This window comes from Lissotriton helveticus, chromosome 5_1 (genome assembly GCF_964261635.1).
Source record: "Lissotriton helveticus chromosome 5_1, aLisHel1.1, whole genome shotgun sequence".
Taxonomy (NCBI): domain Eukaryota; kingdom Metazoa; phylum Chordata; class Amphibia; order Caudata; family Salamandridae; genus Lissotriton; species Lissotriton helveticus.
In genome coordinates, this window is record NC_136065.1 from 34,001,697 (window position 1) to 34,073,785 (window position 72,089).

At 48.5% G+C, this 72,089-nt stretch overlaps 1 protein-coding gene across 1 annotated transcript; it reads left to right on the top strand.

Moving 5' to 3' along the window:
* The first annotated feature begins 10,002 nt into the window (after positions 1–10,002).
* LOC144754106 (uncharacterized) lies at positions 10,003–47,360 on the top strand. Its single transcript, XM_078641671.1, has 3 exons — positions 10,003–10,064; positions 25,850–25,941; positions 46,692–47,360. The coding sequence occupies exons 2-3, from the start codon at positions 25,851–25,853 to the stop codon at positions 47,102–47,104; spliced, it is 504 nt and encodes a 167-aa protein (XP_078497797.1). The 5' UTR covers positions 10,003–10,064; position 25,850; the 3' UTR covers positions 47,105–47,360.
* Positions 47,361–72,089: the final 24,729 nt, after the last annotated feature.

Genomic DNA, 72,089 nt, shown 5'->3' on the forward strand with positions numbered 1-72,089 from the left:
CCGGTCTTGACTTGGCCTCGAAGTCCCCTGAACAATTCGTAAACAATACCCGGGAAGGTGTCGATCCCCTAGTCTGCGAAACCTGTCTGTGCCCCCCCGCACCTAATTTACATATGAGATTAAGGTCCCCAGTGCTGCAGAGACCACGCAATATAATAATAGGATTGGCCCCGGAACATTACCCACCAGTGGGCTCATTTAAATGAACAGGTGAGACCCGCTTAATTTTTTTTCTCCATTTTTACCATCCGGATCTGATTTATTGAAGCAATATGAGGTTTTCCTCCTCGCTTCAATGAGCCAAACAAGAATTTTCTATCACAGGGTGGAAGCAATGCTCCCGCCCTGTAATAGTCAACATAAATGTCCCGCGGATGCAGACCCCGGGACACTGTATGACCTGCGCCTGGGAGGTGGCGCTCCACAGGGTCATGATGCATTGGTTAATGCATAACTACAGAATTAGTCTAAACGAATACTACCACTACTTGCACACGTGTAGAACAGCAACCAGAGTGTAGTGAAGAGGCAGAGGAAGCCCAAAATCAAAAAATATAAATCCTACCAGAGGTAGGATCACATAGTTCTATCAGCCGACGACCCTGGGATGAGTCGAAACATCTTCACTAAGAAAACGGGTCTTCAGCAGAACGCAAGCAAGCTCAAAATCTTAGTTAGTGCTGCCTTCTTTTTACCTTCTCGCCTCTCGTCGCCAAACTTATGTAGTGAAGAGGAGGACAGCAGTGGATCCGATAAGTAGATTTATTGCAGGAAAAGAAGACAGCTTAAACAGTTACCAACAGGACCAGACAGCAAGGCAACCGTCTTCTCCAGCATCATGTACAAACTCCCCGAGATTCCCCTCATGACAGCCCTACATTCTAACATTACATACTTACATTATAGTAGCATTACATACTAACATTCTACTATGACTTACATTGGAATACTACATAGAGCACATGACTTTACAGCAATGAGTTCACGGTTTAATCCCCCAGACCAGTAGGGGTCAGTAGTTCGCTTCCCCCTCCCTGTATACTATAATCACATACTAACACTACTTACACAGTTATAAACGCATACTAACACTACTTACACAGTTATACTACAGCACCCAGTATGCTACAGTGCCCACAGCCCGTCACTTTACAACAATCAGCTCGGTTTGATCCCCGAGTCTTCACACCAGTAGGCGTGAGTACTTCGCTTCCCACTTCCGGTACAGTATAAACGCACGGTAGAGGTCAGTAGTTTGCTTCCCACTCCCTGTATGGTATAAACGCTTACTAACACTACTTCCAGAGGTATGCTACAAACACTAGAGCACATAACTTTACAGCAATGACCTCACGATTTAGGCTCTCGGTTTTATACCCGAGTATAGAAGCATCTCATCTCAGCACCATGTCACTCTGAGCAACACTGCACTTTCAGTCCGGTATGAGTGACTACTTCACTTCATACTCCCCCACAGAGGTTACAGTGCTCCTATCCTCCTGTTTCCTATTCTTTCCGCCCTTTTTTCCCCTTACTCGTTTCAACGTGATCACAAAATGGCTGCCAACACTTCCTAGTTGCAACAGCTCGCACCGCTCGCAGCCAATAAGCAGCAAGCTCGTGCTCGTAACACCTCAGCCAATCAGATGGCAGAATTCCCAAATATCGATATCTGTAAATTTAGATATTTCTCCAAAACTACTGAACGTATTTACACCAAGTAAACAAAAGCGTGCTTTCTAGACCAAGACCCTTCTCCCTGCCAAATTTGGGGTATTTCTGTTCACCCGTTCGACCTATAGCCTTGTCTAAAGTTTCCTATGGAAATGAACATGGAGAAAACATGTTTTGGGACCTCCTTTTTTTTTGCCCCCCCTTGATGAATCACCCCCAAAAATTCAACATAGGGGCTGATATGAACAAAGAATTAGTTTGGGAAATTTCATGCAGATTCATCAATTGAGGCCAAAGTTGTAAGCAAAACAAAAAATGCTCTTCCTAACTATAACTACCTACAGGCAACCGCCAGTAGGTAATATATGTATGTGTGTGCATATACACTCAAATATATATACAAAGGTAGAAGGAGCTTCAATGAAAACTTGGTTAACAACTAAATAGGGCTTCTTCAAATGCATTACATGTCGTGCTTGTAAATTTGGTGTAAACACAACAAAATACAGCACTCCATTTAAAGAAAAGGAACTTGACATTAAGGGCAAATATAACTGACGTACGGATTTTGCAGTTTATGTTCTCACGTGCACCTGTGGGCTGAGGTATGTGGGAAGTTCGAAGCTCCAGGTGCACGTGAGAATATTACAACATATTAGAGCCATCATGAACTGCGATCCAACCTATCCAGTCGCAAAACATTTTAAATCTGTACATAATAGGGATATTAATTGTTTAACCTACTATGTAATTGACGCTGATCCTATGCCATGTAGAGGGGGCAATAGGGAAAATTGTTGAGACAATTGGAAACAAGATATATTTTAAATTTGGATAGTAAATATCCTAACGGTCTCAACAATACATAGGATTTACACACATTTCTTTAAACAATCGATTTGACTTTATCATTTAAATATGCTTAGGAGACCATTTAAGAAACTTGTAACATCTAGTTCACTCTTACAGGCTTGTAAATGAGTGAGGCCTCTCAATAACATGGATACAGGATATGGGGTATTTACATGCATTTAGCCCCATCAGTCAGCCTCCAATTCTATATGTGATTCATTGGTTTTAAATGAAAAAAAAATCATTATTCTTTTTGCACATATGATCCGCACTAAGCACTTTTTAAATTGCTAATGGAATCGTTTGCATGACGATTAGATATATTGAGGTTTACACTTGGGATCAGGTATAGACAAGAATGATATTTTAATCTGGACAACAGAAATTATTTAATGATTTTATTGGGGGACAATTCGTGGCAGCTATTCTTATATAGGCTTATTTTTGCACAGATGTGACTGCATTGAGGCAGGAGATTTGCATGATGCTGAGTTAAAATATTAGCAGCATACTAAAAATCTTGCACATTTTGCACAGATAAATGGACTTATTCTGATAAGAGAGAAGCCCATTGTACGCATGGTTGATTTGCACAATGCGGCAGCATTTAAGCTGTGATTTGCACATTCAGTCATCAATGTAAACTAAAGGAAAAGAAATAATTACGTTTTTTGCACAAACCATAATATAGTGTTATGTGATTATAAAAATAAGCTTGATGTTAAATGATATGTTACAAGAATATATATTATTTATTGTATGGATTTTTTAAATAGTATTTATTGCGTATTTTGCACGTACTATTAAGCATTTATGCTGCTATATTTCAATAACATTGCTGCTACACTCCAAAAATGTTTTACTGTCTAGAATTGTAATCATGCATAACAACGAAGATTCTAAAAATAACGGAAGATTCCACGAAATTGATTGTTTTTCACTGAAGTGTGTCGTCACTGTTTATGATCACGTGGTTTTGAAAGGTGAAAAAAACATGTATAAATAAACTGACAAGTACTGCATGCCCGTTATGTGAACAAGGGTATTCGTTACCAGAAACGTGTCATGCTGAGTGAGAGAAGGGATAATAAACCTACCTGAGAAGCTCTACATTGCCTGGTGGTCCGTTATTTCTGTGTTGCCGTCCTGGAGAAACAGAAAGTATCTGTATATATATATATGTGATCAAGATCACATCTTAGCGATCGAAACGCGTCATGGCAGACACTTATCTGTTTCAATTTTGAGGTGAAGGAACAAATAAAAGCACTTTTGTGAACAAGCAACATCAGTGCGTTGGCGTTTTGTGGTCCGTACCTGGATGGTCCCATGGAGTGAATAAGCTGGGCCGGGACTGTGCAAATTTATATATATATATATATATATATATATATATATATATATATTACCTACTGGCGGTCGCCAGTAGGTAGTTATAGTTAAGACCTAGTTTCCATAGGAAATCCGCAACATTCTATTGCGAATAACTTTGGGGCCGGTTGATGAATCTTTGCGAATTTCTCAAAGAAGATGGCCCGCTCCGCTCCTTCACTGAAAGTTTTGGGGGGATTCGTCAAGTGGGGGCTGAGAAAAAACAGCTGAACGGAATTACAAGAAATTTGGCAAAATGGTAGAGTCTGATTCGCAGTTCACGCTTTTGGTCAAATGGTGTAAATCCCTCCAGTAGTTCCTGAGAAAATCAAAAAAATCAACAAAAAAAAGATATATATTAAGGCAAAAAAATCGCGGGGTACGTGTACCTTCCCGAGCACGAGCTGCATGCTGATTGGCTGTCAACTGTCTGCCAACACTCCTAACCAGAATTTGTTGGCAGCCATCTTGTGCCTCGGTAGACTGAGGCACTAGAAAGAAGAAAAACAAATGTTTAGAACTCAAAAAGGGGGCAGGGTAGAAGCACCCTGACCTCCTAAGCCTGCTCAGGTTGGTCCCACAAGGACCCCCAAGGCCCCCCCCCCAATTTTTTTTGGGCAAAAAATCGGGCGGTACGTGTACCTTTCCGAGCACGAGCTGCATGCTCAATGGATTTCAACACTCCAAACCAGGAAGTGTTGGCAGCCATCTTGTGCTCGGTAGACCAAGGCACAAGAAAGCAGTAAAACAAACGTGTAGAACGCAAAAAGTGGGCAGGGTAGAAACACCCTGACACCTTAGGCCTGCTCAGGTGGTCCCATGAGTGATGTCACTGACCATGTCAGGAGTGATGTAATATGTGACATCATCAGCAGTGCATCGCGGGCGCACGAGTTATAGTTAGCTGAACTAACTATAACGGGGGAATTTCAAAGGTTTTGTATGAGTGAAATGTCCAGCTAACTATAACATGTGCGAAACCTATGTTTTTTTCAATGAATTTGCAAGGTTTTTTAAACGCTAATTCCTAACTATAACCTGTGTGGAACCTATGGTTTTTTCAGTGAATATATATATATATATATATATATTTTATGTGTGTGTATGTGTGTGTATATGTGTGTGTGTGTGTTTGTGTGTAGCCAAGTTCTAGTGAATCCATTCACCGGGTAAATGCCTGGTGCTGCCTAGGACCACAAAGTTCCAGCTGCAGTACCCACTGGCTGGTCATGAGGTTGATTTGCCCGCACTGCGATCTGTGTGTGTCCTATGGGTCTTGGTTTGTGCTCACAGGGAGATAGCTCAGTGGGTGTGGCTAAAGGTTCAAGTAACTATAGATTGCGGTCATTGGGGTGCGCCAGTGTTCTGATCATTTTAACATTGTAAAGTGTCCTATTGAAATCTTATTATTAGTTGGCACTAAAGACTTTGGGTTCATTCATTCAAGTCCCATCTTAACAGACTCGTAGCAGGGGGTATTAAGAGGTCAGTTTACAGCCACATTTGTTTTTTAAAATGCATTTGAGCTGCAAATGTAAACACCCCCCTTTAAAATCAAAGTTTTGTTATTATTACTTATTCCGATATTGGAAGGTTGATGTAATTAAATATTGCAGGTCATCAGTGCTCCTGCCAGACACCCTTCTTCAGTGCTTTCCTAGAATCGTTGGCACTTACATCGAAGCGCTCTGCTCAATTGTTCCCAGCTGTTATTCATAACTCGTAATAATACTCCTTTATTAGCAACAACTTAATTAAGAAGTTGATGAATCTAGAAATTGAAACCTATTTCTGACAGTTTGTTTCCTCCTCTTGAGAGACAAAGCATTACTGTAAGCTACAACAAACTCCAAACAAACAACTACTGTCTGCTTTTAATAAGAATGACGCATAGGAAATCATGTTCCAGCTGGCTGATACCTTGAAAGCACGTGGGCGTGCTCCTTTTCTCTTCTCCATGTTTGTTTTCTCTTGTGCCCACCGCTGGGCATCGCCAGCTCCCATGCAGGGGTACTTTGCTACGCACAGTTGGTCATCTTCAGATTTAGTCCAGCTGCTAAGTATTTCCTCCCCCTCAAGCAGCTGTTGACTATCATGGATATGGCCTTGTTGGTGTGGCACATTATACCAAGATGAGAGAGGATGCTATTGAAGAATGGGCCATACATGATGTCAATATCCTTCATGAGTGCTATAAGGATGTTCTATTGGTAAAATTAAGATGTATCAAGATTGCCATTGTTGGTTTTTATAGTTTTATTTGCTGCTTGCAGGTCTCATAAGACCGAATGAAGCTTTCCTGGCTTGAAGTACAGACCCTCATGACTGGTATTGGGGGCTTGAAAGGCATGCAGGCAGATCCCGGTTTCTGAGGCCCTAGTGCCCCAGCAGCCCAATGGGCCCTTGTCCAGCAGCACCTGAGCCAGAGCCCAGCAGCAGACTAGCCACCAGAGACCAGCAGCACCTGAGCCAGAGCCCAGCAGCAGACTAGCCCCAGAGCCCAGCAGCACCTAAGCCAGAGCCCAGCAGGACCTGAGCCAGAGCCCAGCAGCACCTGAGCCAGAGCCCAGCAGCACCTGAGCCAGAGGCCAGCAGCACCTGAGCCAGAGCCCAGCAGCAGACTAGCCCCGGAGCCCAGCAGCACCTGAGCCAGAGCCCAGCAGAACCTGAGCCAGAGTCCAGCAGGACCTGAGCCAGAGCCCAGCAGCACCTGAGCCAGAGCCCAGCAGCACCTGAGCCAGAGCCCAGAAGCAGACTAGCCACCAGAGCCCAGCAGCACCTGAGCCAGAGCCCAGCAGAAGACTAGCCCCAGAGCCCAGCAGCACCTGAGCCAGAGCCCAGCAGCAGACTAGCCACCAGAGCCCAGCAGCACCTGAGCCAGAGCCCAGCAGCAGACTAGCCACCAGAGCCCAGCAGCACCTGAGCCAGAGCCCAACAGCACCTGAGCCAGAGCCCAGCAGCACCTGAGCCAGAGCCAAGCAGCAGACTAGCCACCATAGCCCAGCAGCACATGAGCCAGAGCCCAGCAGCAGACTAGCCACCAGAGCCCAGCAGCACCTGAGCCAGAGCCCAGCAGCACCTGAGCCAGAGCCCAGCAGCACCTGAGCCAGAGCCCAGCAGCACCTGAGCCAGAGCCCAGCAGCAGACTAGCCCCAGAGCCCAGCAGCACCTGAGCCAGAGCCCAGCAGCAGACTAGCCCCAAAACCCAGCAGCACCTGAGCCAGAGCCCAGCAGCACCTGAGCCAGAGCACAGCAGCAGACTAGCCCCAAAGCCCAGCAGCACCTGAGCCAGAACCCAGCAGCACCTGAGCCAGAGCCCAGCAGCACCTAAGCCAGAGCCCAGCAGCACCTGAGCCAGAGCCCAGCAGCAGACTAGCCCCAGAGCCCAGCAGCACCTGAGCCAGAGCCCAGCAGCACCTGAGCCAGAGCCCAGCAGCAGACTAGCCTCAGAGCCCAGCAGCACCTGAGCCAGAGCCCAGCAGCCCAATGTGCCCCAGCAGCACCTGAGCCAGAGCCCAGCAGCAGACTAGCCCCAGAGCCCACACCAAAGAGAAATGGATGGACTTTTGATGGAAAATGTCCCTATGTTTATACACGCCCATTGGGGATTGGTTAAGGAAAACATGTTGTTAGTATACACCAGCTAAATGCCCCTCACAGCTTTGTATGGATTGTGTGGAAGAAGTTACTGGTCATGTAGGCCCCATAAAATAGTACTGCAGCTGAATGTCACACCAGGTGTGCATTTGCATTTTTTTTTTTTGCATTTCTTTTTAGATTGTGCAAATTCAACCCAAAGGTAATGACGCACTTTACATGGGAATCAGTTACATTACACAAGGACACTTTCATGTGTTTTTGGCACCACGAGGTTAAGTGATATTTCCAGAATCACAGGATGTTGTTGAGCCGATGCCGAGACTCCTTCCTTGTTTTTCCACTGTTGGCAGCTCTTGGTGTTACGACACATCCTCTTCCCTTTGCTCCGACAGGGAAGGCATGACCATGTAAGGACAGCGATGAAGACTATGGGGAACTCTGGGCCATATTATCAAGAAAGGGCGATACACTATCGCTGCTTTTATTGGCAGGAAACTGCCGCTAAAGCGGCGTTAATGTGCTTGATAATATGCCCTTTCTTGATAATATGGCCCTCTGTCCTTGTGCAGGTCATAATGTGGCCCAAGCGAGGGCGTGTTTAAACCTCCCAGTAAGGCATTTAAAATGATTCCTATTGTTTTCTAAAACACCAGCCTACCTTTGCTGAAACATTTGCGCACTCACTCTTTCGGTCAAGGGTGCCTAGAGGTGATCCATTTCCGCATGTTGTGCTATCCTAGTATCATATTCCATTCATCAGTTCCTCCCAGTCATTCAGTCTGGGTTGGTCATTGGGGAGTGGGAGCTTTCTTCCCGTGCCCCCAGTCCTCCTCCTCACCCAGGTGTGAAGTCCTGGACTCGCTTCATTCTGCACCGGCAGGGGTAGAGCCTGTCTAAGCCCATTGGGCCACACGCACTTGGAATGCATCCCTGTACCTGAGGCGACCAGGATGCCAGCTACACCAAGGTGAAACTCCACCCCTAGCAGAGGAAGACGGATTGAGACAGTCCATATGAATAAACACTCGACTTCAACACTGCCAACACGTATGAACAGAGAATTGGTAAGTAAAGCCTGTGTTCATAGAAGCAATCACAGGCAGACCCCAAAGAAGTGGCCGAGCCCAGGAAGGGTGAGAGGGCGGGGCTAGCGGTATGGATGGTGAACTGAGCAGAGCAGTCAAGATCGTGTACAGAAGGCAATGTGGAAATAATGAAAACAACAAGATGAAGGCATGCAAGCAGCATGTGCGCCGCTGCTTTCTCCCGGGCCATACTACATGGGAGTGAACTATATTTAACTAAGGTGGGACATTCACTAATCTTTTGCCATATGGAGGCGACAATTTTTACATGACAAAGACAAAAGCCAATCCAAAGCGTGGGAGGAGTCAGGCTCCACAAGGTACAGACAACAGGTCATCGTCCAGTGCAAGCACTGTAGGCTCGACCTAAAAAGCACATCATTTCATTGTAGCACTGCTTCTGAACCTATATAGGCAGTGTTCTCTAACGGTACCGGTTAGCCTTTAAGGTACTTGACATCTACATAATGGATACATCCCTAATGAAGATTGCAACTGGAACTTGGTGTGAATGAAACCTTTACAGTGATTCAAGTTGTGAACTCCTCTGGAAGAGTGTTGGCGCGCTTCGGCCGGATACATTTAGGCCTTCTCAGGACATTTGCAAGGGCGTGAAAGAACATGCCTGAATTTGTGCCTAAAGAAACGTATGGGAGTTGCCTCTATTGCTGTGTCTCTGGCTATATGAATTTACATGAGCACTACAAGATTATGCAAAATACATATTGTCCCTTAGGATGTCACCTCTATCAAGGGCAGCATTGTGAAAGTCATCTGTAGTTCAGCGTGAGGGAGCAGCCATAGCACACCTATTCTTTCGAAGAGTACAGATGTGTCCATTGTAATGTAATGGTGGTTGGTGATATCTCCGAATAGGACACTTTACCCCACACACTTTTACTCCGCGTGCCATTACCCTGCAGTTTTTACGCCGCAAAATATTTTACAACACAGGGCTTTGCAACGCAATCCATTACAATGCATTCCCCATTACATTAGAGCAGGTGATCGCATTGTGGAGGGATTTCACTTGTTTGAAGGGGGAAATTAATCTCAGGAGGGGAAACCCTGCAAAAGAGTGTGAGTTCAGAGGTTTAGGATGGTGGGCAAATAATTTTCGTGGCAGGGATCGAGAGTTTAGAGAAATAGGTGATGGTGGATTGGCCCTTGGGTACATGAAGCTGTGATGAGGCAACAGCCTGGCACAAAACAGATTGCTGTGAGCCAAAGGAGTCTCCTGACCTGAGCCCTGGAGGCCCAGCAGTAAATGTCACCTGGATCTCTGGTACCAGCATTGTCCTGGGAATCCACTTCACCTCAGGTTAACTGGGCGAGAGGAGGAAGAGGAGGAGAATGGGTTGGGCATAGTAAGTAATTGCAGGAGGTAAGAGGATAAAAGGAAGGGCTGCTAGAAGGGAAGGCAGAAGAAGCTGTGGACAGGAGCTGCAATTGTGAAGAGAAACTGAAGTTTGTGAAGCTGAGGTGAGAAGAGGGCGAGGTGGAGTATTTATTTTGTGAGGGCGTGGCACCCAGAAACCACAACGATTCAGGTCTAGAGTGTGGGTTGAAACATTGCATCCTTTGGCTAGTCCTGACTTTAGACACAAAATACTTTGCATTCTAGGACATTTAGAGCCTTACTGAGCCCTTGCCCATTTGGTCTGGTATTAAAAACTTTAAGGCAATCTGCCTTCTGGTTTAAGGATTGCCTTACTGTAAGTGATCCCATTCCACCTTATTAGCATCATGAAAGATAAGCATGTTTATTAACTGGCCCTGTTCATGAAACCTTCTGTGCTGCAGCTTCTTCTCCCAGGTAAATACATTCAGGACACTCAAAGTAGTTCTACAGAGCTCAGGTGGACAGTGAGCTGCAAGGGGCAAACTGTGAGGGACAAGCTGCAAGGGACAAACAGTGATGGACAAGGGACAAACTTTGAGGGACAAGCTGCGAGAGACAAACTGTGAGGGACAACCTGCAAGGGACATACTGTAAGGGACAAGCTGCAAGAGACAAACTGTGAGGGACAAGCTGCAAGGGACAAACTGTGAGGGCCAAGCTGCAAGGGACAAACTGCAAGGACAAGGGACACACTGTGCATCACAAGCTGCAAGGGACAAGCTGTGAGGGATAAGCTGCAAGGGACAAGCTGCAAGGGACAAACTGTGAGGGACAAGCTGCAAGGGGCATATTATAAGGGACAATATGCAAGCAACAAACTGTAAGGGACAAGTTGAAAGGGGCAAACTGTAAGGAACAAGGTGCAATGGGCATACTGTGAGTGACAAACTGCAAGGGACAAACTGTAGGGGACACGCTGAAAGGGACAAACTGTAAGGGACAAGCTGCAAGCGACAAACTATGAGGGACATGCTGCAAGGGACATATTGCAAGGGACAAACTGTGAGCATCAAGCTGCAAGAGACAAACTGTAAGCGACAAGGGACAAACTGTGTGAAACAAGCTGCAAGGGACAAACTGTGGGGCAAGCAGCAAGGGACAAACTGTGGGACAAGCCGCAAGAGACAAACTGTGGGACAAACTGCAAGGGACAAACTGTAGGGGACACGCTGAAAGGGACAAACTGTAAGGGACAAGCTGCAAGCGACAAACTGTGAGGGACATGCTGCAAGGGACAAACTGTGAGGGCCAAGCTGCAAGGAACAAACTGTGAGGGACAAGCTGCAAGAGACAAACTGTAAGCGACAAGGGACAAACTGTGTGGGACAAGCAGCAAGAGACAAACTGTGGGACAAGCTGCAAGGGACAAACTGTGAGCAGCAAGCTGCAAAGGACAAACAGTGAGAGGCAAGCAGCAAAGGGCATACTGCTAGGGGCAAGTTGCATGGGACATATTGCAAGGGCCAAACTGTGTGGGACAAGCTACTAGGGACATAGTACAAGGAACATACTGTAAGTGACAAGCTTCAAGGAACAAACTGTGAAGGACCAACTGCAAGGGACGCACTGTAAGGGACAAGCTGCAAGAGACAAAGTGTAAGGGACCAACTGCAAGGATCAAACTGAGAGGGATAAGCTGCAAGGGACACACTGTGAGGGACACGCTGCAAGGGACACACTGTGAGGGACAAGCTGCAAGGGACACACTGTGAGGGACAAGCTGCAAGGGACACACTGTGAGGGACAAGCTGCAAGGGACACACTGTGAGGGACACGCTGCAAGGGACACACTGTGAGGACAAGCTGCAAGGGACACACTGTGAGGGACAAGCTGCAAGGGACACACTGTGAGGGACAAGCTGCAAGGAACATACTGTTTGGGACAAGCTGCAAGGGACATACTGTAACGGACAAGGTGCTAGGGACAAACTGTGATGGACAAGCTGCAAGGGACAAACTGTCCTTGAGGCACAAAAACCCGCTGCTGCCTTTTGCCATTATGAGGCGATTCAGGTGGGCCACTATGTGGCATGGTAAATCTACCCCTCACCACCCCTGGTGTTACTGATATTGGGGGCAGGGGAAGAAAGGAAAAAACTGCCCCATTACAAATTGGATACTAAGGGTTCACTTATAAAAGGGAGGGCACTGAAGAATCGGGAACACTGCACCCAGGGGCATATTACCAACGTTAAGCGATATTTATCGCTAACGATGCTTAGCAACGAATTTTTTAACACTAAGCATCGTCAGAAATTATCGCAGATAAACCTTGCTATTATCAAGGTTTATCGCAAATGCGATAAAAAACGGCCACAATCCATGAATTTCGCTGAAAAGTCAGCGATATTCATGCATTACCGAGCTAATGCTCTTAGCCATGTTATCCACCTCCCATTGGATAACATGGCTAAGAACTGCTCAGGGCAGGTGTTAGTTTTTGGAGATATTCGCGCTTAGCGCGAATATCTCCAAAAGTTGGTAATAGGAGATAGCGATGTTAGCGACTGTTTCCAGTCGCTAACATCTTGGCACGCCCACTTTGCATGTCATTAGTGATAAATATCACTGACATGCAAAGTGGGGCCCAAGATGGTCGCTATCTCCTACTAGCTGTCGCTAACTGGTGTTAGCGACAGCTAGGTAATAGGGAGATAATTTTATCTCCGCTTTCTTGGCTTTTAAAGCCAAAAAAGCAGAGATAAACCCCCTTGATAATATGCCCCCAAGTTCCTTGTGTAATTCTTAATTTCTCCCAGAAGTTCACATCCAGCGCATAGATACACTCACTGGTGATTGGTCACGCTATATCCAATTGATTGACTGATTAAGGAGTTTCACAAAGAACACTGCCTGGTATTAAATAGGGAAACTCAAGCTGAATTAACAAAGATCCCCAGATTCAGTGTATTTCTCCCAATTCCGATGGAGCCCATAACTCCCAAATTGTAATCGGCATCTAGGCGATCAAGAAGTTACAACCTGTAACAAGCCATCGGTGAACAACCAGAGACCAGCTGGGGATGTGGCATGTCAAGGATCCAGGGGCGTAGGTTCCGGGTGGGGTGTTCAGGGTGTTACACCTCCCTAATAAATGTATTCTGTAGCAGTGGTGGCTGGAAGGGAACGAGATGGCGGGGTTGAAACCCCTCCCCCCAAAAAACACTTACCTCTTCGGCTGGGAGCGTCTTTCCTCCGCTTCCCTGCCGACGTCGCCGAACAAAAGCAGGAACTGGAAGCAGACACAGATTCCCTCCCGAAGCGAATTACAACACTGAATGCAGTGTTGTGATTGGTCTGAGCGCCCTGGTTTGGTCCTCAAATGGGGAATGGCAGACTGGGCATGTTCCTCACCAGGCTGTGTAATGTAGCCTGGTGGGGAACATCCTTAGTGTGCATGACTGTTTGGCCGGCCAAAATGGCTGGCCAAAAAGTCACCAACACTTAGAGTGTGCCCACCACTCTTCCCTCTGTGACCTTAGCCCGCCCGCCCTAACCCAGCCCGCAGTTACCCCCCCAAATTATAATAATGAAGTTATTATCATTTTTTTATTCTTTTTTCTATGCTTTGAAAGAAGTAGGGCGACCCTCCTCCGCCTTAGCGGAGGAGCCGCCCCAGTTTTTGCAGTAAATTGTAGCAAATCGTTGGCTACAGGTGCTTTAAGTTGGATTTGGAGAGGTGTTTGTCGGATTTCCCATGGGATTCTACATATACATGTAAAAAACACCCAGCCACACCCTCTAGTCTCTGTTTTAAAGGTCTTAACATATGGTTATTTTACAAAATATTGAGTTGTAACTACCCCCAATATTGTCAGTCCTCTCCCTTCCTGCTGCTCTTTAAGCAGCCCTTGTACTATGCTCCTCATATAATGTATTTCAACCAGCGTGATTGTTGGGAAATCTGAAGCCCAACCCCCACTACCACCCAATCCTACTGACAAAGCTCCTTCTCTGCATGGGTCCTCTTGCAAACACGTTTTAACTTCTCACTCCCTAACCTGCCTACTACGGCTTCCTCCCACTGATGCAATTCAAACGCATAAGGCCTACCTACTCCTCATCCTGCCCACTCCTCGCTCTCCTCTTTACCCTTCCCTTTCTTTCCTCCTTTGCCCTCCTCTCATTCCCAGTCTTTCTCGCTCAACCTTAACCTTGCCTGATTCCTTGTCTCTCCGTTCAGTCCTCCTCCTCCACCTTTAGCTGTTTTATCCCATTAAACTCTCTTCCTCTGACTCTCTCCCTCTGACTCTCTCCTCCTGCTGACTTTACTATACTTCCTCTGTAGCAACCCCAGCACAGGATTATTCTTGAGGGGATTCAAAAGGATATATTACAACATGAAAATATAGTTTATTAGTATAAAGTATTATTTCACAATCTTTTACAAATATCCTGAGTGAGACAAAATATTTCAGCAAAAGAAAACAAACAATTGACTCTCAAGTAATGAGATCATGAGTAGAGGCGGGTTGTTTTTATTAGGATGACCACCGGCCGACACGTGTTTCTCTGAGTTAAATGGCTGTGACTTCCTCAGGGTAATGTTTTACCCCACGACTCAAAACGTTCATCAATTTCGTCATCTATCTAGAACTCACATTTAAAGTTAGCCTTAGTGGCGCTCATTGTCCTCATCTAAGCAACTATCAACCGCACAGTACTTAAGTGCACAGTTATATTCATCTAATGAAAAAGGATTTAATCTAATTCTACGGCTCGTCACCAATCTTCATGAGGAACAGGTAAATACTACCAGGGGCGGCTACTCAGCTAAGGCGGAGGAGCGTCGCCCCACTGCTCTCAGAGCAGGAAAAAGGGAAAATAAAAGGATAATAACATTGTTACAATCGTTTTGTTTTTCGTAGCTACGGGGCTGGGTTAGGGCGGGGCAGGGCTGGTGTCACACGGGGAGGAATGGTTCATGCACTTAAGTGCGCATAATGGTTTTGCCAGGAGTCTTGGGCCGGCCAAACAGTCATGTGCACTTAGCATGTTCTCCACCGGGCTGTAATACACAGTCTGGGTAAAAAACATGCACATGCTCCCAGTCCCTCTCTGAGCGCCGAACCACAGTGCTCAGACCAATAACCATGCTGCATTGCAGAGTTGTGATTGGCTTAGGGGAGCCTGTGTGATTTCTGCTTCCAGGACTCATCAGGAAGCAAAGCAACGACGGAGGAGAGACTGCGGCTGTGAGTAGATAAGTCTTTTAAAAAATATATTTTGTCCCCCCTGCCCGTCCACCCCAATTCCCTGCTAGCCACCACTGAATGCTACCAAAGAAATCCAAACCTGCAATTTGAAAACCACTATGCATCCGTGCTGGTACTCAGTGAGGGCCGGATGTATCATTCTATTTCAATGCCCGTGCATCTCTCATGGTGTCACAAGGGCAACACAATACTTTGGTCAGATTTACCAAACAACGCACGCAAGGCCACATTGCCTGGCCCTGCATTGCTTGGTAAATCTGGAGTAACACTCGGCAGCGCGAGTCCCTGCCTTGCATTGCCTGGCCCTGCATCGCTTGGTGAATCTGGAGTCACACACAGCGGTGCGAGTCCCTGCCTTGCATTGCCTGGCCCTGCATCGCTTGGTAAATCTGGAGTAACACAAGGCAGTGCGAGTCCCTGCCTCGCATTGCCTGGCCCTGCATCGCTTGGTAAATCTGGAGTAACGCAAGGCAGTGCGAGTCCCTGCCTTGCATTGCCTGGCCCTGCGTCGCTTGGTGAATCTGGAGTAACCCAAGGCGGTGCGAGTCCCTGCCTTGCATTGCCTGGCCCTGCGTCGCTTGGCAAATCTGGAGTAACGCAAGGCAGTGCGAGTCCCTGCCTTGCATCGCTTGGTAAATCTGGAGTAACGCACGGCAGTGCGAGTCCCTGCCTTGCATTGCCTGGCCCTGCATCGCTTGGTAAATCTGGAGTCACACACAGCGGTGCGAGTCCCTGCCTTGCATTGACTGGCCCTGCGTCGCTTGGTGAATCTGGAGTAACGCACGGCGGTGCGAGTCCCTGCCTTGCATTGCCTGGCCCTGCATCGCTTGGTAAATCTGGAGTAACGCACAGCAATGCGAGTCCCTGCCTTGCATTGTCTGGCCCTGTGTTGCTTGGTAAATCTGGAGTAACGCACAGCGGTGCGGGTCCCTGCCTTGCATTCCCTGGCCCTGCATCGCTTGGTAAATCTGGAGTAACGCACGGCAGCGAGAGTCCCTGCCTTGCATTGCCTTGCCCTGCATCGCTTGGTAAATCTGGAGTAAGGCAAGGCAGTGCGAGTCCCTGCCTTGCATTGCCTGGCCCTGCATCGCTTGGTAAATCTGGAGTAACGCATGGCAGTGCGAGTCCCTGCCTTGCATTGCCTGGCCCTGCATCGCTTGGTAAATCTGGACTAACACAAGGCAGTGCGAGTCCCTGCCTTGCATTGCCTGGCCCTGCGTTGCTTAGTAAATCTGGAGTAACACAAGTCAGTGCGAGTCCCTGCCTCGCATTGCCCTGCCCTGCATTGCTTGGTAAATCTGGAGTAACGCAAGGCGGTGCGAGTCCCTGCCTTGCATTGCCAGGCCCTGCGTCGCTTGCTGAATCTGGAGTAACCCACGGCAGTGCGAGTCCCTGCCTCGCATTGCCTGGCCCTGCATCGCTTGGTAAATCTGGAGTAACGCAAGGCAGTGCGAGTCCCTGCCTTGCATTGCCTGGCCCTGCGTCGCTTGGTGAATCTGGAGTAACCCAAGGCAGTGCGAGTCCCTGCCTTGCATTGCCTGGCCCTGCGTTGCTTAGTAAATCTGGAGTAACACAAGTCAGTGCGAGTCCCTGCCTCGCATTGCCCTGCCCTGCTTCGCTTGGTAAATCTGGAGTAACGCAAGGCGGTGCGAGTCCCTGCCTTGCATTGCCAGGCCCTGCGTCGCTTGCTGAATCTGGAGTAACCCACGGCAGTGCGAGTCCCTGCCTCGCATTGCCTGGCCCTGCATCGCTTGGTAAATCTGGAGTAACGCAAGGCAGTGCGAGTCCCTGCCTTCCATTGCCTGGCCCTGCGTCGCTTGGTAAATCTGGAGTAACGCACGGCGGTACGAGTCCCTGCCTTGCATTGCTCTGCCCTGGGAAGGCGTTCCGTGGGTAGCGAGTTGGCGTTCCACCCATCCACCTACAGACTTTGGCACATTCCCTGATTTACCATTACTGGTGGACCTGGGAATGTGTCAGAATGCTCCGCCTTCTCCTCGCTCTTTGTACGTGTGCTGCATTCAGAGAAAAAGCTTCAAAGGATTGATATTGTGTAGCAAGGTGTCCCTGTATGCACAAAACCATCCTGCCTGCAATGGATAAACCCTTGCACCGTGATGCAACCGTGCCTGCGTTGCTGCTAGGCAGGAGACTGTGCACCAGCGCAGGCAGAGAGCAAGGTGCCCCTTTCTGCACAAAACCATCCTGCCTGCAATGGATACACCCTTGCACCGTGATGCAACCGTGCCTGCTTTGCTGCTAGTAAGTGGACTGTGCACCAGCGCAGGCAGAGAGCAAGGTGTCCCTTTATGCACAAAACCATCCTGCCTGCAATAGATAAACCTTGCACCGTGATGCAACCGTGCCTGCGTTGCTGCTAGGCAGCAGACTGTGCACCAGCGCAGGCAGAGAGCAGAAATGTGCTATATCTTGGTAAATATGGGGCGTTCCTGCCCTCGTCCTTTCACGCAGCGCAGTGCAGCAAGGTGGGTGGCTGTGTTGCGTTGCGTGAAATATTAATAAATCTGCCCTAACAGTCCAAACACACAGGTCGAGCAAAGGATCTGTGCCTCAAAAATCCACACGATACAAAAGGGGATGATGGACGGAGTGTTTGAGCAAATCAAACACTCACCCCCAGTCAACTGATCTGGGTTTAATCCATCAGCATTCTTTAGCCCACTCAGCCACCCCAGTTCAGACATGGCTATATGCAAATCAGTCTGACCCTGTGCCTCATGGGAACAGTCCAGCCCGAACTGCCAAGCCATGTCTTCCCTGGACCGGAAACAAGCACCCTGGGACCGGTTTCGGATTCATAATCCTCATCAGCCAGGCTATCTTGAATCCAGTGGCCAAGTGAGCAAGGGACTCACGTATGAGCATACCCTGCCACACTTAGGGCGAACAAAGCAATACAAAAGGGGATGATGGACGGAGCGTTTGAGCAAATCAAACACTCACCCCCAGTCAACTGATCTGGGTTTAATCCATCACCATTCTTTGCCCACTCAGCCACCCCAGTTTAGACATGGCTATATGCAAATCAGTCTGACCCTGTGCCTCATGGGAACAGTCCAGCCCAAACTGCCAAGCCATGTCTTCCCTGGACCGGAAACAAGCATCCTGGGACCGGTTTCGGATTCATAATCCTCATCAGCCAGGCTATCTGGATTCCAGTGGCCAAGTGAGCAAGAGACTCACGTCTGAGCATACCCTGCCACACTTAGGGCGAACAAAGCGATACAAAAGGGGATGATGGACAGAGCGTTTGAGCAAATCAAACACTCACCCCCAGTCAACTGATCTGGGTTTAATCCATCACCATTCTTTAGCCCACTCAGCCACCCCAGTTCAGACATGGCTATATGCTAATCAGTCTGACCCTGTGCCTCATGGGAACAGTCCAGCCCGAACTGCCAAGCCATGTCTTCCCTGGACCGGAAACAAGCATCCTGGGACCGGTTTCGGATTCATAATCCTCATCAGCCAGGCTATCTTGAATCCAGTGGCCAAGTGAGCAAGGGACTCACGTCTGAGCATACCCTGCCACACTTAGGGCGAACAAAGCGATACAAAAGGGGATGATGGGCGGAGCGTTTGAGCAAATCAAACACTCACCCACAGTCAACTGATCTGGGTTTAATTCATCACCATTCTTTAACCCACTCAGCCACCCCAGTTCAGACATGGCTATATGCAAATCAGTCTGACCCTGTGCCTCATGGGAGCAGTCCAGCCCGAACTGCCAAGCCATGTCTTCCCTGGACTGGAAACAAGCATCCTGGGACCGGTTTCGGATTCATAATCCTCATCAGCCAGACTATCTTGAATCCAGTGGCCAAGTGAGCAAGGGACTCACGTCTGAGCATACTCTGCCACACTTAGGGCGAACAAAGCGATACAAAAGGGGATGATGGACGGAGCGTTTGAGCAAATCAAACACTCACCCCCAGTCAACTGATCTGGGTTTAATCCATCACCATTCTTTGACCCACTCAGCCACCCCAGTTCAGACATGGCTATATGTAAATCAGTCTGACCCTGTGCCTCATGGGAACAGTCCAGCCCGAACTGCCAAGCCATGTCTTCCCTGGACTGGAAACAAGCATCCTGGGACCGGTTTCGGATTCATAATCCTCATCAGCCAGACTATCTTGAATCCAGTGGCCAAGTGAGCAAGGGACTCACGTCTGAGCATACCCTGCCACACTTAGGGCGAACAAAGCGATACAAAAGGGGATGATGGACGGAGCGTTTGAGCAAATCAAACACTCACCCCCAGTCAACTGATCTGGGTTTAATCCATCACCATTCTTTGACCCACTCAGCCACCCCAGTTCAGACATGACTATATGCAAATCAGTCTGACCCTGTGCCTCATGGGAACAGTCCAGCCCGAACTGCAAAGCCATGTCTTTCCTGGACCAGAAACAAGCATCCTGGGACCGGTTTCGGATACATAATCCTCATCAGCCAGGCTATCTTGAATCCAGTGGCCAAGTGAGCAAGGGACTCACGTCTGAGCATACCCTGCCACACTTAGGGCGAACAAAGCGATACAAAAGGGGATGACGGACGGAGCGTTTGAGCAAATCAAACACTCACCCCCAGTCAACTGATCTGGGTTTAATCCATCACCATTCTTTAGCCCACTCAGCCACCCCAGTTCAGACATGGCTATATGCAAATCAGTCTGACCCTGTGCCTCATGGGAACAGTCCAGCCCGAACTGCCAAGCCATGTCTTCCCAGTGGCCAAGTGAACAAGGGACTCACGTCTGAGCATACCCTGCCACACTTAGGGTGAACAAAGCGATACAAAAGGGGATGATGGCCACTGGATTCAAGATAGCCTGGCTGATGAGGATTATGAATCCGAAACCGGTCCCAGGATGCTTGTTTCCGGTCCAGGAAAGACATGGCTTGGCAGTTCGGGCTGGACCGTTCCCATGAGGCACAGGGTCAGACTGATTTGCATATAGCCCTGTAAGGGGTGTCCGGGGGGCCCATGGGACCCCCTCTATCCCCACCAGCGGGCTGCGTCACGGGGTGTACTGCTTTAAGGTGGCGTACTGTCAGTGCGCCTCCAGAGGGCTTCTTTGCCTCTGTCCCTGCATCTATGGCGCTGGCGAAGAGGCAATAGGATTCCCTCATTTGAATGGGGCACGACCCCTGCAGATAGCACTAGCGCTTTATGTGCGCCAGCGTTATCGGTATTACAAAAGGGGACGCACAAGTCTGAGGCCCCTTCTGTAATACCAGAGTGCCCCGGGAAATCGCAAAGTGGGCGCAACCACCCATTGCGCCCCCGGGTCACTCTCCATAATACGGCCCCAGTTGTGTTACAGACATACACATTCATTTTTGTTAGGCACGGGGAGATTTTGTCCAGAATTACAGAATGTTGAGGGTCACTGCAGAGACTCAAACTCAGTACCCCAACCTGAACGCTCTTGTCATTTGGCCACGTCCTCTCCTTATTAGTGTTTAATTGGTAAAACAAATAAGTGCTGGGGTCCAATGGTTTGCTCTGAAGTATCTGGCGCTATCTAACTTTAGAGTGTGAAATACTGAGGCTGCCAGGGCCGGACTGGCCGTAGCGGGCACCTGGCGTTACCCCAGTGGACCGCCAGGGTGGGTGCCGGATTTGGGCCCCAGGGCGGCCGTATTTGTTACTAAGGGCCTGCAGTACCGGCCCCTGGTAACAAAATCGTCCAAAACCGGTGCATGCAAACAGCTTGGCCACACCCCCTCAGCCCCCCAGGGGGGTCAGCCGAGCAGTTTGCCAAGGACGGTTTGGGTTCCCAGTCCGGCCCTGAAGGCTGCGTTGCCTTGATTCCTCCTCAGGCCTCTCATATCCACCGCCCAGGGGCTTCCTGCCCCATCTCACTGCTGCAGGTTCTTACTCATCCCTACTTTCTCCCTTTGTGACTGTTTTTCCGTTTCTCCTTCCTTCCTCCTTGAGCGTGTTTCTTTCTCTTGCTCTAGGGATAATAAGTGTCGGTCCCCCAAAAGAGTTCTGGGGGCCCCTACCTGCAACCACCAGCTCAAATTAAGCATGATTGGTAGACTTGTGATGCTGCTGAAGGTTGGTAAATCAAAAAAAATATATATATTGAAAAATAGTAAGTTGTAAAATCTATTACAAATATATTGAAAAAAAATAACGCTTGGACATGGCAAAACCAATGTAAATGGCATTTTCAACACCCAGCAACAGTGTCAGACTCGCTCTGCACACTGAACCCTCTCAAGAGCAGGGAAGGTTTTGAGTGTGTCTGACAGGCCCGCGAAACTCCTCCTGGCGAGCAGCAGGCGGGACTTAGCTCAGTAACGATCAATAACGCGCAATACAGCAGTGTCATATATGCATTATTAAGTTGTATGTAAGCACATTGCAATCTATTATCTCTCTTCCTTAAAAACACACTTACCTGTACAATATTTGTGTTGTCAGTTCTCTTGCTGCAATATTTTAGGAGCAATATGTTTGTGGCTGATAGTCAACCAATCATCTTCCTCTTCACTTTACTTCGCCAGTAGAACAAAACAGCATATAAAGTATTCGACAAACAATACACATAGAATCGTAATATACAAACTTTAAGAGTACAAATATGTGTACAGTTCTTTCACAATTTCCAATTAAACCTCTATGATTTGGCACAGCACAGCTAAAAAGAGAGAGAATAAGTATAAAGAATACATATATTACTTTCATTATATTTCATATACAGAAGTTGTTTTCTCCTTTTTAAGGCACACCATCAAAACAAGCCAGGCAACAGCATGTGAAAAGGACCAGGCAACGACTGCAAGAAATAGAGAGCGCGGCGACATTGACTAAAATAAAAACTAGGGATGACCGGGAGGATGTATCTTTTCCTTTCCTCATTATACGACTACAGAAGTACCAGAGATGAGGATCCCCTTGAGAGGACCCTGGATCACAGGGGCAAAGTGAAAGAGCATCTCCAGAGTAAGAACTGGAAGGGAAGCCTCACAGGAGGGGAGTGAACTTCAAACCAAACCTCAGCAATACAGATCTGTGTTGTGCGTTCACAACAAAGCATAGATATGTAGTGCCAATTTTATTGGTTCCTGGTGCAAAATGATATTGTATGACCCAAGATTTCATATAATTAGAGCCCCACCTATCTCTGTTGGTTTAGGCAGTCCAGCAGAATTTCTTGAGTTAGCTTTAAGGATCCTCTTCTCCAATCTGGATGCCATAAGAGAGTCGGAGCAGAGCGGATCTGATCCAAATTGTAAGGGCCATCCAGGTCAAAGGGACAATTCTAGCTGGAGCACGATTAGGGGACGCCTACCAATCTTTTCCGAAAGCTGTCCGCCATTCGATGTGAGTCAGATGTATTCGTCATCCCCACACGACTGCCCCATATGTAGTGACCGATATCCATTTTGCCTCATAAATATTTTTAATTGTATCTTTGGATCCAATCGTTTTTATGAATCTAAACGGAGCCCCTCTACGTCCTTCCATTAGAAGCTCTCTGTTCTCCACCATGTTTTGCCATGTATTTCTTTAGTCAATTAGTACTCCCAAATGGGAGAAAGTATCCACCACCTCCAATTTTCTTCCTTCTATAGTTAGTCTTGGGTGTTTTTCAAGTCTCGCTCCTACCACAAGCACATAAGCCGTAGATTAATTTACCCTGAGGTCTAGGTTCTTCATGAATTTAGTATATGTTTCTATGAGGGTCTGCAGTGTGTTGCCAGTTCGTGCCACTAGCACCGCATCATCTGCATATAGGAGTAACAGGACTGAAGATGAGTTAATAAAAGGGACATCTGAGGTAGACCCACCAGCGTGGCTTTCACACCATTAAGCTATAGTGAGACTAGGAAGTGGGCAAGTACACACCCCTGTCTCACCCCACTGGTGATTCCAAAGTGTCTTGTACATTCGCTCTGTCTACCGTAATGGACACACGCTGAAGCCGAAGTGTACATCTCTCGAATGTAATTGATTATGGACTTCTCCCCACCCATACCTTCCATTATTGCCCATAGTTTATCGTGGGCCATGCAATCGAAGGCGGATGATAGATCCATAAATGCCATGTAAAGATGGTCTTCCTTAGCCACAGTGTACTTGGCAATTAACAAATTTAGGTTGAGGCACTGGCACACGATATTACATCATCAAACAACCTCTTGGTTGCAAAGTATATTTCTTTGCAAATATCAACAGATAAGGTATTAAAGTAGGCAAAATGGCAATTAGCAACAAAAAAATATTCAAATAAAATTCTAGGTATCACAATGCATTATGAAATCACATCTAAGAAAAAAATTGGTTAAAAGAAAGATTTATTGTTCTTCATATATCATGAACCTGGGGCCTCCCTAGTGGTTACAATCTAAAAAGATAAAAGATCTTGTCTCCATTTAATGAGACAATTGCAATTAGTTAAAAACAGTCGACGCAGCGTTTCGGTGTAGTTTCCACCTTCATCAGGACGTAACAATTTCTTGTATTTACAATCTTATTGTATTCATAGGGTTATGTGTCATCACTTCCGGTATACTACAATAAATCTTTCTAACATTGTGCTGTTATCATTAATACATTTATGTATTTTAAGTTGCAGTGATCATGAACGAAAGTCATGATTTCTTAATTTGTGAACATATATTAGAAAGTACTGTGTTGCTGAGATATGAATGAGCCAGCAAGTTCTACTGTTTCTATGCCCAGGTGCATAAAGATAGGGCAATCGCCAAGCCTATGCTACATTCCATAAAGTTATATGGAATAGAGTACCCCCTACTATTCATTCTAAGGGCCTAATTATGTGCTTTTTGGTCCATTGGACCTCCAAACATGCGGTGGAGGTGCAGTGGCAGTCAGGTACTGCCGGATTACGACTAAGGTGGTCAGACCGCCATAGGACCACTGCAACCGGTGGCATGGTGGTCTGAAGCCACAATATGCTTGGCGGTGTCGCTGCAGCAGTGCAAAACATATTCGAGTTTCCTCACTGGTAATGGTCTCGTGGCAGTGCTCAAGCCATGAAAATGCGGGTGTGGAGGAAACTAAGTTAGGGGCCCCTGTTGCCTCTGAGCCTATGGATACAGGGGGGGGCACATGATGTATGAGATTGTATGGTTGCAGACATAAAAAGTGAAAGGAAAGTCTGTTGGGCAAAATTAAATACACCAGAAATCAGTTAGTAATTTGAAATACAAATATAATAGAATCAGTTAAATGTTACATCAGAATAAAAAATGTTGTAGCTCAAACTGCAGAGAGTCCATCTTTCCTGTTATGACCCAGACCGTTTTAAAAATAAACTTGTTAACATAAATATTTTCTTTCTGCTGATCACTGTTTATTTTAGAAAAGGAGATCATTAGAATGAAAAATCAGTTAGCATTTTCCTTCTTTAAACAGCAGCTGAAATAATGCACCATCATCTGTCAGCAATGATCCTTTGTGACTTGCCTTTCATCTTGGCTGCTGGCTCCGGCATGCAACATCGCGACACAACTGTGGTAACTTACTGCATCTGAGCAGCAATGCCATTTTGTTAATACAGAAACATCACAACTTGACTGGAATAAGGTAATCAGAAGCAGGATTTTAGACAGGAATTGCAGGCTACAATGAGAGTCATAAGGTTAGAAGATGAATATGGAAATTATTTATTGAGCACAAACAATGACCCTGAGTGTTATCTCACGCTGGCACAACACACACATTACAGACAAACATCCATGAAAGGTCAACAACAAAATTTAAAAAATCTGAAGATTAAAAGAGTTGCCTAAATAAGTACTTTTTCAAATTTGCAGTAGACATCTTACCTCTTGCTCTCCTGGGGGAGTCAGTTCATATATTTAGTGGTGCAGACAGAAAAGAACTAGTACCTGGACCAATTTCTCCAGCTTTTGGGGATAATAAACAGAAGCTATGTACTGCACCTCAAATATGTCAGGAATGTATTCTACAAATGTGTTTTTCAGAAAAGGGCAGCATACTCTGTAGAATGCAGAGATACAGAAAGAACACAGACCTCCGGATAGAGAGACAGTTAAGCTCCACTTCATTCATATCTGATCCTGACTGCCTGGCCTAGGACCTGAAGATCAGAGGGAGACACGTCCGACGTCACTGAATCTCGCTCTGTCACTAGGGCATGTCCCAGCCCTCTGCTGCATGGCCTGGCAGCCGACCCCAACTCCTGAATCTCCTTTCCAGCTAGGATCAACTGAAGCCAAGAACACTGCATGCTCCAGAAATCATGTACCTTAGGGCAGAGCACTTCCTTGGGATACTTTTTCGTTGATGCTAACTTGCTTTGTGATTGGATACAGCAGTAGTCATCCATGCTACAATATATGGCCATAGGAGACTTCTCGTCACTGCCTGTCTGGAGCTTGGGACAGTAACTTATCTTTCAAGCCCTCCCACCCTCTCCTCCAAAGAGTAAACTTAGATTCAAGCCCTGGGCAGATGTTGTGAACAAAGTCAGAGTGGGTGGTGTGTTAGAATGACTGCATCCTGTGGAGGAGAGAACAGACCCCTCCCCTCTGGAAGCTTTTGCCTCCTCACCATGGATAGCTGCACCCTTGGGAGTCAGAGTTCTTATCTCAGAAAGTAACTCTTTACTTCTTTTACAGGATGGCGCTGATGTATTCCCTGGCAGTGTTTGTCGCCATGGTTCTTGCGGCTCGTGGACAGAACGCCACATGCGGGCCTTGCGGGGCATCAGGTAGGAAGCCACCTTGCATGTTTCTTCTACTCTGGGAGGCGGTGAGCAATGTATGGGATAAGAAAATAAAGGCGGTCCAGGCAGGCCTCACTCATCTCAGAATGACTCATTTTACAAATAAATACAGGTGATAAATGAGTAACAGCTTGTACTATAGAGCTGAGTCCATCGATATCCAGAGCATTGCCAAAGACCACATGAACATTGTCAAATGTGAAAAAGTCTGCTTTAATGCGACAGATGAGCGGATTTCACTGAAACAACCCTTGGCATTATGCCGTACGAACTAGCATTGGACCCTGTCCACACTTGTCTTTAAGACAACCTACCCATCCACTCCCCCTCCCAAATAACCCATATCACGTCTTCATTCCCAACTTCATGCATTCGACCATCACTGCGCATGCTCAAACTGTTGCCTTCCTCTTGCCTTCCAACTCCCTTCTCTCTCAAATGGATCTCAAACTCACCAATTTTCTTAAAATAATTTGAAAAGTTGTAAAAACCCAAATGACACCTGAACAAACTCCGCGTTTTTCTGCTCTCCCCAAACCTTAGCAAGGGAAGTGCAACAACTCTTTCCTAGCACCATGCGACTGAAGCAGATAGAGTTCCATACCAAAAACAGTCAGATGCACACCATCATCCCTAAAAAAGTGAAGAATCTCATACCTAATGCCAGGATGCTCCAGCAGGAAAACCCCTTTAACTCTGCAAACCCTGGTCATTTCCCTATTAAACTTCCTCAGTGCTTTGTCAATAGCCCCTGGTTTCTTGGTGCCTCTCCACTCCCTATGGGGCAAAAGCTCAGTCCAAACAACCTTTTTATTCCCATAAGGTCCTCTTTTGTACATTTCAATAGGGCCAAACCTTTCCTGTTCATGAGACTATTCTCTCCTAAATGTAAAACTAGCAAATGTAGGCAAGCAGGTGCTCTCCTCATCAGTTCTAACTTTCATAGGGCTTTGTGCCAATACATTACACCTTTACCGAACCTTTTTTTTTGCACCGTCAGGTTATCAAACCCCAGTTGCTTCCCAAATTTCTATCATTCGGAAATGATGGACTGTCCATTTTATGAAGGAATGCCCTAAATCATGACAGGTCCTGCAATGCATCCTGCAACAAACAAAAACATTACTCTTAAAGCCACCATTCTGCAGTGTCCATCCCAAATGTACAGACCTCTTATAACAGTCTGACCTTCACCTCCCCAAACGCTGACTCTCGGCAGCAGACCAACCCCGGACTTCCGCTGCTGTCACCAAACCAATACAAAATAAGTGAGTACCAAGTTAACCACATTGCAAACAACGCCTTTCTCATTACTCCCAGAACTTGCGATGCCAAGTTATCAAGCTGAAAAACCTCCCTTTGTCTGCTCCCCCCTCAAAAAAACTACTCCCACCCACACAGAGGGCAAATCTTCTCATATGTGTAGCTCTGTAAATTGGCACATTTTACTCTACCAGAGTGATCAGTCTTCCGCCTGGGGGACCACACCTGAACCCCTCCCTCCAAAACCTAATGTCTTCCCCCTGAAGTCCCTCTTTCCACTTCAAACCCCAAAAAACAACCACACCATGACCACAGAGAACAATAAAAACTCCTGTGCATCCACACACCTCCGGAAGCATCCTCAATAATCCCTTAAAAATGCACACCATCTCTGCACTCTGTCTCTTCATCCGCTTTCCTGCACTCAGGCCTCTAATATATTATTTCCAATCTCACCTGTTGACTGTGTATTATAGACGGTTTGTTCAGAACTATGGGACAATAGTGCCCCCTGACAGAACTCACCTATAAAAAGCAGCCCAAGAAAGTCAATTGGACCCCAGAGTGTCAGAAGGCCTTTGACGCTCTATGTTTAGCCCCAGTGTTACTGCCCCCCTCGACAACAGAAAGGAATTTATAGTTTAGGCAGATGCTTAAGAACAAGTTTGGTGCAGTGTTGGCACAAGTAAATGAAATGGGCCTATGTCAGCCACTGGAGTCAAGCTATCCAGGCTGAATGAAGGCTGATAGCCAGAAACCGGTCCTTGGATGCTTGATTCCGGTCTGGGAAAGACAGGGCTTGGCAGTTCGGACTGGACTTTTCCCATGAGGCAAAGGGTCAGAGCTGATTTGCATATAGCCAGTGTCTAACCCAGGGTGGTGTGGAGTGAAAAAAACAATGGATTTAGGCCCAGATCCTTGTACTGGGGTGAATGTATGACATTGTTCTACATTCTGTCCATCAACTGTGTTTTTTGTAATTTTCACCCCGAGTGGGCTGGGTATGCTCAGACGTGAGTCCCAGGCTCTCCACACCACTGGAGTCAAGCTATCCAGGCTGAATGAAGGCTGATAGCCAGAAACCGGTCCTTGGATGCTTGATTCCGGTCTGGGAAAGACAGGGCTTGGCAGTTCGGACTGGACTTTTCCCATGAGGCAGAGGGTCAGAGCTGATTTGCATATAGCCAGTGTCTAACCCAGGGTGGTGTGGAGTGAAAAAAACGATGGATTTAGGCCCAGATCCTTGTACTGGGGTGAATGTATGACATTGTTCTACATTCTGTCCATCAACTGTGTTTTTTGTAATTTTCACCCCGAGTGGGCTGGGTATGCTCAGACGTGAGTCCCAGGCTCTCCACACCACTGGAGTCAAGCTATCCAGGCTGAATGAAGGCTGATAGCCAGAAACCGGTCCTTGGATGCTTGATTCCGGTCTGGGAAAGACAGGGCTTGGCAGTTCGGACTGGACTTTTCCCATGAGGCAAAGGGTCAGAGCTGATTTGCATATAGCCAGTGTCTAACCCAGGGTGGTGTGGAGTGAAAAAAACGATGGATTTAGGCCCAGATCCTTGTACTGGGGTGAATGTATGACATTGTTCTACATTCTGTCCATCAACTGTGTTTTTTGTAATTTTCACCCCGAGTGGGCTGGGTATGCTCAGACGTGAGTCCCAGGCTCTCCACACCACTGGAGTCAAGCTATCCAGGCTGAATGAAGGCTGATAGCCAGAAACCGGTCCTTGGATGCTTGATTCCGGTCTGGGAAAGACAGGGCTTGGCAGTTCGGACTGGACTTTTCCCATGAGGCAAAGGGTCAGAGCTGATTTGCATATAGCCAGTGTCTAACCCAGGGTGGTGTGGAGTGAAAAAAACGATGGATTTAGGCCCAGATCCTTGTACTGGGGTGAATGTATGACATTGTTCTACATTCTGTCCATCAACTGTGTTTTTTGTAATTTTCACCCCGAGTGGGCTGGGTATGCTCAGACGTGAGTCCCAGGCTCTCCACACCACTGGAGTCAAGCTATCCAGGCTGAATGAAGGCTGATAGCCAGAAACCGGTCCTTGGATGCTTGATTCCGGTCTGGGAAAGACAGGGCTTGGCAGTTCGGACTGGACTTTTCCCATGAGGCAAAGGGTCAGAGCTGATTTGCATATAGCCAGTGTCTAACCCAGGGTGGTGTGGAGTGAAAAAAACGATGGATTTAGGCCCAGATCCTTGTACTGGGGTGAATGTATGACATTGTTCTACATTCAGTCCATCAACTGTGTTTTTTGTAATTCATCAGCAGGCAACGTCTCCCTAGAGAAAACAGATATGGAAGCCTTTGCTGTGGTCTGGTCCCTGAAGAAGCTAAGGCCCAACCTGTTTGGCACTCACTTCCGTGTTCAAACTGAACACAGACCTCTCAGATGTCTCATGCAGAAGAGGGAGAAAATCCTAAACTGTTGAGGTGGACAATTTCACTGCAGGGGATCGAGTTCACAGTGGTACACAGACCTGGGACTGACGTGTCAAAGCAGGTGAACTCTGCATGTTTTTCCACTCAGCTGATAAGGGCTCCCAGAGTGTTGGTTAGTTACCCATCACCTTTCATTTGAGGGATCTGTGTGAGAAAGTCATCCTTTTTCCCTGATCACCCCCAATTTTTGACTGACACTGGTGGTAACTGACTCTGATGGTGCCCTTGGCTTTGCCAACCAGACCCAGGGCCAGTGCTCTGGTTAAATGGTATATGGTAATTAGGTGTAATTACAATTGGTACTGACAGACTATTTGTAAGTCTCTAGTATATAATAGGGCATGTAGGTTTAGAGGCCCAGTAGATTTAAAGCACTTAAGTGTGTACTGTTAAGGTACCTACTGTCATTTTAAAAGCCATTGCTGCCTCGAAGGCTGCTTTAAAAATAACATTATATGCAAATGTAACTTTGAAATTATAAAAGTACTTCCTGTGACTCAAACGACCTTATTTTTATATTTGAGTCTCCCCGGAAGGTTTCCCATAGGTGCCCTAGTGGAGGGTGCCTTGTAACTATGAGCATGGACATTATAAAAGATATTTTATATGCCCCGATGACAGAAAATCTGCTAAATTCAGTTTTCCCTATTGTAGTGAATTAGCTTGGTAGTCTAACATGGGAATAGTTTATTAAAGTATAAATATATCCTGGAGTTAGCTACAAATCTATTTCAAAGTATCAAAAGGACAGTTACGATAAATCTAACAACTTGCCACTGTTAGATTTATAACTATTACACAAAATAAGTTATGGAACTTTCTTTCGGGGAGCCAAAATCCAGCCTTCCAGCAGCCCTCTCCTAATTGGCCAGCTTTACCAGGCTGAGCCAAGCTGTCTTAATGAGGTGTCAAGCAGCCTGACTAGGGACAAAGGACATCCTGTGGGAGGAGATCTGCACTTGCAGAGCTAAAGGCAGAATGGGGTAGAGAAGCCAAACTGCCCTTCAAAGGATGAAAGGCAGTTTAAGATAGCACAAGCTCACCCCCACTACCTGCACCCCCAGCGAGACAGGAGCCCCAATAATTGGATTAGCAGAGGGGCTGGAAGGAAAGTGTTAAACAAACGTAGCCACACCAGACCAGTGGGTTGGCTAAGCCATCTCTAACCCTTCAGGAGAGAGTTTCTCCATTTTGGATTTTGCAAGAATATTGTTTTCTGGGACAATAAAATGGCACACTTTGGAGGAAGTGGTCATACCTGAGGGTGGCACCCTGCATGTCATTGGTCAAGGGTGTCCCCCTGCTTGGCTCTTAGAAACACTGGATAAATATGGGGGAGCTGCACAGCAACTGAGATCCTTATCTGAAGAAGGGCTACCCTGCTAAACCTTTTGGAGGAAGTAGTCATACCTAATGTGGCACTCTGGATGCCATTAGTCAGGGGTGCTCCCCTGCTTGATGCCCAGGGACACTGGATAAATATGGGGGAGCTGCAAGGCAACTGAGATCCCTGCCTGAAAGAAACATGAAGAAAAAGGGATGCCCTGCTGAACCCCTGGCCTGCACCAGGAGGACTGCATTCACAAGGACTGCACCTGCTGCACACTTTGGGCTCTAGCAGAAGAAGGACTTTGCCTGACTCTAAAAGCGTAAGGCGTGAACTCCCAGAAAGCAACAGGTGAAAAGAGGTCCTTCTGTATCACCACCACCAAGAAGAACCCAGATGGACAGCATCTAGTGGATTGTAAAGGTGCTGGCCAGGTGGATTGTGGGAAACGTAGTCCCAATATCCCAAGGAGAAACTCAGAGCTTCAGGAACCTTGAGTTGGTGTTGTGGACCCTTTTGAACTGAAGAAAGATTTTATGGAAGAAGATCTAGAAGTTTGAGCAACTTTTATAAAAAACTCAGTGAGTTGACTGACCCATTGTTGAGAGTCAAGCCGCCGTTGTCGAACCGCTATCCAGCCTGAATTTCAGGTACGTCCGGCTGAAAGACCCGGAGCTCTTGACATCTACAAGACTTCCAGAATTTCTACAGAGGCCTCGAGCTGAAGCAAGCCGCCGTGGTACACTTGAAACCAGGCCCAAAGAGGTGCCTCGCTCATTGACAAGAGAAAAGCTCCAGAAATGATTAAGTGCAAAAGTAAAAACTTGACAGAGACCTCCTACTCAGTGTAGCTGACCTGTGCTCCATAGCGGTGGACCTCAACTTTGCATTTGTCCCAGTCAAGCGCGATCAGATGTCTCAAGCTGTTGCAATTTGTTTTTAGGCACTAGAAAACATTTAAACACTAAACATGTATCTCTCTGTTTCCCCACATTGGATTTTGTTTGTTTGGGTGCCATTTTAAACTTACACATATTTCCTATTTTTATAAATTGGTTTTGGATTTTTATTATGTGTTGGATCTTACACATTTAATGTATTAGTCTTTTTAAATGCTTTAAACACCTGTCTCCTAAGTTGAGCCTGCATGCTCGTACCAACTACCAAGGGGTGAGCAAGAGAATAATTTATTGAGACCTTGACAACGATAATGTAGGGCACAATATTTTTGCATCATAATATTTGTTTTCATTTTTATTGTATCTGATATTTTGTCCAAACACCCCATATTCTGAACTGCACACTGGTGATAATAAGCTGAGGCCTGGAAGGCCCAGGAAATCTAAATAATAATGTCTCAGACATGGCTCAGTAGTAGTAGACCATCCAGCACTTACGTCGCTAAGGGTGCTCTCCATTCTCCAGTAGTTATTATGCTGGTATTATTATGCACTTCATTCATTCTTACCTTGCATACTGAAGTAGGCTAACTGTTTTTTGGAATCCTGAAGAACATATACACACTAACACAAAGACAATCACAGTTCATAAGCACAACAATGATCTCTTTGCACTGTTACTTACTCAAACATGTCTAAGGAGTACCTGAATATCACAAGAGGTACTTTAGGGCTCACTAAAGGTCGCTGACTTGATGCCTTCAGCAAGAGTTCACCTCCTGCTTCCCGTAAACACACTGAAGGGAAAACAGCTCTCCTCTAATGTCGCATTAGTGGATATAGAGCCAACCAATAACTATCACAACTGGCTCTTATCAGACTGAGTAGCAGGTGAGAACAAGGTTCTGGGCACTAACTAGCATGATTGACTATATCCAAAGTCAAGGTGCTATTCGGCGGAGTTCCAAACTACCCCTGTCCCAACCGGTCTTCACCATCGGACAGAAATCAGACCCTCCCTCAATGGAATCATCAACTCGACGTTCAGCTTCGCTGCCTTCCCGGAAACCTGGAAGCACACCGAAGGTAAAGCACTTCTGAAGAAACCCACAGCGGGCCAGTCCGACCTCAAGAACTACTGCCCCATATCAATCCTCCCCTTCCCAGCCAAGGTACTGGAGAAAGCAGTCAACCGCCAGTTTACAGTCTACCTGGAATCCAACCACTTGCTTGACCCCTGCCAATCCGGCTACCCGCTCAAACCACAGCACAGAAACCGCCCTTATAGCTGCCATGGACTACGTCAGAGCCATCCTTGACTGCGGTGAGTCTGCAGCCCTGATCCTCCTCGACCTGTCACCTGCCTTTGACACAGTCTCCCACCACCTCCTCATCCAAAGACTTTACCACATTGGCATCTAAGCAACACCTTCAAGAAGCTATCCTCTTTTCTCACCGGACACACTTAGAGAATTTGTCTCCCGCCGTACACCTCTGATCCCAAGAGCATCATCTGCGGCCTACCCCAGGGCTCCTGACTTAGCCCCACACTGTTCAACATCTACATGACTCTGCTGGCACCCATCGTTCACAGCCACGTTTTCAACATCATCTCTTGCGCTTTATCACCCAGCTTATACTCTCCCTCACTAAAGACACGGACACCACCATGGCGAACTTCCAGAACGCCATGACCGACACCGCCAACTGGATGAGAGCCAACTGCCTCCAACGCAACACTGACAAAACCAAAGTTCTACTCTTCGGAACACCCCTCACTAAGGGATGGTGGCCTGCAGCACCCTACCCCACCTTCCACACCCGCAACCTCAGAATCATCCTCGACAACGAATTCTCCATGAGACGACAGGTCAACTCGGTTGCTTCCACCTGCTTCAGCACCCTCAGACAGATTGCGACGCTGCCCGGTGGCAGTGGGCTAGCGCGCAGTAGCTGAGGAGCAGTGTTTTGTTTGGCTGAGTTTTTAACTCCCCCCCTGCTGATTGCGAGCTGTGGGGGCTCCCCTGGAATCCCAGTTTTAAAAATCGCCACAACTATAACGCTGTAACTAACTTTATTTCAAAGTTGACAGGCTCTTACCTGCTTTTCTTTTCAGGGGCACGGCGGCCGGCTGAGGGCTGATCGCTGGGGCGGGCTCTCGGCAGCCGCGGGCGCCATTTTGGGTCGGGTTGAGTGCCGATCAGGATCTGGGCACACCCCCCTAGTCCCTCCTCTATTTAGGAGTGAGTTCTTTTTCCTCCCAGTGATTGCGACGCTGCCCGGTGGCAGTGGGCTAGCGCGCAGTAGCTGAGGAGCAGTGTTTTGTTTGGCTGAGTTTTTAACTCCCCCCCTGCTGATTGCGAGCTGTGGGGGCTCCCCTGGAATCCCAGTTTTAAAAATCGCCACAACTATAACGCTGTAACTAACTTTATTTCAAAGTTGACAGGCTCTTACCTGCTTTTCTTTTCAGGGGCACGGCGGCCGGCTGAGGGCTGATCGCTGGGGCGGGCTCTCGGCAGCCGCGGGCGCCATTTTGGGTCGGGTTGAGTGCCGACCAGGATCTGGGCACACCCCCCTAGTCCCTCCTCTATTTAGGAGTGAGTTCTTTTTCCTCCCAGTGATTGCGACGCTGCCCGGTGGCAGTGGGCTAGCGCGCAGTAGCTGAGGAGGAGTGTTTTGTTTGGCTGAGTTTTTAACTCTCCCCCTGCTGATTGCGAGCTGTGGGGGCTCCCCTGGAATCCCAGTTTTAAAAATCGCCACAACTATAACGCTGTAACTAACTTTATTTCAAAGTTGACAGGCTCTTACCTGCTTTTCTTTTCAGGGGCACGGCAGCCGGCTGAGGGCTGATCGCTGAGGCGGGCTCTCGGCAGCCGCGGGCGCCATTTTGGGTCGGGTTGAGTGCCGATCAGGATCTGGGCACACCCCCCTAGTCCCTCCTCTATTTAGGAGTGAGTTCTTTTTCCTCCCAGTGATTGCGACGCTGCCGGGTGGCAGTGGGCTAGCGCGCAGTAGCTGAGGAGCAGTGTTTTGTTTGGCTGAGTTTTTAACTCCCCCCCTGCTGATTGCGAGCTGTGGGGGCTCCCCTGGAATCCCAGTTTTAAAAATCGCCACAACTATAACGCTGTAACTAACTTTATTTCAAAGTTGACAGGCTCTTACCTGCTTTTCTTTTCAGGGGCACGGCGGCCGGCTGAGGGCTGATCGCTGGGGCGGGCTCTCGGCAGCCGCGGGCGCCATTTTGGGTCGGGTTGAGTGCCGATCAGGATCTGGGCACACCCCCCTAGTCCCTCCTCTATTTAGGAGTGAGTTCTTTTTCCTCCCAGTGATTGCGACGCTGCCCGGTGGCAGTGGGCTAGCGCGCAGTAGCTGAGGAGCAGTGTTTTGTTTGGCTGAGTTTTTAACTCCCCCCCTGCTGATTGCGAGCTGTGGGGGCTCCCCTGGAATCCCAGTTTTAAAAATCGCCACAACTATAACGCTGTAACTAACTTTATTTCAAAGTTGACAGGCTCTTACCTGCTTTTCTTTTCAGGGGCACGGCGGCCGGCTGAGGGCTGATCGCTGGGGCGGGCTCTCGGCAGCCGCGGGCGCCATTTTGGGTCGGGTTGAGTGCCGACCAGGATCTGGGCACACCCCCCTAGTCCCTCCTCTATTTAGGAGTGAGTTCTTTTTCCTCCCAGTGATTGCGACGCTGCCCGGTGGCAGTGGGCTAGCGCGCAGTAGCTGAGGAGCAGTGTTTTGTTTGGCTGAGTTTTTAACTCCCCCCCTGCTGATTGCGAGCTGTGGGGGCTCCCCTGGAATCCCAGTTTTAAAAATCGCCACAACTATAACGCTGTAACTAACTTTATTTCAAAGTTGACAGGCTCTTACCTGCTTTTCTTTTCAGGGGCACGGCGGCCGGCTGAGGGCTGATCGCTGAGGCGGGCTCTCGGCAGCCGCGGGCGCCATTTTGGGTCGGGTTGAGTGCCGATCAGGATCTGGGCACACCCCCCTAGTCCCTCCTCTATTTAGGAGTGAGTTCTTTTTCCTCCCAGTGATTGCGACGCTGCCCGGTGGCAGTGGGCTAGCGCGCAGTAGCTGAGGAGCAGTGTTTTGTTTGGCTGAGTTTTTAACTCCCCCCCTGCTGATTGCGAGCTGTGGGGGCTCCCCTGGAATCCCAGTTTTAAAAATCGCCACAACTATAACGCTGTAACTAACTTTATTTCAAAGTTGACAGGCTCTTACCTGCTTTTCTTTTCAGGGGCACGGCGGCCGGCTGAGGGCTGATCGCTGGGGCGGGCTCTCGGCAGCCGCGGGCGCCATTTTGGGTCGGGTTGAGTGCCGATCAGGATCTGGGCACACCCCCCTAGTCCCTCCTCTATTTAAACGCCCACTATGTGTCAGCGCAGCGGCCGAGCGCAGCGGGCGCGACGCAGGCACGCCGGAGTTGCGCCTGAGTTAAGCCCGTCTGCGCCCGTCCGCGGCCGGACGTGGCACGGGGCACGTCACTCTGCCTCCCTCCTTAAATATTCCCGTTCTTCCCTTATTGAGTGCCATGACCACGCACTCCCTCCCCCCGAGTCCTCCCCCAGGCTTGCCTCACTGGGCTTGCTTACGGCCAGACAAACGTTTCCAGAGATTACTCCCCCTCTGGTCATTGCCAGGCCATCAGTCCCGGGGCCCAGGCCCTGTACACTTTCGCTGGCAAGGGCCCAAAAGTCTGCCTTGTCAGTAATGTACCTTAACACCCGGTCCTTGGTTAGCCACCAGTTAGATATCTTCCACCTTCTGGGGTCGGAACAGCCGGACATCCTGTTTCTGACTGAGACTTGGCTCACGGATGACTCATCCCCCGATATTCTGGCGGCTATCCCCCCGGGCTACTATATTCTGCAAGCAAATCGTCCCTCGGGTAAAGCTGGTGGTGGTGTCGCAGCCATCATTAGGCATCCAATCCGCTTCTCCCCAGTGGCCACTACTAGTATTCCCATGACTGACTGCCTGGTGGTCAGACTGGAGCAGCCAGGGTCATCCCTCATATGTGCCCTGGTTTACCGCCCCCCCAATCTATGCCCAGTTTCTCGGCGAGGTTTGGTGACCTTATCTCCCAGCTCACCATCAACAATACTAATGTTCTAGTCCTGGGAGACTTTAATTACTGGCCTTCGGATGCCTATGAAACCCCATGCTCCTTGGCCTTTTCGGATCTTATGTTAGGTTTAAACTGCACCCAGCACATACATTCACCTACTCACGTGAAGGGTCACATTCTGGACCAGGTTTGGACTTCCAGCCTGAACATTTCCACGCCCCTTATTCTCCCCTGCCTTTGGTCAGATCATTTTTTAATCACCTTCACTCTAGCTATGCCCCTTCCTGTAACCAATGTGCGAGAAACCAATTTCTTAGCTCGCAATTGGAACAGAGCTGACTTGAACACATTCACTTCCCTTCTTAGCACATCCGCTCCGCCCAGCGCAGGATCTTTTGTTTCTATTGACTCTCAAACACAGGGTCTGACCCACTGGCTCACTTCTGCCGCTAACTCCGTGGCACCTTTGAAACCAGTTAGAGCAAGGCGCTGTCATGACGCCCAAAGGTGGTTCACGGAGGACCTTAAAGCCCAAAAACTTGGGCTCCGACAGGCAGAACGGCGTTGGCGTCGGGGCTACTCCCCTGAGTCCAAACAGATATTCTCCTCTTTGCTTAGAGAGTATAAGTCAGCCATAGCCTTGGCTAAATCTCTCTATTTTTCCAGCAGAATCTTGGATTCATCCAACAAATCCAAAGATATATTTTCAATCGTTGAGGAGCTGTCCAATCCAGCGAGAGTCACTATTGCACCTCTCCCCTCTCAGTCTCTATGTGACTCCTTGAACCAATTTTTCGTGGAGAAAATTATCAAGATTAAAGACAGTATTCCTGTCCAAGCACCGCTAGCCCCTCCTCTGTCTGCTGCCTTTTGCCACTATTCCAATACCCATATCTTAACTCAGATCCCCCCCATTTCGAAAGATAATTTTCTTGCCCTTTTGCACAAAGTCTCTTCTGGTTCACCCAGCGACTGTTGCCCCCCCTCGGCCCTTCGGGAAGCTTTCACCGCTTGCCCTGAACCCCCCCTGGCCCTTCTGAACAACTCTCTTGCCGCGGGGGAGGTTCCTTGCTCCTTTAAGCAGGCCGAGGTGGTTGCCATTTTGAAGAAACCCTCGGCAGATCCCGCCATCATGAGCAACTTTCGCCCCATATCCCTCCTTCCTTTTCTCAGTAAAGTCCTGGAGTCACATGTAACCCAAACTTTCAGCTCTTTTGTTGAGGAATCGTGCTTTTTGGACCCCCAGCAGGCCGGGTTCAGACCTGCGCATTCCACAGAGGCGGTCATCCTCTCTGTGATGGAGGAATTGCGCAGAGGGGCCGACGCTAACATCTGTCAGGCCCTGGTTCTCCTGGATTTGTCGGCCGCCTTTGACACGGTCGACCATGCCATCTTGGTCGACCGTGTCAAGGGGGCCGGCATCCAGGGTACCGCCCTGGACTGGGTTCAGTCTTTTCTGACCAACCGCCAGCAAGCAGTCAGACTGTCCCAGTTCTCTGCCACTCAGGTCGGGCTGACCTGCGGTGTCCCGCAGGGTTCCTCTTTGTCCCCTCTTCTTTTTAATTTATATTTGGCTCCCCTAATCCGCTCCCTCCGTGGGTTGAGTGTCACCGCGTTCAATTACGCGGATGACATTCAACTGGTCTTCACTATTGATTCCTCGGATGAATCAATCTCCACTTTTCAAACCACGCTTTGTTTTATTAGTAATTGGATGAGCTCAAACCATCTGAAGCTCAACCCCGACAAGACCGAGCTGGTTCTTGTCGGGGGACCCTCCAACCCTTGGCAACCTTCTTTCTAGCCGGCCAGTCTGGGCAGTCCCCCTTGCCCAGTCAATTCAGCCAAAAGCCAGGGAGTCATCATTAGTAGCGATCTTTCTATGATGCCCCAGATCAGCGCAGTAGTGTCCTCTAGCCACTTTCAGCTCAGGAAAATCCGTAAAATCTCTCGCCTACTTACCACCGAGGCTCTTACCTTGGCTCTGCTTGCGTTGGTCATCTCCAGACTCGACTACGCAAACGCACTGTATGTAGGCATTCCTGACTATCAAATCAAGAGACTCCAGTTGATCCAAAATCAGGCCGCCCGCCTGATTTACCGCCAACCTAGAGATCAACATGTTCGCCCTCTCTTAAAAAGTCTCCATTGGCTTCCGGTCTCTGCTCGCTGTAAGTTCAAGCTAGGCTGCATCATCTCTAAAGCCCTAGCAGGTCACGGCCCCTTCTTCATTTCTTCTCTTCTCCACCCGTATGTTCCTCTTCGTAACCTCCGGTCATCCCAGATGGCCCTGCTATCAGTTCCGAGATTCAAGAAGAAGAAACATGGCGGCCTCAGGTTTTCTCTCTTGGCTCCCTCTTTTTGGAACACCCTTCCCCTTTCTCTGAGGTTGCCCTCCCCATACACCAAGTTCAGATCCCTCCTCAAGACTTTCCTCTTTATTGAGGCCTACAATTAGTTCTTCCCCTCACGTTTCTTTCACTGCTTCCTCAGCACAAGCGCCAAGAAACCTTAAGGTGTTAGCTGCGCTTTATAAATTTCTTTAACATAACATAACAAAGTCTTCAGATGGATCCCAACCGACACCAGAAGAACCTTCACTTAAGACCTCATCACCAGTCAACTTGATTATCGGCACGCCCTCTATGCAGGTACCACCACACTCCTACTCAAGCTCCTTCAAACAATCCAGAATGCAGCAGCAAGAATGATCCTGGACCTGTCCAGCTGACCCCACATCACCCCCACCTCCGTAGCCTGCACTGGCTCCCTGTCAAGAGGAGATGCCACTTCAAGCTGCTCACATACGCCTTCACAGCCCTACACAACATGGGACCAGAATACCTGGACAACCGCCTCATCTTTCACCAACCCACCAGACACCTGCGGTCTGCCTCCCTGGCCCTCCCACTGTCCCCCGCATCCATTGTACCCAAGCCGGGGGATGCTCCTTCTCCCACCTCGCAGCCAAAACCTGGAACTACCTCCCCTTCCACCTCCGAACCTCTACCTTTCTCGCCAAATTCAGGAGTGCACTCAAGACCTGGCTGTTGAAATAGCTCCACCTCACGCAGCGCCTGGATATCCATCGGGGTGATTAGCACACTTTACAAGAACTGACTTATTGATTGATTGATTGATTGATTGATAGATTTTCCTGTCATCCTCCTTCCGCCCACCTTTCTCCTATTCCTCTAAATTGTCAGATGTCTGCTGTGCGCCTACACAACAGTTAAAGACTACATTCCGAGAAATCTGATTGGCCGTTCTGCTTTTGACACTTGAATGGGTGCACTGATTTTAATTGTAATTGTTCATGCATCCCTTTTCAAAGTTGAAAGTGTTATATCCTGTTTATTTAAGTATATGTATCCCAGTTTACCTACCTCCCTGCTGATCAGCCAGTGTGAGTGTTGAGCGTGGAATGTTGGTGTGCCTGTGATGCGTGGAATGCCTGGGTGCCTGTGATGCGTGGAATGCCTGGGTGCCTGTGATGCTTGGAATGCATGGGTGCCTGTGATGCTTGGAATGCTTGGGTGCCTGTGATGCTTGGAATGCTTGGGAGCCTGTGATGCGTGGAATGCCTGGGTGCCTGTGATGAGTGGAATGCTTGGGTGCCTGTGATGCGTGGAATGCCTGGGTGCCTGTGATGCTTGGAATGCTTGGGTGCCTGTGATGCTTGGAATGCCTGGGAGCCTGTGATGCGTGGAATGCCTGGGTGCCTGTGATGAGTGGAATGCTTGGGTGCCTGTGATGCGTGGAATGCCTGGGTGCCTGTGATGCTTGGAATGCCTGGGTGCCTGTGATGCTTGGAATGCCTGGGTTCCTGTGATGCGTGGAATGCTTGGGTGCCTGTGATGCGTGGAATGCCTGGGTGCCTGTGATGCTTGGAATGCTTGGGTGCCTGTGATGCTTGGAATGCCTGGGTGCCTGTGATGCTTGGAATGCTTGGGTGCCTGTGATGCCTGGAATGCCTGGGTGCCTGTGATGCTTGGAATGCTTGGGTGCCTGTGATGCTTGGAATGGTTGGGTGCCTGTGATGCTTGGAATGCCTGGGTTCCTGTGATGCTTGGAATGCTTGGGTGCCTGTGATGCTTGGAATGGTTGGGTGCCTGTGATGCTTGGAATGCCTGGGTGCCTGTGATGCTTGGAATGCCTGGGTGCCTGTGATGCTTGGAATGCCTGGGTTCCTGTGATGCGTGGAATGCTTGGGTGCCTGTGATGCGTGGAATGCCTGGGTGCCTGTGATGCTTGGAATGCTTGGGTGCCTGTGATGCTTGGAATGCCTGGGTTCCTGTGATGCGTGGAATGCTTGGGTGCCTGTGATGCGTGGAATGCCTGGGTGCCTGTGATGCTTGGAATGCTTGGGTGCCTGTGATGCTTGGAATGCCTGGGTGCCTGTGATGCTTGGAATGCTTGGGTGCCTGTGATGCCTGGAATGCCTGGGTGCCTGTGATGCTTGGAATGCTTGGGTGCCTGTGATGCTTGGAATGGTTGGGTGCCTGTGATGCTTGGAATGCCTGGGTTCCTGTGATGCTTGGAATGCTTGGGTGCCTGTGATGCTTGGAATGGTTGGGTGCCTGTGATGCTTGGAATGCCTGGGTGCCTGTGATGCTTGGAATGCCTGGGTGCCTGTGATGCTTGGAATGCCTGGGTTCCTGTGATGCGTGGAATGCTTGGGTGCCTGTGATGCGTGGAATGCCTGGGTGCCTGTGATGCTTGGAATGCTTGGGTGCCTGTGATGCTTGGAATGCCTGGGTGCCTGTGATGCTTGGAATGCTTGGGTGCCTGTGATGCCTGGAATGCCTGGGTGCCTGTGATGCTTGGAATGCTTGGGTGCCTGTGATGCTTGGAATGCCTGGGTGCCTGTGATGCTTGGAATGCTTGGGTGCCTGTGATGCTTGGAATGCTTGGGTGCCTGTGATGCTTGGAATGCTTGGGTGCCTGTGATGCTTGGAATGCTTGGGTGCCTGTGATGCTTGGAATGCTTGGGAGCCTGTGATGCTTGGAATGCTTGGGTGCCTGTGATGCTTGCAATGCTTGGGTGCCTGTGATGCTTGGAATGCCTGGGTGCCTGTGATGCTTGGAATGCCTGGGTGCCTGTGATGCTTGGAATGCTTGGGTGCCTGTGATGCTTGGAATGCCTGGGTGCCTGTGATGCTTGGAATGCTTGGGTGCCTGTGATGCTTGGAATGCTTGGGTTCCTGCGATGCTTGGAATGCTTGGGTGCCTGTGATGCTTGGAGTGCTTGGGTGCCTGTGATGCTTGGAATGCCTGGGTGCCTGTGATGCTTGGAATGCTTGGGTTCCTGCAATGCTTGGAATGCTTGGGTGCCTGTGATGCTTGGAATGCTTGGGTGCCTGTGATGCTTGGAATGCCTGGGTGCCTGTGATGCTTGGAATGCTTGGGTTCCTGCGATGCTTGGAATGCTTGGAATGCTTGGGTGCCTGTGATGCTTGGAATGCTTGGGTTCCTGCGATGCTTGGAATGCTTGGGTGCCTGTGATGCTTGGAGTGCTTGGGTGCCTGTGATGCTTGGAATGCTTGGGTGCCTGTGATGCTTGGAATGCTTGGGTTCCAGCGATGCTTGGAATGCTTGGGTGCCTGTGATGCTTGGAATGCCTGGGTGCCTGTGATGCTTGGAATGCCTGGGTGCCTGTGATGCTTGGAATGCTTGGGTGCCTGTGATGCTTGGAATGCCTGGGTGCCTGTGATGCTTTGAATGCTTGGGTTCCTGCGATGCTTGGAATGCTTGGGTGCCTGTGATGCTTTGAATGCTTGGATTCCTGCGATGCTTGGAATGCTTGGGTGCCTGTGATGCTTGGAGTGCTTGGGTGCCTGTGATGCTTGGAATGCCTGGGTGCCTGTGATGCTTGGAATGCTTGGGTTCCTGCGATGCTTGGAATGCTTGGGTGCCTGTGATGCTTGGAATGCTTGGGTGCCTGTGATGCTTGGAATGCCTGGGTGCCTGTGATGCTTGGAATGCTTGGGTTCCTGCGATGCTTGGAATGCTTGGGTGCCTGTGATGCTTGGAATGCTTGGGTTCCTGCGATGCTTGGAATGCTTGGGTGCCTGTGATGCTTGGAGTGCTTGGGTGCCTGTGATGCTTGGAATGCCTGGGTGCCTGTGATGCTTGGAATGCTTGGGTTCCTGCGATGCTTGGAATGCTTGGGTGCCTGCGATGCGTGGAATGCCTGGGTGCCTGTGATGCTTGGAATGCTTGGGTGCCTGTGATGCTTGGAATGCCTGGGTGCCTGTGATGCTTGGAATGCCTGGGTTCCTGTGATGCTTGAAATGCCTGGGTGCCTGTGATGCTTGGAATGCTTGGGTGCCTGTGATGCTTGGAATGGTTGGGTGCCTGTGATGCTTGGAATGCTTGGGTGCCTGTGATGCTTGGAATGCCTGGGTGCCTGTGATGCTTGGAATGCTTGGGTGCCTGTGATGCCTGGAATGCCTGGGTGCCTGTGATGCATGGAATGCTTGGGTGCCTGTGATGCTTGGAATGCTTGGGTGCCTGTGATGCTTGGAATGCCTGGGTGCCTGTGATGCTTGGAATGCTTGGGTGCCTGTGATGCTTGGAATGCTTGGGTGCCTGTGATGCTTGGAATGCTTGGGTGCCTGTGATGCTTGGAATGCTTGGGTGCCTGTGATGCTTGGAATGCTTGGGAGCCTGTGATGCTTGGAATGCTTGGGTGCCTGTGATGCTTGGAATGCTTGGGTGCCTGTGATGCTTGGAATGCCTGGGTGCCTGTGATGCTTGGAATGCCTGGGTGCCTGTGATGCTTGGAATGCTTGGGTGCCTGTGATGCTTGGAATGCCTGGGTGCCTGTGATGCTTGGAATGCTTGGGTGCCTGTGATGCTTGGAATGCTTGGGTTCCTGCGATGCTTGGAATGCTTGGGTGCCTGTGATGCTTGGAGTGCTTGGGTGCCTGTGATGCTTGGAATGCCTGGGTGCCTGTGATGCTTGGAATGCTTGGGTTCCTGCGATGCTTGGAATGCTTGGGTGCCTGTGATGCTTGGAATGCTTGGGTGCCTGTGATGCTTGGAATGCCTGGGTGCCTGTGATGCTTGGAATGCTTGGGTTCCTGCGATGCTTGGAATGCTTGGGTGCCTGTGATGCTTGGAATGCTTGGGTTCCTGCGATGCTTGGAATGCTTGGGTGCCTGTGATGCTTGGAGTGCTTGGGTGCCTGTGATGCTTGGAATGCTTGGGTGCCTGTGATGCTTGGAATGCTTGGGTTCCTGCGATGCTTGGAATGCTTGGGTGCCTGTGATGCTTGGAATGCCTGGGTGCCTGTGATGCTTGGAATGCCTGGGTGCCTGTGATGCTTGGAATGCTTGGGTGCCTGTGATGCTTGGAATGCCTGGGTGCCTGTGATGCTTGGAATGCTTGGGTTCCTGCGATGCTTGGAATGCTTGGGTGCCTGTGATGCTTGGAATGCTTGGGTTCCTGCGATGCTTGGAATGCATGGGTGCCTGTGATGCTTGGAGTGCTTGGGTGCCTGTGATGCTTGGAATGCCTGGGTGCCTGTGATGCTTGGAATGCTTGGGTTCCTGCGATGCTTGGAATGCTTGGGTGCCTGTGATGCTTGGAATGCTTGGGTGCCTGTGATGCTTGGAATGCCTGGGTGCCTGTGATGCTTGGAATGCTTGGGTTCCTGCGATGCTTGGAATGCTTGGGTGCCTGTGATGCTTGGAATGCTTGGGTTCCTGCGATGCTTGGAATGCTTGGGTGCCTGTGATGCTTGGAGTGCTTGGGTGCCTGTGATGCTTGGAATGCCTGGGTGCCTGTGATGCTTAGAATGCTTGGGTTCCTGCGATGCTTGGAATGCTTGGGTGCCTGCGATGCGTGGAATGCCTGGGTGCCTGTGATGCTTGGAATGCTTGGGTGCCTGTGATGCTTGGAATGCCTGGGTGCCTGTGATGCTTGGAATGCCTGGGTTCCTGTGATGCTTGGAATGCTTGGGTGCCTGTGATGCTTGGAGTGCTTGGGTGCCTGTGATGCTTGGAATGCCTGGGTGCCTGTGATGCTTGGAATGCTTGGGTTCCTGCGATGCTTGGAATGCTTGGGTGCCTGTGATGCTTGGAATGCTTGGGTGCCTGTGATGCTTGGAATGCCTGGGTGCCTGTGATGCTTGGAATGCTTGGGTTCCTGCGATGCTTGGAATGCTTGGGTGCCTGTGATGCTTGGAATGCTTGGGTTCCTGCGATGCTTGGAATGCTTGGGTGCCTGTGATGCTTGGAGTGCTTGGGTGCCTGTGATGCTTGGAATGCTTGGGTGCCTGTGATGCTTGGAATGCTTGGGTTCCTGCGATGCTTGGAATGCTTGGGTGCCTGTGATGCTTGGAATGCCTGGGTGCCTGTGATGCTTGGAATGCCTGGGTGCCTGTGATGCTTGGAATGCTTGGTTGCCTGTGATGCTTGGAATGCCTGGGTGCCTGTGATGCTTGGAATGCTTGGGTTCCTGCGATGCTTGGAATGCTTGGGTGCCTGTGATGCTTGGAATGCTTGGGTTCCTGCGATGCTTGGAATGCTTGGGTGCCTGTGATGCTTGGAGTGCTTGGGTGCCTGTGATGCTTGGAATGCCTGGGTGCCTGTGATGCTTGGAATGCTTGGGTTCCTGCGATGCTTGGAATGCTTGGGTGCCTGTGATGCTTGGAATGCTTGGGTGCCTGTGATGCTTGGAATTCCTGGGTGCCTGTGATGCTTGGAATGCTTGGGTTCCTGCGATGCTTGGAATGCTTGGGTGCCTGTGATGCTTGGAATGCTTGGGTTCCTGCGATGCTTGGAATGCTTGGGTGCCTGTGATGCTTGGAGTGCTTGGGTGCCTGTGAGGCTTGGAATGCTTGGGTGCCTGCGATGCTTGGAATGCTTGGGTTCCTGCGATGCTTGGAATGCTTGGGTGCCTGTGATGCTTGGAATGCCTGGGTGCCTGTGATGCTTGGAATGCCTGGGTGCCTGTGATGCTTGGAATGCTTGGGTGCCTGTGATGCTTGGAATGCCTGGGTGCCTGTGATGCTTGGAATGCTTGGGTTCCTGCGATGCTTGGAATGCTTGGGTGCCTGTGATGCTTGGAATGCTTGGGTTCCTGCGATGCTTGGAATGCTTGGGTGCCTGTGATGCTTGGAGTGCTTGGGTGCCTGTGATGCTTGGAATGCTTGGGTGCCTGCGATGCTTGGAATGCTTGGGTGCCTGTGATGCTTGGAATGCTTGGGTGCCTGTGATGCTTGGAATGCTTGGGTGCCTGTGATGCTTGGAATGCTTGGGTGCCTGTGATGCTTGGAATGCTTGGGTGCCTGTGATGCTTGGAATGCTTGGGTGCCTGTGATGCTTGGAATGCTTAGGTGCCTGTGTGGATGAGTGGGGACAGTTGGAGAGGGGCTGAGCAGCAGGGAGGCTGCTCCTGGGGGGCTGTAGTATAAGGATTACCAGGCTGAAGGGCAGATGTACATGGAAACCAAATTATTGTACTTGAATGCCATCCTGCAACTTTATCTTAATAAAGAAACACTTAAAATACAACTTGGCTACGTCTGGTAAGATACAAGAGAAAGCTTAGCCACATGTGTTTGGTCTATTCACCTGGATGTGAGGCCGGAGTTATTTTACTAACCAATGAGCGGCATCACCTATAATCTGTACAAATGCACTATTAGGTAAGATGACATTTATTTACAAACGTATGAGAAGTATAAACCATCTTTCCTCTTACAGATGGTTCCCGTGGGTTCATGTGCTCCCCGAGGGGGGTCTCCTTGCAGCTGGACATCGGCCAGTACTGGAGCTCGAGGTCCGAGGGGTTCGTGGGGCAGCTGGAGAGGAACAGCAGCACCTGGCTGCAGGTGTGCGTCGTGAACGGGGGGAAGGTGGACATCACCGACTACCAGGGCGCGTATCTATGTCTGCGCCCAGGACCCGGAGATCAAGCCATCAGGGCAGTCAAAAACAAGACGTCTCCCGACTGCGACTTTGAGCTCGAGTATAAAGGTCAAAGGGTGTCTCTGAGGGCTTCCAATGGGCTGTATTTGGCCAGAGTTGCCCGCTCAAACTCAATACAACACTTAGAGGCAGCAACAAAATCAATTGATGTCTTTTCCTCTTTCTGCCTGGTGGGGGCCGATGCCTAAGGCTCTCTCTGTTGCTGGGAGAAGAATATGACGTGTGCTGATTATATGAAGTTGTATTCGACAGCCTTCAGCCACATTCATTGTAACCACTGCAAAAGGCAACAGAGAACCTGAGATGGAAAATGTGAATTGCGCTTTAAATTGCGTTGTAGCGTAGAATCCATCACTGACACTGGCAAAAAAATCTATGCAACTGCAAAAAACAAATCAGATTTTGAAAACAAAAGAAAATAAAGTGTCCATGCTTGACTCTGGATTTATTGTTTGTATGATACATATGTTCATGTGTTTGATTGTTCCTGTATTCCCGTACCTTGCATATTTCAGTCCAGTACAGCATACAGTCTACACTTGTGTCCTTATTTGAAGTGAATGTGACACATTTATGTACCTACATAGTACATATATCTTCAGGGTACTTAGATGAGGAGTTAGCTATAGTATATCTACACTTCCCTATACACACTTCATTTGTCCCTTGATTTTCTTGCACCAAAAGGCTGTTGTGGTCAATATTCAATAGTACACATGTGCCTGGATGAGCTCACAATCCAACCATGAGTCAGGAAAGGGCCCAGGAGCAGGCTGCATAGACATCATTAGACTGTGTTAGTACTTGAGCCATCAGAGTTTCAGGCATCCTAGCCTTGATTGAAACGCTGCTTATCATGTCACTGACATGACTACAATGAGATACTGCCTTCATGATGTAAATATGGAATGTCTAAAATTAGCACGCTAAATCAATCAATCAATAGGGGAATTGTGAAGCGCGCTACTCACCCGCGAGGGTCTCAAGGCGCTGGGGGTGGGGAGTGCAGGTCCGAGTCACCTGAAGAGCCAGGTCTACACACTGGTTATGAAATGTCAATACAATTTATGTTTTAAATCAGAATTCACAAACTTTTGTAACTCACAAGAGAAACATGCTCAGCATATCATTAGCAGGACAGGACAGGCAATTCACCCTCATGCGAGGACAACAACAGTTTGGACCTACTACAGAAAATATGGACAAACTACCAAAGTCAGGCCCAGCAGGTCCCCTCCCTGAAAAGTATGTCTGTCCATAAGAGAGCCACCCTGCTGGCCAAGCCCATGCCTATCCTAACAGGGACACACTCTGGCCTGCATGGCATGACAGACAATGGTTTCCAAACATTGACAATGGACACACTCATCATCAAGTTGCAAAAGCACAAATAAATGCCTACAGCCAGATGGACAATCAAGAATGATACATTATGTGAAGGACCCCACAGACATCAATAGTACTGTTTGACATTTATGCAATTCTATTGTAAACAGGAGATTGTGGGGGTGATCCGGAGTACTAATGCACTGGTAGTTTTCAAAAAAGCCAACTAGAAACCTTTTAAGTAGGACAAATGTTGAGACATTTACCCCTAGATTCATCAAAGTCCCGTTTTGCGAGTGTGTAATAGCGATTATTAAGGAATCGCTATTACAGACTCGCAAAACGGGATTCATGTACAAATCTCAGTTTTTTTTGCGAGTCCTACAGCTTCCTTATTTGCGATTAGCTAATTGCTAATCGCAAATAAGGAATAACTCCCCATTCATCCCTATGGGCCTAAAGGCCCATAGGGATGAATGGGAAGACATATCAATGTGCGAATCGCTATTAGCGATTGGCATTTTGAGTTTGCGATTTCAAGGCTGCAGGGGTGTCCAAAGGACACCCTGTTGCACCCCTGAAATGACATTGGACGCTGGTGTTACGCACACACATGTCCCAAGGACATGTGTGTGTGTAACATACAACTTAGAAAAATGCACTTAAGTGCATTTTAGTTTCCGCTATTTACCACGAGGTTTGACTTCGCGGTAAATAGCATCCCAGATTTGCGAATTCGCAATTTTTATATGTTTCATGAATTGCATTTAAGGAATCTCAAATAGAGATTCCTTAAATGCAATTCCTCGCACAATTGCGAATTCTATAATAGCGATTATTGCATTTGGGATGATGAATCCATAATGCAATAATTTTGCGAGCCGATTTTCGTTTCATGAATCTGGCCGTAAATGTGTTACAAAGAGAAAAACTAAAATACAATTACCCAAATAGTCATCATATACATTATCAATTTCTACTGAAAGTCTTGAAATGGGACTTTTAGAGTAATCGGAGTTGAAAGCAGTGCAGTGCAAAACTAAGGGGAAACACTTACACACAGTTGGTTGGGTTGTGTAGGATACTTAACAATCAGTCTGAACCTCCAGAAAATTTGCAAAAATATGTTGCAGAAAAAGAGCTTTTATATGAAAACTGCACCAGATATGTGATAGAGCCTAGACCCATATAAACATTCCCAATAACTCTGACAACCTTTTTACCTGCTTCAGAGGTAAGAGGGAGAACACATTCACCATTTAAATTTCATACAGTGTAACCAATTTCGCTACATATTAACTCACTCAACCAATTCAAGGATTTTAGTTACAAATTCAAAAACAAATTGATATAAACCAATCTCAGCATTATGGTATAGAAATACATAACAAACAAAGGTGGCATTCACAAGGACTTATCTCCAATTGATCTCCACCTTAAAGCATCAAAAGTGGAGATATATCTAACACCACATTCACCACCTGGTGCAAACTGCAGACATTGCCAGTATTCCCGCTCTAACTGCCCCAAAATTTATCTCCATGGTGGACACCACCAAATAACCCTAATGAGATGCAGAGTAGACGTTCCCGTGCAAAAACACATGAAAAACCACAACAACACTTTCACAACGAACTGCCAGATCTGCGATGCGAACCAAACACAGACGATAAGCCGCGGTAGCAACAGGGAATTAATACTTGCTGGTGTTAAGCAGGCTGACTACCTGCAGCATAAAAGGAAGACCAGCCAAGAGCCAAACCTGAAAACCCACAGATGCCATGGAGACAATGATCATGCACCGTGGATACCCATGAGGGCCACAACACCGACCGCAACCACCCCAGGCCTGCCACCACCCCCAGGACCCGTCCGACCCCACCCCCGGGAACACCACAGAGGCAGCGTACACAAAGACAGCGGACCCACCTGAAACGCATCTGCCATCCAGACCCAACACCAGAGGAGGACAATGCCCACTATAGGCCCAAAAGGACAACCATCCCCCGCATCCTGACCCACATCCCCCACCTGCTGACAGTACCAACCCAGCGGACAACCAACATCCCTCCGCAGATAAAGCTGCCGGCTGTGCAGCACATGCCGGCCTCTGGTACCATCCAACCTACGACTGCCAGAGTTGGATGAGTTACACAGCCAGCCCTATCCAAGGTCATCACACCTGTCCTGGATGACAACATCAGCCTGGTACCCCAGCACCCCCACGTCACCCACACTGAGCAGGAGAAGCTAGAGACCAAGCAAGGCCCCTAGGTCATAGCTGGATTCCCTCCTGTTTCAGGGAAAATCAACTGCACACATCTACCCCTCGTGCTCCCTGCCCACACTGCACACAACTACCACAACAGAAAGCACACGCTTACCATTAATATGCAGGCAATAGTGGACCGCCCGGCACAATGTCATGGCCAACTCCCCAGGCAGAATGCATGATATTCACATCACCCGACAGTTCATTATCCCCCAGCGCTCCAAGGATGACACACATGGAAATGCAGTGCCCTTTGGTAAGTCCAAAATAAACACACCACACACCTCCGGCCCGCAGTCATCCAACTCACAACACTGCCAATGGGCACGCAGCGCAACTACATTCAACATGACATACAACTTGCCAACCCACCAGGCACGACAACACAACTTTATTGAGAATCCGGCCTTGCCATGCCCACAACCCAGCCACGTGGTAAAAAAGGGGGTGGTGATGGACGGAGCACCTGAACCAATCAAACAATCACACCCAGTCAAAAGATCTGGGTTTAATCCATCACGTTCTTTAGCCCACTCTGCCACCCCAGTTCAGACATGGCCATATGCAAATCAGTCTGACCCTGTGCCTCATGGGAACAGTCCAGCCCAAACTGCCAAGCCATGCCTTCCCTGGACCGGAAACAAGCTTCCTAGGACCGGTTTCTGGCCTTCCAGCCGTCTTCAGCCAGGCTTGCTTGAATCCAGTGGCAAAGTGAGCAAGGGACTGACGTCTGAGCCTACCCTGCCAAACTTATGGCGAACAAAGCGGTACAAAAGGGGGTGGTGATGGACGCAGCATCTGAACCAATCAAACACTCACACCCAGTCAAAAGATCTGGGTTTAATCCATCACCTTTCTTTAGCCCACTCTGCCACCCCAGTTCAGACATGGCCATATGCTAATCAGTTTGACCCTGTGCCTCATGGGAACAGTCCAGCCCGAACTGCCAAGCCATGCCTCCCCTGGACCGGAAACAAGCTTCCTAGGACCGGATTCTGGTATTCCAGCCGTCTTCAGCCAGGCTTGCTTGAATCCAGTGGCAAAGTGAGCAAGGACTCACGTCTGAGCATACCCTGCCAAACTTATGGCGAACAAAGCGGTACAAAAGGGGGTGGTGATGGACGCAGCATCTGAACTAATCAAACACTCACACCCAGTCAAAAGATCTGGGTTTAATCCATCACCGTTCTTTAGCCCACTCTGCCACCCCAGTTCAGACATGGCCATATGCAAATCAGTTTGACCCTGTGCCTCATGGGAACAGTCCAGCCCGAACTGCCAAGCCATGCCTTCCCTGGACTGGAAACAAGCTTCCTAGGACTGGTTTCTGGCATTCCAGCCGTCTTCAGCCAGGCTTGCTTGAATCCAGTGGCAAAGTGAGCAAGGGACTCACGTCTGAGCATACCCTGCCAAACTTATGGCAAACAAAGCGGTACAAAAGGGGGTGGTGATGGACGCAGCATCTGAACTAATCAAACACTCACACCCAGTCAAAAGATCTGGGTTTAATCCATCACCGTTCTTTAGCCCACTCTGCCACCCCAGTTCAGACATGGCCATATGCAAATCAGTTTGACCCTGTGCCTCATGGGAACAGTCCAGCCCGAACTGCCAAGCCATGCCTTCACAACCCAGCCGCGGCATGGCACCACAGACACACAATAGCAAGATGTGAGGAGAGGCATTGAGCAGGCATGTGCAAGAGCGGCAAGTGACTAAGGAATGTGAACCTACCCAATGTCAGGTGTGGCGTGGAGGTGCCGGACAGACCCCAGAGTGCAAAACACGGAAATGGCCATGTGGAGATAAACTACTGGTGCATAGAGTGTCGTGGCCTATGAACGCTACCATGTCCCCACAGGCTGTTGGGCAGAACGCAGAAATGGCGCACACATTCTGACCCCCCTGCATGCGTGTGCATAGTGTGTTGGACCTGAGTACACAAGGCCTGTGTAGAGTTGTGAACACAAAGCCCGTTGCACTGGTCGTGGTTCTCATATGGTTTGTACAACGCGTGTGCTAGGGCGGAGCCTCTCTCAGCCCACTACGAGTCTTGTGCCGAGCTCGGTGGGCCATTGTCCCAGTGCGCCTGCTGCACCCCGGGCAGCTGGTCCACCGACTTGTCATGCCTGCCCTAGCGCACCAACGAGACTCCGCTCACCTGCCTACACCGGTGTGTGTCAAAGAGGGCCCACCACGTGCCAGTGGAAGCTCCAAGCATCAGTCCCGCGACTTCTGCAGCCTCCACAGACAATCGCTGGTCCCCCCTGCGCTGGCCCACATTACTCCTTTCTCATTGACATACACCACCGGCGTCCTCTTTGGCCCAGTAGGTCCCACATGTGGAACTGTGTCCTGAGTCCTTAATGGCAGTGACCCCAAGTCCGTGGCAGTGGCCACAGCACCAGACTCCCTTCAATCAGTGAGGCATAATTTCATATGGCAGGCCTACGACACGTGGTGCCACTAACCCTTTTCAACGCAAGCCGTTGACACTTGGTGCCACTAACCCTAGTTCAACGCAAGTCGGCGACACGTGGTGCCATTAACCCTGTTTAAGCAAAAACAACAATGATGGACAGAATGTGGATCAATGTCACACATTCACCCCAGTCAAAAGATCTGGGCCCAAATCCATCGTTTTTCCACTCCACACCACCCTGTGTTAGACAATGGCGATATGCAAATCAGCGCTGACCCTGTGCCCCATGGGAACAGTCCAGTCCGAACTACAAAAGCCATGTCCTTCCCAGAACGGAAACAAGCATCCGAGGACCGGCCCGGTTTCGAGGTAACACCTCTCATCAGCCCGGCTAGCTTGCTTCCAGTGGTGTGGAGTGCCTGGGACTCACGTCTGAGCATCCCCAGTACACTTAGAGCGGTTACTGCAAAAACAACAATGATGGACAGAATGTGGATCAATGTCACACATTCACCCCAGTCAAAAGATCTGGGCCCAAATCCATCGTTTTTCCACTCCACACCACCCTGGGTTAGACAATGGCGATATGCAAATCAGCGCTGACCCTGTGCCCCATGGGAACAGTCCAGTCCGAACTACAAAAGCCATGTCCTTCCCAGAACGGAAACAAGCATCCGAGGACCGGCCCGGTTTCGAGGTAACACCTCTCATCAGCCCGGCTAGCTTGCTTCCAGTGGTGTGGAGTGCCTGGGACTCACGTCTGAGCATCCCCAGTACACTTAGAGCGGTTACTGCAAAAACAACAATGATGGACTAAATGTGGATCAATGTCACACATTCACCCCAGTCAAAAGATCTGGGCCCAAATCCATCGTTTTTCCACTCCACACCACCCTGGGTTAGACAATGGCGATATGCAAATCAGCGCTGACCCTGTGCCCCATGGGAACAGTCCAGTCCGAACTACAAAAGCCATGTCCTTCCCAGAACGGAAACAAGCATCCGAGGACCGGCCCGGTTTCGAGGTAACACCTCTCATCAGCCCAGCTAGCTTGCTTCCAGTGGTGTGGAGTGCCTGGGACTCACGTCTGAGCATCCCCAGTACACTTAGAGCGGTTACTGCAAAAACAACAATGATGGACAGAATGTGGATCAATGTCACACATTCACCCCAGTCAAAAGATCTGGGCCCAAATCCATCGTTTTTCCACTCCACACCACCCTGGGTTAGACAATGGCGATATGCAAATCAGCGCTGACCCTGTGCCCCATGGGAACAGTCCAGTCCGAACTACAAAAGCCATGTCCTTCCCAGAACGGAAACAAGCATCCGAGGACCGGCCCGGTTTCGAGGTAACACCTCTCATCAGCCCGGCTAGCTTGCTTCCAGTGGTGTGGAGTGCCTGGGACTCACGTCTGAGCATCCCCAGTACACTTAGAGCGGTTACTGCAAAAACAACAATGATGGACAGAATGTGGATCAATGTCACACATTCACCCCAGTCAAAAGATCTGGGCCCAAATCCATCGTTTTTCCACTCCACACCACCCTGGGTTAGACAATGGCGATATGCAAATCAGCGCTGACCATGTGCCCCATGGGAACAGTCCAGTCCGAACTACAAAAGCCATGTCCTTCCCAGAACGGAAACAAGCATCCGAGGACCGGCCTGGTTTCGAGGTAACACCTCTCATCAGCCCGGCTAGCTTGCTTCCAGTGGTGTGGAGTGCCTGGGACTCACGTCTGAGCATCCCCAGTACACTTAGAGCGGTTACTGCAAAAACAACAATGATGGACAGAATGTGGATCAATGTCACACATTCACCCCAGTCAAAAGATCTGGGCCCAAATCCATCGTTTTTCCACTCCACACCACTTGGAGTCAAGCTAGCCGGGCTGAAGAGAGGTGTTACCTCGAAACCGGTCCGGTCCTCGGATGCTTGATTCCGTTCTGGGAAGGACATGGCTTTTGTAGTTTGGACTGGACAGTTCCCATGGGGCAACAGGGTCAGAGCTGATTTGCATATCGCCATTGTCTAACCCAGGGTGGTGTGGAGTGCAAAAAAACGATGGATTTGGGCCCAGATCTTTTGACTGGGGGAGTGTGTGACATTGATCCACATTCAGTCCATCACTTGTTGTTTTTGCAATTGCCGCCCTAAGTGCGCTGGGGATGCCCAGACGTGGGTCCCAGGCACTCCACACCACTTGGAGTCAAGCTAGCCAGGCTGAAGAGAGGTGTTACCTCGAAACCGGTCCGGTCCTCGGATGCTTGATTCCGTTCTGGGAAGGACATGGCTTTTGTAGTTCGGACTGGACTGTTCCCATGGGGCAACAGGGTCAGAGCTGATTTGCATATCGCCATTGTCTAACCCAGGGTGGTGTGGAGTGCAAAAAAACGATGGATTTGGGCCCAGATCTTTTGACTGGGGGAGTGTGTGACATTGATCCACATTCAGTCCATCACTTGTTGTTTTTGCAATTGCCGCCCTAAGTGCGCTGGGGATGCCCAGACGTGGGTCCCAGGCACTCCACACCACTTGGAGTCAAGCTAGCCGGGCTGAAGAGAGGTGTTACCTCGAAACCGGTCCGGTCCTCGGATGCTTGATTCCGTTCTGGGAAGGACATGGCTTTTGTAGTTCGGACTGGACTGTTCCCATGGGGCAACAGGGTCAGAGCTGATTTGCATATCGCCATTGTCTAACCCAGGGTGGTGTGGAGTGCAAAAAAACGATGGATTTGGGCCCAGATCTTTTGACTGGGGGAGTGTGTGACATTGATCCACATTCAGTCCATCACTTGTTGTTTTTGCAATTGCCGCCCTAAGTGCGCTGGGGATGCCCAGACGTGGGTCCCAGGCATGGGTCCCAGGCACTCCACACCACTTGGAGTCAAGCTAGCCGGGCTGAAGAGAGGTGTTACCTCGAAACCGGTCCGGTCCTCGGATGCTTGATTCCGTTCTGGGAAGGACATGGCTTTTGTAGTTCGGACTGGACTGTTCCCATGGGGCAACAGGGTCAGAGCTGATTTGCATATCGCCATTGTCTAACCCAGGGTGGTGTGGAGTGCAAAAAAACGATGGATTTGGGCCCAGATCTTTTGACTGGGGGAGTGTGTGACATTGATCCACATTCAGTCCATCACTTGTTGTTTTTGCAATTGCCGCCCTAAGTGCGCTGGGGATGCCCAGACGTGGGTCCCAGGCACTCCACACCACTTGCAGTCAAGCTAGCCGGGCTGAAGAGAGGTGTTACCTCGAAACCGGTCCGGTCCTCGGATGCTTGATTCCGTTCTGGGAAGGACATGGCTTTTGTAGTTCGGACTGGACTGTTCCCATGGGGCAACAGGGTCAGAGCTGATTTGCATATCGCCATTGTCTAACCCAGGGTGGTGTGGAGTGCAAAAAAACGATGGATTTGGGCCCAGATCTTTTGACTGGGGGAGTGTGTGACATTGATCCACATTCAGTCCATCACTTGTTGTTTTTGCAATTGCCGCCCTAAGTGCGCTGGGGATGCCCAGACGTGGGTCCCAGGCACTCCACACCACTTGGAGTCAAGCTAGCCGGGCTGAAGAGAGGTGTTACCTCGAAACCGGTCCGGTCCTCGGATGCTTGATTCCGTTCTGGGAAGGACATGGCTTTTGTAGTTCGGACTGGACTGTTCCCATGGGGCAACAGGGTCAGAGCTGATTTGCATATCGCCATTGTCTAACCCAGGGTGGTGTGGAGTGCAAAAAAACGATGGATTTGGGCCCAGATCTTTTGACTGGGGGAGTGTGTGACATTGATCCACATTCAGTCCATCACTTGTTGTTTTTGCAATTGCCGCCCTAAGTGCGCTGGGGATGCCCAGACGTGGGTCCCAGGCACTCCACACCACTTGGAGTCAAGCTAGCCGGGCTGAAGAGAGGTGTTACCTCGAAACCGGTCCGGTCCTCGGATGCTTGATTCCGTTCTGGGAAGGACATGGCTTTTGTAGTTCGGACTGGACTGTTCCCATGGGGCAACAGGGTCAGAGCTGATTTGCATATCGCCATTGTCTAACCCAGGGTGGTGTGGAGTGCAAAAAAACGATGGATTTGGGCCCAGATCTTTTGACTGGGGGAGTGTGTGACATTGATCCACATTCAGTCCATCACTTGTTGTTTTTGCAATTGCCGCCCTAAGTGCGCTGGGGATGCCCAGACGTGGGTCCCAGGCACTCCACACCACTTGGAGTCAAGCTAGCCGGGCTGAAGAGAGGTGTTACCTCGAAACCGGTCCGGTCCTCGGATGCTTGATTCCGTTCTGGGAAGGACATTGCTTTTGTAGTTCGGACTGGACTGTTCCCATGGGGCAACAGGGTCAGAGCTGATTTGCATATCGCCATTGTCTAACCCAGGGTGGTGTGGAGTGCAAAAAAACGATGGATTTGGGCCCAGATCTTTTGACTGGGGGAGTGTGTGACATTGATCCACATTCAGTCCATCACTTGTTGTTTTTGCAATTGCCGCCCTAAGTGCGCTGGGGATGCCCAGACGTGGGTCCCAGGCACTCCACACCACTTGGAGTCAAGCTAGCCGGGCTGAAGAGAGGTGTTACCTCGAAACCGGTCCGGTCCTCGGATGCTTGATTCCGTTCTGGGAAGGACATGGCTTTTGTAGTTCGGACTGGACTGTTCCCATGGGGCAACAGGGTCAGAGCTGATTTGCATATCGCCATTGTCTAACCCAGGGTGGTGTGGAGTGCAAAAAAACGATGGATTTGGGCCCAGATCTTTTGACTGGGGGAGTGTGTGACATTGATCCACATTCAGTCCATCACTTGTTGTTTTTGCAATTGCCGCCCTAAGTGCGCTGGGGATGCCCAGACGTGGGTCCCAGGCACTCCACACCACTTGGAGTCAAGCTAGCCGGGCTGAAGAGAGGTGTTACCTCGAAACCGGTCCGGTCCTCGGATGCTTGATTCCGTTCTGGGAAGGACATGGCTTTTGTAGTTCGGACTGGACTGTTCCCATGGGGCAACAGGGTCAGAGCTGATTTGCATATCGCCATTGTCTAACCCAGGGTGGTGTGGAGTGCAAAAAAACGATGGATTTGGGCCCAGATCTTTTGACTGGGGGAGTGTGTGACATTGATTCACATTCAGTCCATCACTTGTTGTTTTTGCAATTAACCCTGTTTAATGCATGCCGGTGACACGTGGTGCCACTGAACCTGAAATACGTAGGCCGGTGGAGTCATCCAACCTAAGCCGCAGACACTCGGTGAATGGCCTGTGCCGACTGCTGCCTCAGGCCTACACTGCGGTCCAGTAGGTCACACATGTGGAACTGTGTCTTGGGTAAGATGTGGAGGAGTGCACACCATTGGACATGCTTCATCACAGGCAGCATCCCCTAACAGCACTGGTGCCGCTAACTCTGTACTCAGTGAGTCATGGGCACTATCTGGTTGGACCTTGGTGGCGTCTGAGTCCATGGCTTTTGGTTTTCTGCATCTTCATCTGGCTGGACCGGACTTGGTGTCCGACATGTGTCTGTTCCATTCATCGCCACCATAGTGACTGTTTGAGTGTGGTCCTGCCCTCTGCATCATGCCCTGGGGGTACACCTTCCACTGTCCATCGAGACACTCCGCGACAAGCCCTTTTGCCATCTACGGAAAACTGCTCTGCACTCTTGACCCAGCCCCAGTGCCCTGCATGTCAGCGGGCTGTGGCGGTAGGCCCATGCAGGACGCTGTGCATCCGGTCCACTAACTCCATGCAGCACAAGTCATGGGGCCTTTGTGGTTGAATGGTTGTGTCCTTTACGATGTACACTGTTGTCGATTTCTGACTGCACCAGGCTGCCCTTGCCGGCTGGTGTGCACACACCCCACACACATCCAACATAGGTGTCACTCGGTATGCGTACCTGCTAATAAATGTGGCCGTGCGCAAATGCCCGTAGCCATTCACACCATTTGAGCAAATGTGTCCATGTGGTCATTGTATCAGCATGATGGGCACGGGTGCTGCAACATCACAGTGTGCTGTCTTCAGCAGATGTTACCATGTCACCTCAGCATTGGCAGTGACCATGGACAAGTAGCTTCGCACGCACCACCTTGAATGCACAAGCGGCATGTGCTGGTCTGGCGTACATCAGGTCAGCACAGGGTTGTGCTGATTCGGCAGGGGGAGCAAGACGTGGCTCAGACCTGGACTTGGGCAGGAAGTGCGGTAAGTGTGTCTCTGTGTTGGGGTGTTGTTGCCACCAGGGACACAGTAGTCGATGTTGCAGTGTAGCATGCACCAGGAGGGCGGGCTAGCACATACGGGGACATGTAGGTGCGCAAATCTGCTCGGAGTCTAAGCAAATGCATGGCAAGTGTTATGTGCTTAAGTCCTGCGGATGCAGGAGTCAGTTGCCTGGTTTCATTCGCAGCCCGATCACAGCCAGCCATGGGCTGTACACCTGTGTCCGCCCTGTCCGGACCATTGGCCTACACTCACGTGGCCGCAGACCTTCAAAGGCCAGCGTCACGGTGTTGTTGGCATGCCGCTGTACATTCACGGACAGGCATTACAACGGTGTGCCGAGGGAGTGCACGTGATGCAACCGCGCAGCGCACACAAGTGTGGGGGCTCATGGGAGGGAGAAGCAGCTGTGTGGCAACGTAACACACAGTGAGGCCCCCCATGTGCCACATGCTGGGCATATCATCCATGATTCCCAGTGTCACAGACATCCCACCACACCCATGACAGGCCTCTGCACATCTCCTGCATGCATGCAGATGGTGAAGTTACTGTAGGGATGAAAGGTCCTTTGTCTGAACTATCAGGCGGTAGCACATCTGCAGCTCAGAGCAGGTACTTGCTTGTGGCCAGCACCCCCTGCCAGATACAATAGCATTTGCCTGCGACTCTCACACTGCACACTGCCCGACATGAGACGACCGTGTACACATCCCGCATGCAGAAGTCCTTGGTCAAAGTTAGCGTGCATGAAATGGCCTTCACACGTACTGCCACCCCACCCCAGGCCCGCACCCGTTGCACACAGACACTGCTCATTGCACCGAGCTGTGTCATTTCATCCACAGGACTGGTGAAGGGAAAGCCAGTGCCACTTCAAGCAGAGCCACTGACGCAATTGCAGACCATCCCAGACACATGATCGACTCCAGTCACGTGGACCTGTACCATGCATGTCTGCTGCATGTACTGGGGGCACTGCCATTGGCAGTGCTGTGGATCAGTTACTGGCTGAGCTTCCGCCTTGCAGACGTCACATGCGTTCAGCCTGTGTTGCAATGTCGCTCGTGCATATTTGAGTGCTCCATGGATGTTTGCCTCTCCAACGTAACCGTAGCTGACCTGGATTACGAAGTGTGTGTGCGCCCCTGTTGGCCCATGACCAGGAGTGTCACAGTGATGCATGTTTATGGCATGCATGGATGTTTGGCATGCAGGCTGGATACTGAACCTGGGAGATTGCACATGTCGTTGTGTGCAGGGAGCACATTGAGCCACTACCCGATTGGGCTTGGTTGGAGTCTGCACATCTGTCCGGTTCAGCTGATGGATTACGTCGACAACATGTCGGATGTGGTGGAGAACGATCGCTCATTGGAGATCTTGGCCTATGCTGCTGCACTCACATTTATGGATGAGTGACAAGGTACCTGCAGACACAACTGGATGTGACCCATTCCACGTGTTCAGACGCCTGGTTGCATTTTGGGAATCTGGTCACATGTCCCAATACGACAGTGGACATGGCTGCATTGGCCTGGACTCATGATCCAGGCGCGGGCATCCAACGTGGGTTGGCACTGACTTTTGTTGGTGATGGACTCCCCCGAGGTAGACATGGACATTTTCCTACGTTCTTCATTAAGACATGCTGCTGCATTGGTCAGCATAATGTTGCACTTCTCTTGACCGTACTGACATGCACTTGTTGATAAAGTTTCCGCACTTTCACTTGTCTCCAACTGTGTTCTGATTTGTATGCCAATGTATGTGTCACAGACTCTCTGGCTCCCTGCCATACGTACATTTCTACCCCATCAGGACTATGGTTTTGTACTTGTGCATTATCATGTCCCTGTTTCGGGCTTTGCTAGATGCGTATGGCCGTTTACTGGCCACAGGCGGGTGCACTTTTGTCCTGTTATTGGTTGTGCAAATGTTGCTGTTTGTACCACATTGTGTTCGATGTTGGGGTGTTCTGCTTCCTATGTGTGTGTGCTGCATTGTGTGTGAGATGTCCCTTCAGCTCTGAATTGGCTCACCTTTCTCCCTTTCAGGCAATGAGGTTTTCACTTCTGTGCTTGTTCAGGGGTGTGATATTGCCGGTTTGTGTGACTGCTCTTGGTTGGTATTGTTACTCTTGGGCATGGTTTGTCTGCAGTTGTGCTGTGCTTAATTGTGCATCTGTGCTAATGTGCCCATCTTCCCCCGCCGCCCCAGTCCCTGCTGGTTCCTCTCCCTGTTGCTGTTGTGTCTGTAGTTTTGGGCCTTTTGTTGTGCTTATTCCCACCTGCTGTGTGTGTGTCGCGGGCCGGCGGTGCTCCCTGCTTTCCTCATCGCGAATGGGCTTCATCGCCGTTTTTTTGTGTTGTGGTTTGTGTTTTTATCTCCATCGAGGTAGTTGTATCACAGACATTGGGCGCGGTTTCGGCAGACTATCACATGGTACCACCTTGTTGTGAATTCCGCGTCGATACAGGGCTATTTTCCCGCGATAGGCTGCGATGTGTAAAGTTGCGTTAGCATTTTTGGGTGATGGTTAGCACACGTTCTTGCGAATATCTCCCAAAGTGAGTCCAAATACCCGGAAGAGATGAACTCTATATAACAAAAAGCATACGTCTAACTCTATTACAGTGGTAGAGGAGAGGAGGAAAAAAAATTTGATTCAAATGCATCTGGTGATTCTTGATGGTAAGCATGAGTACACTCTCTTTCGCTACACTATCTGCAAAAGGGATACCCTAAACTAAGAAAGCATTGCGCTTAATTTGAGTTGGCAAATAGAAAGGTGTCAACCATCAAAGATTTCAGTAGAAGAAATTCAACCAAGGATCATGTGGCATGGAGTCACACAAAGCATAAGAAGAGGTCTGTACCCCTCGAGGTACAGACCTCTGTGTCCCGCTGTGTCCCGCTCCACAATACAGCATTAGATATGTTAATAAGCATGTGACTCCTCAGTAATAATTCAATCTTCCTAGCACCAAAGGGATGCAGGCACCACCTTTCCCACGTCGATAAATTGTTACTTCTTTCATCCTTGCCATGTTTCTCCAACTCCATGAGAACTCGTCTCCTTGCTCGTTGCCACATTTCTGCTTGCCAAGATTCCCCTTATCATTGCTTGCTATCTCACGAGAACAAAACCCTCCCCTTGTAACTAACGAGGCCCTGTCCCACCCCTTGCAGTGGGAACAGAATGAAAGCACACCTTCTTCAGTGGAGATGGCTGCATTGGCCTGGACTCATGATCCAGGCGCGGGCATCCAACATGGGTTGGCACTGACTTGTGTTGGTGATGGACTCCCCCGAGGTAGACATGGGTATTTTCCTACGTTCCTCATTAAGACATGCTGCTGCATTGGTCTGCATATTGTTACATTGGAGATCCTAACTTCTAACTAACGAGGCCCTGTCCCACCCCTTGCAGTGGGAACAGAATGAAAGCACACCTTCTTCAGTGGAAATGAAGCAATGTATCATGTTCCTTTGAGCTTGAGCTGAACTCATTAGGGTAAGGGGTGCACTGAGTCTCAATAGGTGCCCATCTCCACACATAGAGCAAATGCAATGTCTTAAGAAATGAATAAATGTAAACAACATGAAAAGATGTAACTTCACATACAATATCATTATCAATGTACGTTTCTAGTTACGTGTATACAGTTAAACACCATTCTCTACATGCAGCGTTTATTGGCTCCACACCGTGAACACGTTTATAGGTTCGGTTCCCTCTCGATTGTTAATACATAAGTAAATCAGTCCTTTCAAAAGCCACACTTCTAAACATACTTGAAATACACAATGCCCCAACTATCATTTAGTAACGTTAATCACACAGAATATCTTCAGGTGCTGACTACACATGATTATAGCGCACTCCTTCATCCTATCAGGGTGGAATCAAAATGATGCTACTCCATATGCAAGTGGATTTTTTAAAGTGCAACTTAATGGAGGGAACTCTGATGAACTGTGTCTAATAACGACTGAGAACTTTGCCCATCCTGAATAGAAGTTCATGTGGCTTCAGCAGTTGAGGTTGATGTGCTTGGAGATAGGCAGAGCATGACTGTGTGGGGACAGAATCTGCATCTGTAGGCAAAAAGCATGCCTGTGATATGGGTTCATTAATGTTAAGCAGAGCAAGCATGCAGAATGTTTTGTTATTAATAATGAAGACATGATATTATTGATATTCAATTTATAAAGGAGTAGTCACTAGTGGGATCCTATATTTAGCTCAGAAAAGAACATAAAGTATACATTGTTACCAAAAGATTTTTACTGTTTAATTGATAATGCACTTTAGTACATGTTTAGGGACACGTTCCTAGGTATTGTCAACTACACACACACACACACATGATAAGCACTCTCGAGAGGCATGTCAGACTCTCAAATCCCATAATAAAGAGTTCCACAGCACAGCATTTTACCAGAAATCCATGGCCACTTCCCCATTCCCATCAAAGCCTTACATTACCCTTTTATCAAGAAACCGTTACCATATGTTTTTTAATTTTGTATTAATCTCGACAAAGCATTTTATCTTTTGGGGTCTACTCCCCAAAGCACTCCATCTCTATAACACCTTGTGGAAGGAAGACAAAAAGGTAGAAGCAATGAATTGCTGCAAGTGGCAATGCTGACTCCTAGGCATGGGCCACGTGCAAGTGCCCATTGGTGACTCCTAGACATGGGCCACGTGCAAGTGCCCATTGGTGACTCCTAGACATGGGCCTCGTGCAAGTGACAATGGTGACTCCTAGACATGGGCCACGTGCAAGTGCCCATTGGTGACTCCTAGACATGGGCCACGTGCAAGTGACAATGGTGACTCCTAGGCATGGGCCACGTGCAAGTGACAATGGCGACTCCTAGGCATGGGCCACGTGCAAGTGCCCATTGGTGACTCCTAGACATGGGCCACGTGCAAGTGCCCATTGGTGACTCCTAGACATGGGCCACATGCAAGTGACAATGGTGACACCTAGACATTGGCCACGTGCAAGTGCCCATTGGTGACTCCTAGACATGGGCCACGTGCAAGTGCCCATTGGTGACTCCTAGACATGGGCCACGTGCAAGTGCCCATTGGTGACTCCTAGACATGGGCCACGTGCAAGTGCCCATTGGTGACTCCTAGACATGGGCCACGTGCTCACTGTGCCACACGGTCCAAGTGATACGTCACTGTGAATCCCAAGCAAGGCCCAGGCCAGTCTGGAGTGGACTGTGCTCTGTTCTGGAAGAGGCCTCCATGGCACTTCAGGGTGAACTGGTCCCATGAGGAGTAGGGTCAATACTGAGGTGCATGGGTCAGGTCTTTGTCTAGAGTGGCCCAATGGTGAACACGAAAATAGCTGAATTCTCCCCAGAGAAATTGCCAGTTTGTAGACCTTTTGAAAGCATTCCTCTCATCATCTTTTGTAAGTTTCAAATAAAAAATGGTTTGTTCTCTAACAGATAGTTGTCTGTCTCCTGGGAGGATGGTACAGCAACATCTCACCAATGGTTAAATGAAATTGTGAATACATGTAAAAGTATTTAAAAAAAAGAATATTTTCACAAAGTCAGGAGGGGAGAAAATATGGTTTACAGGATGCCTTGTGAGATAGGCTGAGCCTCTAACCTCTTAAAAGAGACTTGGAGACGAGGGTGATCCAGGAGAGGGGCAGAGGGAAGAGATGTCTCCACGACTGTGACATGACACAAGCCTTTAGGATAATCTACATCAAATGAGGGCTTTTAAACCACCCGTTGGTGTGCTAAATGGCAAGATTGTGTTTATGGAGCTCTGTCCGCCGGTGTCTCAAGAAGGCAAGACAACCAGCATTCCCCAATGAACTCACTCCCAGTGGTCATCCCAGGCTCACTCCTGCCTGATGTGCAGGTGTGTCCGGGTAGTTGTGCTGCAGGTTAACATGTTACATTCAATGTACATGCACCAGGCATCAGTCATCCTCTCAGTGGCTCTCGTATGGCTCCACCCCTCCTGCCAGCATGCTCAATGTGCTATAATAGGATACAAACCATTGATCCTGTGGCACTCATTAAACTTGCTACCTTGAGTACTAATCCTAGGTACTTAGTAGGAATCAAGCACAATCTAGTATGAAGGAAGTTACACACAGGTGTTCCTTTCATGAATAAATAATACTCAGAGGCACTTAGATTCTCACACATACCTTAATTATTCAAACACGTTTTAATGGCAGGTGCAAAGGAACACATGAAGAAAGTGCGAGGACGCATTACTTGAGATAGGTTCATATACACAAAGACACAGTAAAAACACTGAAGAAAACAACCCACTTGGGTATCCCAGTACTATAGAAAGTGAATCCCGCCCAATAGTTAAAAAGTGATGCAATTTAGACAGAATCGCATAACCACTAAGGGGTGAGTGTAGGGGTTTCGACCTGTGAATGATGTGTTGGGTCTCTTCAAGACATGTTTGTCTGTCTATGAAACCTGCAATGAGAAGGTACTCAGAGAAGGAATGTGTAGACACTTCCACCTGTATAGGTATGGCTCTTTATTGATAGGAAGCCCCTTACTGAGACTGAATGCAAGTTCAGATGTCACAAATCGGTGATGTTGGAAGGAGGTTTATTGGTGGTGGTAAGTATGCACCGACCTCCAGTAACAAGGCCAATGACACAGTACTGGGTCCTAAAGAGGGTCTCTATAAATTAGTCCCTTGCTCAACCCTTGGTAGCTGACACTGAGCAAGAAGGCTTAACTTAGGAACGGGAATGCAAGGCATTTTCAAACACCAATACAGTAAATAAGTAAGATACAACACACTATTAAAAAAATTTCTTTATAACAATGGGGCATATTTTGATCTTTAAAATGACACCAAAACGATAAACATCCAATGCAGGGAAACAGCGGTATAACTTTTTGAGGATTAACCACTTTACAGTGCTTTAAAACCTATAGCACCACTCTGGGACATCTGGTTGTGCTGGACTAGGACAAAGTCAAAGTTTAAGGCTGACTGCGATGGAGCATGGAGCCCTGGTTGGATACACTAAGGGGGGGGGGAGGGGTGAGTGGGGGTCAAAATTTCATCTGAATACTTACAAACATTTCTGGAGGTTTTTCTTCTGATGGCCTTCGACCTTCCCCAGCAGGCACGATTCGGAGAAGGTTCACAGGCTTGACTTTCCGTGAGAGGCCCCGGTCAAATCTTGGAAATTCGGATCTCAGAGCATTCAATGGTGCAAACCGGAAATCTTGAGCAAGTCTTGGTTGAAGGAGGCTGGTTTAACACTCGTGTTCGGGTCGGTCATTTTGTGGAGCTTTTTCACAAAAGTGCCCAAAACCTCTCTAAACCTATGGAAGTCTTTCCAGAAGGTCTCCTTGTAGGTTCTAAGTTTAAGTTTTCAAAACACAAATACAAGGGTCAGGAATCTCCAAAATGGTCTTTGGGAGGTCTGGACTTCAGTTCCTACAATGCACCTTGCTAAATCTTTAAAAGTCCACTGGACTCACTCAAGGAGGGGGTATTTTGCTGAAGATGATGCACGTGAGCTCTGTTAATCTTTCGCTTGCAGGGAATCCAGTCCGTATTCCTTCTTGAAGTCAGGCAAAGTCCTCAGTGCTGTAGTAAGAGTGTTCATATAGTGCAGATGTACCAGAGTTTGCAGCACGCACAGTAACTCAGAATGCTGGCCCTTGGGTGCAGATAAAGATTCCAACAGGACAGTCCTCAATCTTCCTGTAGTTTCAGGCAGCAGAACTGAGAGGCTATGCAGATCTCACATATTTTTTCTCTGCTTCTGCAGATCAAGCAGGGGGCACCCCTTACAAATAGGACACAGGGGGCCTCACAGGCCCATGACCACTTCCTCCATAACAGGCAGTTCTGAAACTAAGACGAAAGGATAGCCAAGGTTTCCACTTTGCCTCCCTGTTAACAGCTTCATGCTTGTGAGTTGTAAATGGATGATCCACGGGGATCAAGTCCCAGGCCTGGACACACAACTCATCAAAAACCCTCTCCATAATAGATTACCCAGCAGTCCGTATGACCTTTTTCAAGCAAAGAGGGGACTTCAGAATCAATCACTCAATCATTGTATTTGTAGAGTACACAAGTGGCACAAGTGTCCTGTGGCTAGAACACAAGAATGGACCAGAAGACAGAAGGCTTAATCCTGATAAAAAAACCAAGTCTTAAATTATTTGTCTCAGTGCTGCTGGTACTTGCCAAGAGCTAAACACACAAGATGATGGATGGAATGTTGCACATTGGCAAAACATTCACCCCCAGTCACAGATCTGGGTTTAATCCATCGTTATTTTGCTCACCACACCACCCCAGTTCAGACATGGCCATATGCAAATCAGTCTTGACCCTGTGCCTCATGGGAACAGTCCAGCCCGAACTACCAAGCCATATCTTCTCTGGACCGGAATCAAGCATCCAAGGACCGGTTTCTGGTACTTGCCAAGAGAAGGGTGGCAGTGCACTGGGGCCGGAGGCCGGTGCCGATGTTAAACACTGCCTATCTGATGCAGCTCACTGCCAGACACCCTGAATTCTGGGACCTGATGCCGGCTGCAAGCAGACATCCGCACATATGTGGCCCTCTCATATCTTATCTTCACAGATTAGACAACCCTGACAAGCCCCTCAAGTATCCTACTATCACTAACACCCACACCCCTGAATTGGAGCCTGATGCGATTGTGTCAGTTGTCATACAGATCATCCATGGTCCACTAATCTTGTACACTCTCATTGTTCCATGCTCTATTTTCCCTGGCAAGTCGTACTGTGATGTGTATTATGGAGTATCTATTATGCAATGTCAGCTATTTCATGATTGCAATATGTGCTGCAGTGTCTGCCAAATGTTGTCTGTAACATGCCAAATGTTCAATAAAGGTTTAAAAAAAAAAAGTCTTCAATCATCCTTAAACAGTCTTTCCTTTCCACGATGATGTAACACTAAAGGTAGAGCGTTCCAGGACTTGACAGCTAACACGTAAAAGAGTAGCCTCCTCTGGTTTTCAAACAGAACCATAGACGTCATAAAAAAGGGCATGCGTTGAATGCTGAGGGCTTCCTGGCAGATAGTGACTGAGTCTATGCAAAGATATCCCGGAGCCATCTGATAAAAGTCCTGAAATATAATAACTAAGGTGTTATACAGTTCCTATGATTAAAGTAGGAATGTGTATGTGGACCACATAACTGTCAGCATATGGGGACTGAGTCCCCACATATCATCAGAGTAGGTGGCCTAATTCCTAGCTAGCTCACAGTGCCCCATCAGAACCCCTAACCACCCCAGGGTACCTGATGGCAACTGCAACCTCAGAACATGACTACTCTAATTCCCTAAGGAAATCTTGTAAACAGATCTACCCTTTTGTTGTTACTCAAGTTTGCCCATGGGAGACAGAAGAAAGAGACACATTGACTTTCCAGACATTTATTGAAGCAACTGTTTTCTTGTGTAAAATGCTTGTGCTGCAATTATTAGTAGGAAAAAACATATCATTTTAACTAGAATTACAAGAATGGTGAAAAAGATGAACAGTTCAACCATTATGAAATTAATGTATGATTATATGATTGTATAATTAGTTTAATAATTATACTCCAACCTACTTCTACCTACACTAGCAAGAGGACAGCAGAAGGACTCTCTGCCAGATCTCTTGGGACAACCCATTCTCCCCATACCTGTGTATGGTACATCTGGAAGCCAGTCCGGTGTAGAGCAGATAATCGTCCTTTGTAGGATGAAGGATACATTCAGCATGGCTGCATCTCAGTCACAGAGTACAGCATTCGAGGATAATACCAGCAAAAGAAGTGCTCCTCTACTGAAATGTGGCACAGAGGCAGTTTATATAATAAAAGCGCTGTTCCAATCACACTGTGTCAAAGGTGCAGACCTGATGTGATTGTTTGTCTTGAGACTCATTGCTGTCTCCATCCAGGCAACCACATGCACGGTCATCGCGTTCAATGAACCTATCCTTGCATAGAGTGTATGAATGACATGACAATATGCCTACTATGAAATGTGCTACGTACAAAATATTTCTAAATATGCGATTGTGTAAGTGCAAAGCATGTAAAAAGTTACAGTTAGAAAAAGATGTTAAGCTTAAACGTGTAGTTTTTAAAAGGAGACTTGTGTGTGGGCCCTGTTCAACCTCACAACAAAGACTTTGAAGATAATCAGTTTATTAACTGGAGGCCACGGAAGCAATTTCATATGTAAACAGACTGATTGAGATTCAGGCAAACCCACAATCAATTTGGCTGCTGCATTTGACACAATCTGTAATCAATTAAGTAAATGAGCAGTGAGACCCAGATAAAGGGCATTATCGTAGTTCAATCCTGAGTTTCTGGCAATGTAGACAGTGGTTTTCTGAACTTCAAAGGGAACATATTCCAGCATCTATTTTAGTGCCCTTATCATGGCAAAACAAGACCCTGCTATGGCAGTGATCTGATAGCTGGAGGAGTGAGTGTTGCCAAATTTGACTCCTATATTTCTGACCACCACGATGGGTGGGGAGAAGGTCATAGTTTCCCGGGCCACCAGTCATTAGACCAAGAAGAGAGAGAGTCAGCAAAGAGTAAGATCTCCATTTTGGAAGATTTGCACTTTAGGCAATTTCTGTTCATTTGGTTAACCACCTCTAACAGGCCTTTCTTGAACTGAACTGGCTCATCCAGAGCTTGTTTCCCAAAGGAGAAGACAAGCTGAGTGCCATTGGTGTAGAAAATTACTTTAAAACTTTTTCTACAATATATGCTAGCTTTGTCATATGCACATTAAATAATGTAGCGGTCAGCAAAGTGTCCTGAAGGAGGCCATTCTTCATTACTTGAGGTGCTGAGAAAAATGGCTCAAAATACACTGCTTGTTCTTTGTTAGATAAAAAAGATTGGCTATAGCTCAGGCTGACATTCCAGTCCCCTGATCTTCTAATCTGGAAAGAAAAAGCTAGTGGGAGGTAATGTAAAAAGCTGCAGGAAATCCAACAGGATGACGACGGCCGTCTGAACTTGATCAAGACAAAATTTGATCTCCTGAGCTATCTAGATCTGAATAATCCTGATGTGGTGTGTGAGATTATTTAATGCATCGCACTGTTGACATCATATTCCTTTTAACTTTAAAGAGCCATTTCTCTACTATGTTTGGAGTGAAAATCCAGTTGCAAAGCTAATAGGTGATTAGCCAATTTCTCCAAGACCTGTGCAGTTGCCAGGGGTAAATAAATGGGTCAGAAATATTCCAGTTTAGTTGGATCTGTGGCTGCTGTTTTTCAATAAAGGAATAACTACTGCCTGTTTCTAGAATTTAGGAACTGATCCATGAGTAAGAGAAGGGTCGAAACATGATTGAGGGCTGCATTATTTGGTTCAATAGTGTGAGATAAACTCTTAGGATATGGAAGAGAAGAGCAGTAGTAGAAGGACAGAAGAGCATGAAGGAAGTGACCATATCCACTGACAATTGTTAGAAACCTCCCACCCCACCAGCATCCAACATCCTAATTTCAGACTCAAACACAGAAAATCTAAAACGGCTAAGATGGCATGCAAGGATTCAGGACAAAATCTTTAAAGATTGCATGAATCTGTTAAATGAGTATCAATTCACTCCACCTGGGAACAGTACTGTGAGGCACTGCTAGCATTATACAGCAGAAAGGAGGTTCCCTTGTGCACTGTAACATACAACAGGGGAAAATGGATGGATGACAAACAGCTTGATATGCTGAAAAGAGAATTAAAAAGAGAGTATTGATTATTAAAAACAGGACCCTTGCAATAAGCCACAACACGAAATGGTGAGAAAATTGCACACTGTCTCGACGAGAGCAGTTTGTATGGTCAAGAAAGATTACTCTGGCAAGTTCACACTTGCAAAACAAGAACATCTAAATCATCTTCTAAAATAGTAAATGAGATAAGGAATCCTGCGGCATGCAAAATGCAAATATAAGTGAGGAGTCCCGGGTACATCATGTGTGGATGCGCTATTCTATCACCTCAGAAGAAACCACAGAAAATGGATGTGCAGACCTCATACCCCTCCACCAGACACCCAAAAACATCCATCAGTGCCCACTAAGATGTCAGGGACAGTAGCAAGTACAGATGAATGGTGTTGGTAGGTGGGTTATTAGTAAGGGTAAGTATGTACCTACCACTAGCAATAAGCCCACCAATACAATATTAGGTTGAATCAATGTCTCAAAACCTTAGCCCTGGCTGAACACTTGGTAGCTGGTTGAGAGAAGGCAGGCTTAACTTAGGAGACAGGTATCTAAAACATTTAATTTACTCAAATACATTAAATAAGCAAGCCACAACACCCAATAAAAATCATGCACCAATTTATAAAAAATAGGAAATATTTTTTCTTTAAAATGACACCAAAAAGATGAAAATCCAATATCGATAACTGGAGATCTGAATTTTTCAATTTCAACCACTTTCTAGTGCTTAAAAACATATAGCGTCAACCTGGGACATCTGGTCACCCTTGAGCAAGACAAAGTCAAAGTTTGAAGCTGATTGCAATGATGCCCTGATCAGATACACTAAGCGGGAGGCTCCAGTCAAACTTTTACCTTCACACGTAGAAACTTTTCTGGAGGATTTTCTCTCAATGTCGTGCGATCCCCTCCAGAAGGCTGATTTAGATACAACATTGTCGGATTGATATTCAGATAGGCCCCTGTGAAATCTTTGAAGTCTGGAGATCAAGAACTTTCAGCGGGACAAACCTGAAATCCAGGTTGCAGTTGAAGGTAGTCTGTTTGACTCTCGACGTTGTGACAGTCTACTTTTGGAGCTTTTTCAAAAAGTCCTCCAAACGTCCCCAAAGCTCGGGAACTTCTTCCTGAAGTTCCTCTTGAGGGTC

Coding starts and splice junctions, on each gene's coding strand:
- LOC144754106 (XM_078641671.1), top strand. CDS start 25,851: ATGGCGCTGATGTATTCCCTGGCAGTGTTTGTCGCCATGGTTCTTGCG. Junction 25,942..46,691: donor CGGGCCTTGCGGGGCATCAG/GTAGGAAGCCAC, acceptor TTCCTCTTACAG/ATGGTTCCCGTGGGTTCATG.